At 46.8% G+C, this 50,563-nt stretch overlaps 1 protein-coding gene across 2 annotated transcripts; it reads left to right on the plus strand.

Moving 5' to 3' along the window:
- Nucleotides 1–302: 302 nt before the first annotated feature.
- Nucleotides 303–28,612, plus strand: ZBTB34 (zinc finger and BTB domain containing 34). 2 transcript variants are annotated; one of them, XM_019034256.3, is made up of 3 exons: nucleotides 303–403; nucleotides 3,249–3,369; nucleotides 22,119–28,612. In XM_019034256.3, the coding sequence occupies exons 2-3, from the start codon at nucleotides 3,350–3,352 to the stop codon at nucleotides 23,641–23,643; spliced, it is 1,545 nt and encodes a 514-aa protein (XP_018889801.1). In that variant the 5' UTR covers nucleotides 303–403; nucleotides 3,249–3,349; the 3' UTR covers nucleotides 23,644–28,612. The 2 variants fall into 2 exon arrangements, with proteins under 2 accessions (XP_018889801.1, XP_004048667.1); XM_004048619.5 differs by lacking the exon at nucleotides 3,249–3,369.
- Nucleotides 28,613–50,563: the final 21,951 nt, after the last annotated feature.

Below are 50,563 nucleotides of genomic sequence, written 5' to 3' on the forward strand. Positions count from 1 at the left end.
CGATTCCGGGAGCCCCTGAAACGCGCCCCACTGCACCGCCCTTCTCCCGCCAGCAGGGGGCGCCGAGGAGAGCGCGGGCTGAAGGCAGAGCCGACGCCGCTTCCCGGAGTCGGAACTCCGGGGTCCAGACCAAGGCTGTCGCTAGCCCGCGGCGAGGCTCTGGGACGACAACCGGGCGGGACTCAGGACCCCGGGCCCTGGCTAGAGGTCCGCCGCGCAACGCCGCCACCCGGGTTGGCGCCTGCCCGGAAGCGCGGGCGCCCAGGGGGCGGGGCCGGGAAGCGCTTCCGGGGGCGGGGGGCGCGGGCTGGGGCGGCAGCCGGAGCGGCGGGGACGGGCCTGGCGCCGGCGGCGGCGGAGGGGGCGCCGCGGGCGGGCGATGTGAGCGCGGCGCTCTGGGCAGGTGAGGCACGCTGGCCGGGGGCGGCGAGCAGCGGGCTAGGCGCGGGCGGGGCAGGCGGGGCGGGGAGCAGTCCCCGGGCCGCTGTCCGGCTCCCTCTGGGCGCGGCGGGGCGGGAGCCTCCGCGCCTGGTCAGTCCCGCGGGCAGGCGGCCGGCGCGGGCGGGAGCCGAGGCCGGGCGGGGTCCGGAGGCCCCGGGCACCTGCTGGGGTCAGGCGCGCGCCCCCGAGGGGCCAGCTGTGCTCGGTCCTGGAGTCCCCGCGCCGCTGGCCCGGCTGAGGGTCGCGCTCGGGCAGCTGCCCTGGGCTCCCAGCCTCCGCCCGGGGCGTCTCGGGATCCCCAGCTTCCGGGCCCCTAGCCCTGGGGGCGCTCCCTTTTGTACGGGGAGGGAGGGCAGATGGTTGAGTTCCCTGGAGAGCCGGCCGGGCCAGGGGTCGGCCCTTCGGGTGGCTGCCACGGAGCCGCTGCCTCACGCCACCGTCTTCCTCCAGGTAAACAGGCGGCGGCGACGGGCTGCGCTTGGCCCCAGACGTCTCCGTGGTCATTCGCGCTCAGTTGGTCCTGCCATTGCGGAGGGCTGGGCTGGGGCTGACCGGGGTTGTAAACAGTGCCCTTCTAGGCCAAGTGGCTGTGCTTTCAGGGCGGCACTCGTCTGGGAGTCTCTGTCTTGAGGCCTTCCGCAAGCCCCTTCCATGCTAGGACTCAGTTTCCCCATGTGATCATTGAGGGTTTCATTTAACTCTCTAAGAAGCCTTCTGGCTCTGCCATTCCGTGTATGTCTCAAATTGGAAGGGCTGTCCCTGATTCAAGATACTGGGCAGTTTCGCTGAAGACTTTGTCAGTGTGGACTTTTTAAGCCACTTACTGCATTTTGTTTCAGACAGGCTTTAAAATGATTTCAAGAAGCGTTTTCTAAACCTCACCTTAATCCTCATTCATCCCTTGCTTTTGTCCCTAGTAGTAGTTAATCACATTCTGCCGAGTTTTTGCATGCAGAATTTTTTGTTGTTTATATTTGCCCATTTTCTCTTTGTTCCCTAGTCCAGGCCCTCTTTGCTTCACATCTGGATTATTGCAACAGCGTCTAAGCTGGTCGCTGACTCCAGAGGTTCCCCCCTCCCCCATCCTTCCTTTATGCTAAAGCCAAACTTACTATAGGAAGTCAAAAAATAGTTGAGTGCTTGCTTGCTTATTAAATGGCAAGATGCTGTTCCATGTGGTGGGAAAGTAGTAGAAGGCACACTTACAGTCTCCAAGCAGCTTTACACAGGGTGCTGAGACATTACTTATGAAAAGGTAATTTTGATGATACAAGGCTGTGTGCTGTAGAATTAAGAAGGAGAGATGGAGGTCACTGTAGGCCGAGTGGTTAGGGAGGGTTTAGTGAGGGGGCGGGATTTGAGCCGGGTGTTAAAGGATGAGTAGCATTCAGATAGGAAAAGAGGAATCAGGCCCAGTGATCCTATGGAGTTAGTGAATAGACCAGTCTCCTGGCAGAGAAGGGTTCATATAGGAGGGAAGTAGGAGGAGAGGTGGGCCGCGGCTAGTTCCTCAACTCAAACACTAGGTCAAAGTTGAAACTACTGAAGGCATTGGTGAAGAAGCTAGAGGCCAGGAGATCAGTTAAGAGGCCACGGCAGTTATACCACTGTTCAAAAGCTGAGTAGTGGCCTCTTGCCCGCCACGGTATGTCCAGCCACCGCCCACCCTGTCTTTTCAAGACTCTCCGTGGTTTGGCCCCACCCCACCTACCTGAACCTTATTCTCTGCTTCTCCAAGTCTGTCCCCTGCAGAACTGAGTTAGTTACGGCTTCTTGGGTTTTGCTTCTGTTGTTCCCCCTTCTGAAGCACTGGCCTCCTTTTTCTTTTCTGTGCAAATTCTCCATTTCACTTCCTTCAAGCCCCTGCTGCAGATATACTTCCTCCAGAGGGTGTTCCCTGACTTCCCTGCCCCCATGGCTTTGTGGCACTCGGATTCAGCACTTGTTCCTTGGCTGTTGAACTTGTTCTTGTCCCAACTGGAGTGGGAGTTTTTTTAAGGGCATTGTGTCTTAATACTCCTCTCGGAGACCTTATAGTATCTAATACTGGGGCTGGACTTCTATAATAGGTACTCAGATACTTCCTGATTTTTGTTGGTAAACAGCTTTTTGTTTTGTTTTGTAATTTGCCTTTTTTTTTTTTTAAGGAGAATCTGTTTTTATCAGCTTTCTGTGTCATAGATAAGTGATATGTAATGCTGCCATTCAACGTGGATGTTTTCAGCTTGCTCTCTTAGGGTGCAGAAAGCACAAAACGAATCTTTGAAACTTTAAAACGTTTCCCTCTGATCATGGGAAAAGGTAAAAGTCATGTGATTCTTCATTCGGAGGCTGTGGGGAAAGAACAGCAGCTTTGGAATCAGACACCTGGGTTTGAATCCTAGCAAGTCTGCTTACCAGCTCTGTGAAGTTGAGCAATTTATCTAATGCCTCTGAGCCTCCGTTTCTTATTTGCAGTGTGGAGGATAATAAAATCCAAGGAACTGTAAACGAAAATGGAACGAAGTAGAAAAATGCGCAGCACCTAGTAACTGCTTAGTACATTTTCATTATTGTTATTGTCATTATTGGGTGTACATTTATCAAGGTGGAGAAATGATAAGCTGCTGAACTGTGTACCTACTGAGTTTTGGATTTCTGCACCTCTGTGTCCCCCCACTTTTGCCTTCCATTTGAAGCACTTGTCTAAAATGTCAGTACCATGAATCTAGTTACCTTTTATTCCCGTTAATGTTCATGTTACTTTAGTTTAAATTCTGCTTAATGTTTTTCAAACTTCTTAATTGTGTCTATTTAATGTTTTGTAGCTGACAAACTGCTGAATTTAGCTTAGTGAAGGTCATCAACTGAACGCAGTTAAATTTCTAATGGTTATTTTCTGGTTGATGTTGATGGCAAGGAAAACCTCATGGAAGAATGCAAGTCAAGGTGAGCTTTTCTAATCCTTTTGTCATAAGAGGCAGGACTTAATGTATTTTCTAGGGCCAGTGCCCCTGAAATGCTAGCCAGCAGTAAGCAGATAAGATGCTGTGCCTTACTATTTTTTAGTTATTTGCCTTAAGAAAGCTTATTTTATCTGAAACAAATCCTCTCAATTAATGATTAAAATATGAAACATCTTTTTGCCTACTTCACTGACAGAAGTAAAAATAATGGACATTTTGCAAAGAAATGACTGCAAACCACTTGAAGTACAACATATTGTGACCCCTTAATCATCACAGTGTCAGACCCAGCCTGACTTTGTCTGTGTGGCGGAACATCCTTAAATGAGAATTCTCTTTCTACTCGGAGTTGATCAGTAAGAATCCAGCACCAATAAAAATCCTGCATCTCACCAGTATGCCTGGATTAAAATCTTACTCTTATAAGAGAGAAGAGTTCTGAGTCTGAGACTGACAAATCTAGGTCCAAATCCTGGCTCAGCCAGTCATTAGCTGAGTGACCTTGGGTAAGTTTCTCAGCCTCTCTGGGTTTGCTTCCTCGTCTGTAGAATGGGGATAACTGCAGCCTCTTAGTGTTGTGTAAGAGCTTACTTACCATACTGTACACAGTAGGAGCCTACTGACCGTTAGTCCTTGTCATTGCTAGTAAAATTAAAGAGGCCATTCCTCTCCTGCTTGGAAAGCTCAGAAGAAGCTTCTGATGATGTTTTGCATTGACTAAAAGATAAATCGCACCCTCTTGGAATTAGTGTATCTGAGCAGACCTGGAGAATGTTAACGCCTTGGTAGGAAATGTAACAGTTTGGATAAAAATGTTCTTTCAGGCTCACATGAATTAATGCAGTAAGAACTCTAAACTTGTTTTCTTTTAAATTAGGATGAGTGCTTCATGAATATCCATCACAGAATGCCATTTTATTTATTTTTTTTTCTTGCATTGGGTTTCAGTAGCACCAGAATGTTTCACACAGCCCTGGTGTTATTTGACTGCTGCTTTCTAAAAGATTAGATGGTAGCTCATGACAGCTCAATTTTGGTTTTAATCTAGACCCAGGCAGAAATACCTAGAAAAGTTATTTTTATATAATTGTTACTTCTGTTACCATGCCTTTTGTCTGCGGTGCTTCAATCTGTGGTCTTTTTAATGACTTTGTATGAAAATGAAAATTAGGGATCTTCAGGTTTCCAGTGCCTGCCAGAGAAAGCCTAGTTTGAGCTGTGTCTCAGGTATCAGCAAATGACTGAAGCCAGCAGGTGCAAATCTGGGTTTGGAATCATGAGCATCTTGATTGAGAATAATGGGTACCTCCTGGTGCCTTAAACAACTTCCAAATTTGTAACTTTCCTTTCTTTTCTTGGAAGTGTAACTGGATATTTTTAAACAAAGTGTAGCATCTTGTGGAGCAAATTAGACTGTTTATGGGTTAGGTTGGAATAAGCCACCTTGCTAGATTTTGCTGTGGGCAGAGACGATCCCGCATCTCTGGGGTCTCCAGAAGGAAAAGTTCAGAGCTGAGGGTGCGGCTGTAGTGGCAGTCCATGGATCTTGAGCCACCAGCTTGTTTTAGTTGACATGTACTGAGAGCCTCTCTGCCCCAGACACACTGCTGGGCTCTGGGCACACAGTCCCTTCCCTCGGAGAGCTCACCACCAGGAGTGGAAGCTCAGCAGTGAGGAGTCTCACAGAATCAGCACATTTCTAATTGTTCAGCTTTTACATTTTTACTTTTGTTCTGGTTGTTGATATGTGGAGACAGTTCCAAGGCTTTATCCAAGAAAGTTGTAGAGGAGATTTTAAGGCCCAGGTGGGTGTTTTGCCCAGATGGCATCTGAGAGTCTCTTCTTATTTTTAGGTTCTCTGCAGAATGGGTCAGCAGTGTGAGAGGATGTCATTAGTTTTCCATTGTTTCATTTCCTCACAGCTTAACAGAATACGTGGTGCAGAATTTTACTTAAAGATACTAGCCAATGGGGCTGGGCGCAGTAGCTCATTCCTGTAATCCCAGCACTTTGGGAGGCTGAGGCAGGCGGATCCCTTGAGGCCAGGAGTTCGAGACCAGACTGGTCAACATGGTAAAACCCTGTGTCTACTAAAAACACAAAAATTAGCTGAACGTGGTGGCACATGCCTGTAATCCCAGCTACTCAGGAGGCTGAGGCATGAGAATCACTTGAACCTGGGTGGCAGAGGTTACAGTGAGCCGAGATCGCACCACTGCACTCCAGCCTGGGCACAGAGCAAGACTCTGTCTCAAAACAAAACAAAAACAAAACTAGTCAGTGGAAAGGCTTGAGGAGAGGGCTAGGTGAGGATGTTACCCCTTTCATCAGGTGCTGTGTTTCCATTCCTCTTTTCTAGGAGCAAACGCCCTTTCTATTCTCAGCCTTCTCTTTTTTTTTTTTTCCCTCCCTGAGTAACCTCATTTTACCAAAACGATCCTCAGTCAGTACATGGTCACTCCCAAATCAGTATCTTCGGGTCTAATATTTCTCTCTAGCTCCAGCCCCATATTTCCCAAGACCCCGTGAAAAACCTGAGCCCAGCTTGTCCTGGCTGAGCTATGTGGCCTCCGAGTAGACACCATGCCTCAGTCTCCAGGTGCTGCCGCCAGAATTCTGTTTGAGTTCTCTGAGTATTCAAGGCCCTCCACCTTCTGACTGTGGCCTTCTCCTTCCATGGCCTTCCTTGTCCCTGAGCTGGGGCCACTGCATGCTGCCTGCTCTACCCCAGATGCTGTTTGCATTCCCCTGTGCCCTGTTCCTGCTTTTCCTTCTGTCTGGAGTGTTCTTTTTTTTCCCTTTGAAATGCAAGGCTCTGTTCAAAAATATCTTCCTCCATGAAGTTTTCCTTTGTTCTATTTTGATTTTTTAAAAATCTTTTTGGTCAAAAGTAATCAGCCTTGTATTGTTCCTTGTAGTTCTTTGTTTCTGCCTCTATAACTGTCTGCTTGATGTAATAGTTATCCATTTGCAGCCCATCTTTCTCCTCTAGATTCCTTGGTTTAAAAAATTATATATTTGTAGGTACTGACCTACATGTCTTAAAAAAAAAATTTTAGTGAGAATAATAGTTATGTGATTTTTTAAATGCAAAGGTATAAAATAAAGTCTGTTTCCCTTCCCTCTCCTTAGTCCTTCCCCACAGTGACCACCATTAATAGTACCACATGGTTCCTTCCAAAATGGATACAGCAAGCAACGTAATATAATTCCTTTACAAAATGTACATGAAGGGAATGACATGTATGCATACATATTAGTCTACATCTTGCTGTTTTTGGCTAAATCTTAGCACTCATTCCATATCAAAGCATACAGATCTACCTACTCTTCTTAATAGCTGCGTAGTATTTCATTGTTGATTATATTTTTTGAAACCAGTTTCCTTTGGGGGTTCCTTTTTTTTTTTTTTTTGCTATAGCAAAGAAAAATTCTTAGTGGTCGTTCTCATATGTCTCTCTTACACTTTTGTAGGTCCTATATATTAGTAGGCTTAATTCCTCCCTGTTATTTGTGGACCAAAAGGTAGATGCCTTTTACATTTTGATAGATATTACCAAATTATTCATTCCTCAGGACTACACTTGCCAGCTCTTTTTTTTTTTTTTTTTTTTTTTTTTTTTTTTTTATTGATCATTCTTGGGTGTTTCTCGCAGAGGGGGATTTGGTAGGGTTACAGGACAATAGTGGAGGGAAGATCAGCAGATAAGCAAGTGAACAAAGTTCTCTGGTTTCCCTAGGCAGAGGACCCTGCGGCCTTCCGCAGTGTTTGTGTCCCTGGGTACTTGAGATTAGGGAGTGGTGATGGCTCTTAACGAGCATGCTGCCTTCAAGCAACTGTTTAACAAAGCACATCTTGCACCGCCCTTAATCCATTCAACCCTGAGTGGATACAGCACATGTTTCAGAGAGCACAGGGTTGGGGGTAGGGTCACAGATCAACAGGATCCCAAGGCAGAAGAATTTTTTCTTAGTACAGAACAAAATGAAAAGTCTCCCATGTCTACCTCTTTCTACACAGACACGGCAACCATCCGATTTCTCAATCTTTTCCCCACCTTTCCCCCCTTTCCATTCCACAAAACCGCCATTGTCATCATGACCCGTTCTCAATGAGCTGTTGGGTACACCTCCAAGCCGGGGTGGTGGCCGGGCAGAGGGGCTCCTCACTTCCCAGTAGGGGCGGCCGGGCAGAGGCGCCCCTCACCTCCCGGATGGGGCGGCTGGCCAGGCGGGGGGCCGAACCCCCACCTCCCTCCCGGACAGGGCGGCAGGCTGGGCAGTGGGCTGACCCCCCCACCTCCCTCCCGGACGGGGCGGCTGGCCAGGCGGGGGGCTGACCCCCCACCTCCCTCCCGGACAGGGTGGCAGGCTGGGCGGTGGGCTGACCCCCCCACCTCCCTCCCGGACGGGGCGGCTGGCCGGGCTGAGGGGCTCCTCACTTCCCAGTAGGGGCGGCCGGGCAGAGGCGCCCCTCACCTCCCGTACGGGGCGGCTTGCTTGGCGGGGGGCTGACCCCCCCACCTCCCTCCCGGACGGGGCGGCTGGCCGGGCGGGGGGGGCTCCTCACTTCCCAGTAGGGGCGGCCGGGCAGAGGTGCCCCTCACCTCCCGGACGGGGCGGCTGGCCAGGCGGGGGGTTGACCCCCCCACCTCCCTTCCGGACGGGGTGGCTGGCCGGGCGGGGGGCTGACCCCCCCACCTCCCTCCCGGACAGAGCGGCTGGCCGGGCAGAGGGGCTTCTCACTTCCCAGTAGGGGCGGCCGGGCAGAGGCGCCCCTCACCTCTCGGACCAGGTGGCCAGCCAGGCGGGGGGCCGAACCCCCACCTCCCTCCTGGACAGGGCGGCAGGCTGGGCGGTGGGCTAACCCCCCCACCTCCCTTCCGGACGGGGCGGCTCGCCGGGCGGGGGGCTGGCCCCCCCACCTCCCTCCCGGACGGGGCGGCTGGCCGGGCGGGGGACTGACCCCCCCCCCACCTCCCTCCTGGACGGGTTGGCTGGCCCGGCGGGGGGCTGACCCCCCCACCTCCCTCCCGGACAGGGTGGCAGGCTGGGCGGTGGGCTGACCCCCCCACCTCCCTCCCGGACGGGGCGGCTGGCCGGGCTGAGGGGCTCCTCACTTCCCAGTAGGGGCGGCCGGGCAGAGGTGCCCCTCACCTCCCGGACGGGGCGGCTGGCCAGGCGGGGGGTTGACCCCCCCACCTCCCTTCCGGATGGGGTGGCTGGCCGGGCGGGGGGCTGACCCCCCCACCTCCCTTCCGGACGGGGCGGCTGGCCGGGCAGAGGGGCTCCTCACTTCCCAGTAGGGGCGGCCGGGCAGAGGCGCCCCTCACCTCTCGGACCGGGTGGCCGGCCAGGCGGGGGGCCGAACCCCCACCTCCCTCCTGGACAGGGCGGCAGGCTGGGCGGTGGGCTAACCCCCCCACCTCCCTTCCGGACGGGGCGGCTCGCCGGGCGGGGGGCTGGCCCCCCCACCTCCCTCCCGGACGGGGCGGCTGGCCGGGCGGGGGACTGACCCCCCCCACCTCCCTCCTGGACGGGTTGGCTGGCCGGGCGGGGGGCTGACCCCCCCACCTCCCTCCCGGACGGAGCGGCTGGCCGGGCAGAGGGGCTCCTCACTTCCCAGTAGGGGTGGCCGGGCAGAGGCGCCCCTCACCTCCCGGACAGGGTGGCTGGCCGGGCGGGGGGCTGATCCCTCCACCTCCCTCCCAGACGAGGTGGCTGCCGGGCGGAGACGCTCCTCACTTCCCAGACGGGGTGGCTGCTGGGCGGAGGGGCTCCTCACTTCTCGGGCGGGGTGGCTGCCGGGCGGAGGGGCTCCTCACTTCTCAGACGGGGCGGTTGCCAGGCAGCGGGTCTCCTCACTTCTCAGACGGGGCGGCCGGGCAGAGACGCTCCTCACATCCCGGACTGGGCGGCAGGGCAGAGGTGCTCCCCACATCTCAGACGATGGGCGGCCGGGCAGAGAGGCTCCTCACTTCCCAGATGTGATGGCGGCTGGGAAGAGGCGCTCCTTGTTTCCTAGATGGGATGGCGGCCGGGCAGAGACGCTCCTCACTTTCCAGACTGGGCAGCCAGGCAGAGGGGCTCCTCACATCCCGGACGATGGGCGGCCAGGCGGAGACGCTCCTCACTTCCCAGACGGGGCGGCAGCCGGGCAGAGGCTGCAATCTCGGCACTTTGGGAGGCCAAGGCAGGCGGCTGGGAGGTGGTTGTAGTGGGCCAAGATCACGCCACTGCACTCCAGCCTGGGCACCATTGAGCACTGAGTTAACCAGACTCTGTCTGCAATCCCGGCACCTCGGGAGGCCGAGGCTGGCTGATCACTCGCGGTTAGGAGCTGGAGACCAGCCCGGCCAACACAGCGAAACCCCGTCTCCACCAAAAAAATACGAAAACCAGTCAGGCGGGGCGGTGCGCGCCTGCAATCGCAGGCACTCGGCAGGCTGAGGCAGGAGAATCAGGCAGGGAGGTTGCAGTGAGCTGAGATGGCAGCAGTACCGTCCAGCTTCGGCTCGGCATCAGAGGGAGACCGTGGAAAGAGGGGAGAGGGGAGAGGGGAGAGGGGAGAGGGGAGAGGGGAGAGGGGAGAGGGGAGAGGGGAGAGGGAGGCCAGCTCTTTTAAACTGTGTGCAAGGCTGATGGGTTAAAAATGATATCTCATTATTTTTTCTTTTTGTATTTCAAACGTCTTTAATCAGAAGTAAATTTTAGCATCTTTGCTTCTTTTTTTGTCATTTTTCTTTTTTTTTTTTTGAGCTGTTTGTATCCTTTGCCCATTCTCCCATAGGGGTTTTCTTTGTGTATGTCACCTAATTTGATTTATAAATTAAGGAATTTGGAAAGTAGTTCTTTGTCAAATATGCATATATTTTTCCTCAATATATCATTTATCTTTTGGCTTTTGGGGAAAAGGGGTATTTTTTTTGTCATGTACTTTTACGTTATCGAATGTATTTGTCTTTGCCTTTGTGGCGTCTGAGATTTATGTCATGCTTGGAAAGGCCTTTGTGTCAGTGTTATAAATAAATTCACCCATGTTGTCTTTCATTTTTTTTTTTTTTGGTGATAAGTCTTTTTAAAATACTGGCGTAGGAATAGAATGGCATTAAATGGAAAGTAATAAGATCCTCCATACATTCCTTGGTGCTTTATAAGAAATCGGTTGACATGTGACACCTTTGAAAATTCAAAGTAGCTGTGTTTGCCATTGGTGGGCCATGGTATTTTATGTGACCCTCTAATGTTACATATAAGGGCAGTTATTGCCTTTTTGCCTCTTTTACTAACTCAGTGAGGGTGGGGAGCTGAATGGAAGAGCAGGGGCTTGAGTTACTGGTTTCTGTTCACCCTTCTCAGCCTCAGCCGTGAATGTGACATGATGGTCGCTTGCTTTTCCTGTTTTTGTCGAGTGGCTTTTTGTTCTTAAGCCCCTTTGGGTAAAATGCGTTAACCTGGATTGGGGGGTGTCTCTCCCTTGTGTGTTGTTGCAGAGCAGCCTCTTGCTGTCCTGATGCATGGGCGCAGTGATGGATTCTGTAGCTTTTTTGAGTGGGATCTTGCGAAGATGTCAAGCAGCATTACTTACCAAGCCTGTCGTCATATGGTCTCGCATCAGACCTTAATTTTCTTTTCTGCGCATCCATGCCTGCTTATTTCCAGAGCCCCCGCTTTGGCTTTGGACTTCAGGTCTGTGGGAGGAGTGTCCCAGGATGGCTCGTGCGGTCATTTCCAGGCAGTGCCGCTCTCCCTGTGGCTTGTACCCACAGTGCCTCACTGTGTGAGTGGCCTCCTGCTCTGGTTGCCCAGCCGGCCATCACTCCACAGCGTGTGTTCATTTCTCCCAAAGCTGCTCGCCTTCAGCTGTGCTCACCTTTGCAGTGTGGCTTCCATGTCTGCCCTCCTCTGGTGCTTTCAGACTTGGCTTCGTCACTGCTTGGTCAGTCCTGGAGGGCCCCTCACAGTTTGCTGTTGCTTTCAGGGCGCCGGTCTCAATGCTGCTTTGAATTCTGTTGAACTTGGGCTGAACCCTGTGTCTTCTTGGCAGCATCTGCTCTCTGTGACTTTCACCTTCAAACACCAAAAGGACCGGTTTACTTGAGCCCTAGATCTGTGGTTTCTAATTAATTGAGGCTTTCGCATGTAAAGATAGCTTTTTATTTAAAGCAAGTAGAGTGAGGCAGGGTCCGGGGCTCTGAGGAGGAAAGGGGGATCAAAGCTGTGAATATGGAGGGCATGATACACGGTGGCTGCGGGACCCACCTGGAACATTCTTCTCCTCATAACCCTTCTGCCAGTGATTCTGGTCTAGAAAAGAGGGAGATTTTGCTCTACAAAGAGGGTGCTTCACTAAACTCCTACAGCTGAAATTGCTTGGTCACAGCGAATATGCAGATGTAATCTTGATGGATATTACTAAAATGCCCTCATTTGCCCTTCTCTATTCTGGGCAGCAATAGGGAGGATGTTTGCCCACCCCCACCCCCCACCCCATCTCCATCCCTTTTCTTGACGCTGTCCTAGGGCAGGAATGTAACACAGGTCCAGCTCGCTAGGGATAAGGGGTTGTTGTATAGGGACCTAGATACGCACACTTCAGAAGGGTCCTGCGAAAGTCAGCTGCTTGGATCCTTGGTTTCCTCATCTTTAAAATGGGAGCAATTGTACCTGCCTTAAGGGGCAGGTTGGGAGGATTCAGAGACATACTGCATCCTAAGCCTTACTTATGACATGCCTGGCATGTATCACACATTCAATGAAAGCTGGTCACGGATGATGATGGTGGTGGAGTGACTCTGCCAAGTAAAGGGGGAAGGCTGAGGGGTGTGGCAGCAGGGGCAGTCATCCCCTTTTACAGTAGCCCAGGCTGGTGTGGGGGCGGCTGGGTGCCTGGAAGTAGGAGAATGTCGGTCCTGCCCACATCAGAGGTGGTCCTTCCCAGAAGCTACCTGGGAGACCAGTGGTGGCCTTGTGTGGTCACGGCAGAGGCTGTGTGTGAGGTGAAAGCTATTCCACAGGTGTGAAATTATTCTCTTTCTTTGTAAGAAAGTAAGAATTTGGAAGTAAGAAATTAAAGAAATTGAAAGAGCAGAAAGATTGTCTTTCCATTGATTGAGTGAACAGAAGAGACCTGTGAAGAAGTTGAGGAGGTGACAATTTTGAACTTACCAAAAAACCATTTCAACAAAGTTCTATCCATGTGTATTTTTTAAAAGAAGTATTTCACATTCTTTTTCCAGAGTATAGTTTTTATAAACAAAAACAGAATTTTTGTTAAAATACGTATCGATACTGAAAATAAATCCAGCTTGTATGTGCTTGTTTTTTAAATTAAAATAATAGCAGTGTAAATGTCTAATTTGGGTGTGGTTTTTTTGCCTAGAATAATGTGACACAAACACCTATGATTAATCTCCTGAATTAAAGAGTTCTGGTTCTGATGGTTTTAGTGAGTGGAATAATCAAATTCATTATTGTTTTCTGAGGCAGCTGCAAACTTAATCTAAATGAAAAACTAATATAAATCACTACTCTGCATTATCAAAAATGAATTCCATTCCCGTCTCTCTCTGAGTGGGGAGGAATCTGCATTAAGCCTCTATCAAACTGCAAGACTGGGACTTGTATTCATCTTTGAATTCCCTTTGGTTTTCTGTATGTAAGAGATTGATATTGAGTGAATATTTCCTATAAATGTAGGAAAAATAATTTAAATTCCCAGTCAGTGTGCCATTTAGTGATTGCAATTAAATCTAATACTTGCAGCGCATGACAAAAGGCTAATTTCCTTAATTTGCGAAGAGCTCTGACAAATCAATAAAAAAGGCAAATAAGGGCAAAGGATATGAGTAGGCAGTTCAAAGACAAACTTAGACAAATTGCCATTAAACATGAGAAAAGATATCAACCTCATTTATAATTAAACAAATGCAGCCGGGCGCAGTGGCTCATGCCTGTAATCCCAGCACTTTGGGAGGCCGAGGTGGGTGGATCATCTGAGGTCAGGAGTTCAAGAACAGCCTGGCCAACACGGCGAAACCCCGTCTCTACTAAAAATACAAAAATTAGCCAAGCATGGTGGCTTGCACCTGTGGCCTGAGCTACTAGGGAGGCTGAGGCAGGAGAATCACTTGAGCCTGGAAGGCGGAGGTTGCCTTGAGTGGAGGTTGCACCACTGCACTCCAGCCTGGGCCACAGAGTGAGACTCTGTCTCAAAAAAAAAAAAAGCAGCACATCAAAACAATGAGGTACATCTTTCACCTATCAGTTTGGCTGAAAAAGTGAAAGGGTTCGATACCCATTGCTGGCCGCTATGGGGAAGGAGGCCCTTCCCTGTGAACAGATAATTGCTGCTATCTCTTAGAGGGTAATTTGGCATTATCAACTGAAACGAAAAATTTACCACAATTCTGCTAGAAGTTGAGGCTACAGATTTACTTACATAAGAAAGCCAAGATGTAAGTGAGGGGTGTGTGTGTGTGTGTGTGTGTGTGTGTGGAGTGGGGGTGGCATTCTGTGTTTGTAATGGCTTTCTTAGTATCAACTGGGAACTGGTTAAGTACGTTGTGATATAGCCATCCATGGAATACTATGAAGCTAGAAAAAAATAGGTCAGTGTGTATGTGCTGCTATGGAAAGATTTTTTTTCTTTTCTTTTCTTTTTTTTTTTTTGAGATGGAGTCTCGCTCTGTCGCCAGGCTGGAGTGCAGTGGCGTGATCTCAGCTCACTGCAACCTCCCCCGCCCAGGTTCAAGCAATTCTCCTTCCTCAGCCTCCCGAGTAGCTGGAATTACAGGCGCGTGCCACCACACCCAGCTAATTTTTGTATTTTTAGTAATCTTGATCTCTTGACCATGTGATCCGCCCACCTCGGCCTCCCAAAGTGCTGAGATTACAGGCGGAAAGATTTTAAGCTATATTAAATAGATTTCTTTAAAGTAGGGTACAGAACAGTTTATGCTGATAGATGTTGAAAATTTTCTCTGAAAGAATACCCCAAAACTCCTACCAGTGATTATCTTTGGGAAGAGGGGCTGGGGGAAAGTTTTATTATTTCTGTTCTATGATCTGAAGTTCTACCATATGCATATATTTTATTTTAAAGATAAAATTAATTAAAAATTGGCCAGGTGCAGTAGCTCATGTCTGTAATTCCAGGACTTTGGGATGCTGAGGTGGGAGGATCCCTTGAGGCCAAGAATTCGAGACCAGCCTGGACAACATAGTGAGACCCTGTCTCTACAATTTTTTTTTTTTTTTGAAATGGAGATTCGCTCTTGTTGCCCAGGCTGGAGTACAATGGCACGATCTCGGCTCACTGCAACCTCCACCTCCCGGGTTCAAGCGATACTCAGCCTCCCGAGTAGCTGGGATTACAGACGCCCGCCACCATGCCCGCCTAATTTTTTTTTGTATTTTTAGTAGAGACGGGGTTTTGCCATGTTGGCCAGGCTGGTCTCGACCTCCCAACCTGAGGTGCTCCACCCGCCTCGGCCTCCCAGAGTGCTGGGATTACAGGCGCGAGCCACTGCGCCCGGCCTACAAAAAATTTTTTTAAAAGCTGGGCACGGTGGTGCGTGCCTATAGTCTATAGGGAGCTATAGCTATAGGGAGGATAGGGAGCCCAAGCTATAGGGAGGATAGCTTGGGCCTAGGAGGTTGAGGCTGCAGTGAGCCAAGATTTTGCCACTGTACTCCAGCCTGGGCGACAGAGTGAGATCCTGTCTCTAAGAAAATGTAATTCAAAATTTATCTAACTTAGGTGTAGGCCCACTGACATTCCACACAGGGGAGAAAATCAAGAGCTTCAAGAAACCAGTGAGTAGCCCATGTTGTAAAGCTGCTAGTACAGAGGGATAGAGGATCATATTTGAACTTGAATTGTGCCTACGTAAGAGGCTCTGACCTCTATCCTGGGATCACTGGACCTGATAAATCCACACATGGAGTGTAGAACTTGTGATCGATGATGAGTTTCTCTTCCTTTAGTCTGGTCATATGGCTCAGACTGAAATTAACTGTAAGTTCACTATGTGCCAGTCATTTAGAAGCTTCTTGTTTAAGAGTGTGGCTTGTTAGCAGCTCTAGGGGGGAATCTTTGAATCTCATTGTCACTGTGGAAAGGAAGTGTTAATGTAAGGGAGAGGAGAGCAAAGCACTTCCTTTCTCATATTGCAGAAAAATGGAATCCCACTCTTAGGTGTTAATCATGGCGTTCCGTTTTTCTCAGTGATTATCTTTCAAGTGTAGTTCTCCACCTTTCTTCTGAGAAGTAGATAAGAAAAAAACACACAGAGGAGGGGGAAGCCTCATTGGGAAGCCGCTTTCAGTTGTACATTCTATTTCAGAAATGCTCTGTTGCATTCCTTTCTGTACTGGTTTTTGCCCTGCAGTCCACACCTTTAAAAAGCCTGAACCCACCTTCCTTTTGTCCTTGCATTCCAAAAGTCACTATTTACACACCCCATGTCATGAGAATGCTATGATGAGTAGGTAACATTTGCCTATTTGTTAGGTGCCAGCTGAGTTGCATTTTTATAAGTTTTGCCAATTTGAGAAAGAAGTATTTTGTCTCATGTTTATGCATTTATTTATTTTTGAGACAATGTCTCACTCTGTCACCCAGGCTGGAGGGTAGTGGCACAATCTCAGCTCATTGTAACCTTGACCTCCAGGACTCAAGCCATGCTCCCACCTCAGCCCCCCGAGTACCTGGGACTACAGGCGCCCACCATCTTGCCTGACTAATTTTTGTATTTTTAGTAGAGACAGGGTTTCACCATGTTGGCCAGGCTGGTCTCGAACTCCTGAGCTCAAACGATATGCCTAACTAACTCGGCCTCCCAAAGTGCTGGGATTACAGGCATGAACCACCGTGCCTGGCCTCATATTGATGTTTGTTTACTGATGAAGTTGTTAAGCATTTTTTTTCTTTTCTGTTTTTGAGACGGAGTCTTGCTCTGTCGCCCAGGCTGGAGTGCAATGGCGCGATCTCGGCTCACTGCAACCTCCGCCTCCCGGGTTCAAGCGATTCTCCTGCCTTGGCCTCCCGAGTAGCTGGAATTACAGGCTCCCGCCACCACGCCCAGCTAATTTTTGTATTTTTAGTAGAGACAGGGTTGCACCAGGTCGGTCAGGCTGTTCTGGAACTCCTGACCGCAGGTGATTTCACCTGCCTCAGCCTCCCAAAGTGCTGAGATTACAGGTGTGAGCCACTGTGCCTGGCCTAAGCATTTTTTCTCTACATGTAAAGGCTATTTTTATTTCTTTTTGAAAGCCTCTGTTCATACATAGTCGCGTTTTTCAGTTGTTACATTTGGCTTTTATTGATTTGTGAGAGACTCTGCTGTGTATGTTCTTTTTTTTTTTTTTTTTTTTTTTTTTTTGAGACAGAGTCTTGCTGTCTCCTAGGCTGGAGTGCAGTGGTGCGATCTTGGCTCACTGCAAGCTCCGTCCTCCAGGTTCACGCCATTCTCCTGCCTCAGTCTCCCGAGTAGCTGGGACTACAGGCGCCCGCCACCATGCCCGGCTAATTTTTTTTTTTTTTTTGTATTTTTAGTAGAGACGGGGTTTCACCGTGTTCGCCAGGATGATCTCAATCTCCTGACCTGGTGATCTGCCCGCCCCGGCCTCCCAAAGTGCTGGGATTACAGGCGTGAGCCACCGCGCCCGGCCTCTGCTATGTATGTTCTGAGTATTTTTTATTGTTTTCTACCTCGGTGTTTTGTTTTGTTTTGTTTTGTTTTGTTTTTTGCTGAAAAGTATTTTTTAGATATATAAAAGTTGTATTTCTTCTGTAGTTAAACCTGCGTTTCTTCTGGTATCTTTGTGTGCTTAGAAAAACCTCTAGAGGTTATTTTGGGGTATGCTGTGAAGAAGGATCTAAATTTATTATTAATTCAAATTCTCTAAGCAGCATCTATTTCAGTAATTCTCCCCTTTTTACTTACTTGAAATGGCCCGTGAGGCCATCTCAGTCTGATTTCTACCTTGACAATCTCACGTGGCTTCTGTCCTGCCCCTTGCGCCTTGTTCCAGCTGTGCGCACACTTCCAGCACGTCCTTCCTCCCCAACCCTTTGTACGTGTGATTCCTTCTGTCTGGACAGTTTCCCTGCAGCACCCCGATACCCACATGTATCTGACTAACCTTTACTTGTCCTTTAGTTCTTATTTAAAATAGCAGTTGTTCACATAGGCTTCTCTGACCACTCCCCCATCGTGAAAGATCTCATAGCTTTTATCATGGTTTATGATGAGAGAATTAAAACTTATGGATCCCTAGTGCCTGACACTTAATACATACTTAGCCGATGAATTATAGCCCAATCACACATTTTGACATCTATAAGTTTGGTTGTATTTGTCTATTTCTAAAATTTCTTTAGTATTCTAGATCTGCACTATCCAGTTTGGTGGCCGCTGACCACAGGCGACTATTGAGCGCATGGAATGTGGTTAGTCCAAACCGAGCCATGCTGTGTGTAAAATACACATCAGATTTCAGAGACTTAGTGTGAAAATAATGTAAAATGTCTCAACTTTCTGATATTGATTACGTGCTGCAGTGATGTATTGGGTTATATAAAATATTACTACAATTTATTTTTTTAACTTTTAAAAAATGTAGCTACTAGAAAGCACTAAATTACACATGCAGTGTCTTATATTTATGTTGGACCACAATGTTCTAGATGAATTTTAAAATCATTTTTTCGGGTTTCTAAGAAAAGATTTCATCAGGCTATGTTATATTTATAAATTAATTTTGGGGGAGAGTGTCTCTCTTCACAGTATTGAATCATCCTGCCAGAAGCATGTTCTCTCTCTTCATTTATACAGGCTTTTGTCCATATTAAAATGAGTTGTATTTTTCTTGTTGACCCTGTTTTTTGCTTATCTTCCCCCACCCCTAGGTATTTTCTGGTTCCTGTTGCTATATTGTTGGTTGCACCTTATTGTCATTATCTTACCTGTTTTTATGTATAATTTTTTGAAACCCTCTACTTAGTAGATGCCTATTCTGACATTTTCCAAGTGATTCTCTTGGGTTTTCTCTGTAAATAATCTGCATATTATATCTGCATGTAATAGTAATTTTATTTCTTTTTTAATGGCTACTTGCCTTAATGTTACTTTGGCTAGAAGTTCTAAAATAATGTTAAGTGAGAGTCGTGATGGCAGATAACCTTGTATATCTTCCCAGGCACTGATGGGAATGACTGTACTAAAGTTTTACCAAAGTGTGCTCCAGGGAACACTCATTCTTGGGAATATTAATATGTGTACCTTGAGAGAACAGTTCCACCATTAAATGAGTTTGCGAACTGCTGAGTTAAGCAGGATTCTTGTCCGCAGGACTTTTCTGATGGGATATTATGCTAATGTGTGTTTTAATCCCTAGGAGGTGAGGATATTGGGGCTAGCTATTGGGCTTGGGTTCTACTAAATGCATTTTGGGAAATGCAGACATCATGTTTCCTTTTTTTTTTTCCTTCCTTCCTTCCCCCCTTCCCCTCTTCCCCCCTTCCCCCTTCCCCGTTCCCCCCTTTCCCCCTTCCCCCCTTCCCCTTCCTTCCTTCTTTTCCCTGTTAAGTATACCAACATATGCAGTGTTTCCTTTTTAAGGATGATGTTGCTATTGGTTTGTAGTAGATACACTTTATTGTATTAAGAAAGTATTGTTCTGTTTCTAGCCTATTGAGTATTTTTGCCTTACTCTGAAAGGGCATTTAACTTTTTCTCACATGCATTTTTGACATAGTATTGATTTGGTCATATGGGTTTTCTCCTGTACTTATTGATGTTGCAAATTATATTCATCTATTTATTTCTGAAGATGTAGACATCCTTACATTTGTGAAGCAGCTGTTCTTGGTCATAATATATTATTTTAATAGGTTGTATTTGCTAGCATTTCTGTTAGGACTTTAAAATCTATTTATTTAGATGAAGTAGACAGTTTTCTTCTTTCTGCTATTTGTCATCTTCTGGTATCAGATTTGTGCCATATGAACTGAGATGCTTTAAATGTTTTTACATGCATCTAGAACAGTGTGAACGGCCTGAAGATCATTTGTGCCTTGGCACTTCTGTTTCTTATTTAGTTCTGCCAATTTATGTTATCCTAAAAATATGTTCATTTCATACAGATTTCAAATTGATTTCAATCATAAATCTAGGATAAATAAGGGCACAGTATTCCTCTTCGACTAAAATGTTTTAACTCAAATTTCGATGTGATAAAAAAAAATTCGGACATGATCTAGGCACATTTAACTGATCCTTTCCTGTGAGAGCCTTAGATTTAGTTGCACGTTATCTTGTCTTAAAATTTAAAAATTCCATCTGTGATTATGTGCTGTTTTTCTGTATTAGTTATTTTCCTACTGTCTTTGGGCATCATTTGTTTTTCCTTTTCTGACCTCCTGAGTTCAGTCATTTCACTTGTTTTTAGTATTTATTGTTTAATGGTAAAAACTCTTAAGGCACTGACTTTTCCTGTTACAGCTTTTTGTTGTTGTTGTTGTTGTTTTTCAAAACTCCCAACATTTCATTTTGAAAAACCTCAAACAGAAAAGGTGAGAAAATTTCACAATAAGTGCCCAGATATCCACCATGTAGACTCTACAATTGTTAACATTTTACTGTGTTTGCTTTATCACATATCTGTCCATCTCTTTTTTGGAGATACATTCTCAAGTAAGTTGAAGACATGAGTAAACTTCACTCCTAAACCCAGATTTTACGTGTTTTCTCATTGTCTAAGTAGTTTTATTCCATTTAGATTTTTTTCTGATCTAATACTTAGGAGGTGTTTACATTTCTGTTGGTCAGGTTTTAAAATATAATTGTTAGATCTGGTTTTGTTGTGTTTCTGTCAGAGGATGGAGCCGGGGCTATATATACTTAAGTAGTTCTGAGCAGTCTGGTGCTGCAGATTTTAGGCCACAGGAAGGAAACCTGTTGTAGGTGTGCCGCAGCTGTGAGCGCTAGTAGAAGGTGATTCCTTTTGATGTGTCCATCACCCTTTCACTCCTGTTGTCTAAAATAACTACTGTTTAAAAACACTGTCTTGGCAGAGCGCGGTGGCTCACGCCTGTTATCTCAGCACTTTGGGAGGCCGTGGCAGGCAGATCACTTGAGGTCAGGAGTTCGAGACCAGCCTGGCTAACATGGTGAAACCCCATCTCTACTGAAAATACAAAAACTAGCTGGGTGTGGTGGTGCACGCCTGTAGTCCAGCTACTCAGGAGGCTGAGGCAGGAGGATCACTTGAACCCAGGAGGCAGATGTTGCAGTGAGCCAAGATCATGCCATTGCACTCCGGACGACAGAGCGAGACTCCATCTGTAAAAATAAAATAAAAATAAATAAAATAAAATATTGTCTAAAATAACTCTTCACTGGTCGGGTGTGGCAGCTCACACTTGCAATCCTAGCACTTTGGGAAGCTGAGGTGGGAGGATCACAAGCTCAGGAGTTCAAGACCAGCCTGGGCAACATAATGAGACCTCATCTCTAATAAAAAATAGTAATAATAGGCCGGTGTGGTGACTCTTGCCTGTAATACCAGGACTTTGGGAGGCCAAGGGGAGCAGATCACCTGAGGTCAGGAGTTCGAGACCAGCCTGGACAACATGGTGAAATCCCGTCTCTTCTAAAAATACAAAAAGTAACTGGGCATGGTAGCGCATGCCTGTAATCCCAGCTATTCGGGAGGCTGAGGCATGAGAATTGCTTGAACCTAGGAGGCGGAGGTTTCAGTGAGCCGAGATCACGCCACTGCACTCCAGCCTGTGCAGCAGAGCAAGATTCTGTCTCAAAAAAAAAAAAGTAATAATAACTCTTCACTGAAGGAGACTGAGCATAGTAAGTCTCAGCCAAAGCAACCCAACCCAAAAGAGATATAAAGGTGTACAGAGCTGAAGGGCAAACACACAAATCAAGACAATAATACTGAAAAGGGTTTAGCTCCATTTATTGTATCCAGTGTGCTACAGTGTTGAAAAATACCAATCAGAAATACAGAAGTAAGGTAGAACATTTTTAGATGGATTTAGTTTTGTTTTTGTTTTTTTTTTTTTAGAAGGAGTCTCACTCTGTCCCCTAGGCTGGGGTGCAGTGGTGTGCTCTCGGCTCACTGCAACCTCTGCCTTCTGAGGTCAAGCGATTCACCTGTTGCAGCCTCCCAAGTAGCTGGAATTACAGGTGCACAACACCACACCAGGCTAATTTTTGTATTTTTAGTACAGATGGGGTTTTACCTTGTTGGCCAGGTTGGTTTCAAACTCCTGACCTCAAGTGATCCGCCTGCCTCGGCCTCCCAAAGTGCTGGGATTATAGGTGTAAGCCACTGCGCCTGGCCTGAATTTAGTTATTTTTCACAAAGTACTTCAAACCCTCAAAAGTACTTGAAATGGGGAAATATTTTTCCTAAAAGGAGACCAATTTCTCAGTCAGAGCCAAAATAGTCCTACTATGTGTAAAATATTTTACTTTTGATCAAGATGAATATTAGGCAATTATGACATTAGGCTAATTGATCATTAGTTTATTTGGCTTTAGGTGAATTAACCAAAACATGAAAGACTAAAACAAGGGGAAGAATGCTTCAGGTAGATTTTAGGAGGTATGATAGCCACGATGGTATTGTCATTGTAAGCTTGTGTTTATGCCACTTGTACTTAGTGAGGAGTCATTGGTGAATGATGCAAACTCTCTCTCTCCGCAGAGTACGCTTCATGTCAGTAGAAATGGACAGCAGCAGTTTTATTCAGTTTGATGTGCCCGAGTACAGCAGCACCGTTCTGAGCCAGCTAAACGAACTCCGCCTGCAGGGGAAACTATGTGACATCATTGTACACATTCAGGGTCAGCCATTCCGAGCCCACAAAGCAGTCCTTGCTGCCAGCTCCCCATATTTCCGGGACCATTCAGCGTTAAGTACCATGAGTGGCTTGTCAATATCAGTGATTAAAAATCCCAATGTGTTTGAGCAGTTGCTTTCTTTTTGTTACACTGGAAGAATGTCCTTGCAGCTGAAGGATGTTGTCAGTTTTCTGACTGCAGCCAGCTTTCTTCAGATGCAGTGTGTCATTGACAAGTGCACGCAGATCCTAGAGAGCATCCATTCCAAAATCAGCGTTGGAGATGTTGACTCTGTTACCGTTGGTGCTGAAGAGAATCCCGAGAGTCGAAACGGAGTGAAAGACAGCAGCTTCTTTGCCAACCCAGTGGAGATCTCTCCTCCATATTGCTCTCAGGGACGGCAGCCTACCGCAAGCAGTGACCTCCGGATGGAGACGACCCCCAGCAAAGCTTTGCGCAGCCGCTTACAGGAGGAGGGGCACTCAGACCGCGGGAGCAGTGGGAGCGTTTCTGAATATGAGATTCAGATAGAGGGAGACCATGAGCAAGGAGACCTATTGGTGAGGGAGAGCCAGATCACCGAGGTGAAAGTGAAGATGGAGAAGTCCGACCGGCCCAGCTGTTCCGACAGCTCCTCCCTGGGTGACGATGGGTACCACACCGAGATGGTTGATGGGGAACAAGTTGTGGCAGTGAATGTGGGCTCCTATGGTTCTGTGCTCCAGCACGCATACTCCTATTCCCAAGCAGCCTCACAGCCAACCAATGTATCAGAAGCTTTTGGAAGTTTGAGTAATTCCAGCCCATCCAGGTCCATGCTGAGCTGTTTCCGAGGAGGGCGTGCCCGCCAGAAGCGGGCTTTGTCTGTCCACCTGCACAGTGACCTGCAGGGCCTGGTGCAGGGCTCTGACAGTGAAGCCATGATGAACAACCCCGGGTATGAGAGCAGTCCCCGGGAGAGGAGTGCGAGAGGGCATTGGTACCCGTACAATGAGAGGTTGATCTGTATTTACTGTGGAAAGTCCTTCAACCAGAAAGGAAGCCTTGATAGGCACATGCGACTCCATATGGGAATCACCCCCTTTGTGTGCAAGTTCTGTGGGAAGAAGTACACACGGAAGGACCAACTGGAGTACCACATCCGGGGCCATACAGATGATAAACCATTCCGCTGTGAGATCTGCGGGAAGTGCTTTCCATTCCAAGGTACCCTCAACCAGCACTTGCGGAAAAACCACCCAGGCGTTGCTGAAGTTAGGAGTCGCATTGAGTCCCCCGAGAGAACAGATGTGTACGTGGAACAGAAACTAGAAAATGACGCATCAGCCTCAGAGATGGGCCTAGATTCCCGGATGGAAATTCACACAGTGTCTGATGCTCCCGATTAAGATGGTAAAGAAGTGCACCCAAACAAAGCACATTAATCAATGCATATTTGTGATTTGCTTTGTTGTAATCTTTGGTTTTCCCAACCATCTGGAAATCTCTTGGTCTCTTGGCAGTTTTTCTAAAGTTTCTGGATGGAACACTTCGTTGTGTTTATCCTTTCCCCTGCCCTCCCTCCCCGAAGGAGCTCAAAGCATGAAGGGCAACGCATCCAGGGAAAACACTGGCTGACAGTATTCCTCTTTGGCTGAACTCTTCTTAATCCAAAATCTGCCAGTGATTTAGCTATGCCAACTGGTTGACCCTCCATTCTCTGCCAAGAGGCATACTCTCTCTCATTGTGTGCGCTGGCAGCAGTGCACTTCCACGGAGGGAGATTAGGATGCCGTCAGCTGATACAAATGGGTAACCTTTTCTAATTTAAAATTCCTTTTAGGGGGTAGTTAGACAATTTATATATATATATAATAAAACTATTATATATATAGTATATATACATTTTCAAATTTGATTTTATTCTGGTTGAGGTGAATGTAAGAGGAATATATAATTTAATACAATGTGAACAGGGCTTCTGAGTCTATCTCATCCCTACCTAATATGTTAGGGTTTTGCCCCTTCATTTCCCTTACAAAAGAATGTTAGTAGGTTTATATTAATCATTGTGTCCAAAAGCAAGCAAAGCAAATCACAGTGTTCACAGCTCTGCTTCATAACAAATACATAAACCAAATGCCATAAAATTTCTTCAACTCTAGTTGGAAACCGTTTGGAATTTTTGTTAGTTGTCCAGCAGGTAAGCTGGATGACCTGTGGTGCTGACCTTTTTACATAGTGTAGTGTTATATTAGCCAACCCCAAAGGAGCAGTGGTTTTCAAGGTTTTTACTGGCCTACAAATCTACCTTCATTCCGTACTGTAGAAACATACATACCAGGTAACTAAATCGAATCACTCTCTATCATGAGTTAGTACTCACTCGCACTTAAGGAAAGGGATTTGTAGTTCTGTCTACAAAATTCTCCAAGCAGTGTTGTGGTTTTTTTTGTTTTTGTTTTTTTTCTTTCTCTTTTCAAACAGCCAGTTCAGGTGCACAGCAACTTTTTCTACATGCAGTTCCCAGGGAAACTGCAGAACTTAGAATTTGTACTTTTTGTAAAGCTATACTCTATGGGAATTGCAAGCAATATATCTATCTTAGTATTGTGTGTGCTAATGAGAGCCTCAGTGGCTCCCCCACTCTCTCAGTGTTTCCTGCTTAAAGAACCAACAGTTTAAAAGCCCTCTAAGATACTCTGTGTGTCACCAAATCTGTGTGTCACCATTTTTTTGGTCATGTGGTGCTATTTTTGTTAAGTGTCTTTTTAGGTCAGTATAGTTGTAGAAAATGTGAAATCTGATGGTAATGATGAATTATAATTGTTTTCCTCTCTTGAGTTCATAGCTTGAAAAGAGACCTCAAAAGCATGTGCTGGCAAACACGTTACTGTATGAAAAGATACCTGAGTCCATTTGAATAATGTTTTATTAGTACTTTCGGAAATGTCTTCAGTTCTGTCTTGTGTTCACATACACAAACAGGCTTTACAAGATTGCTTCGGTACTGTAAACTCTGGCAGAGAGTAATTTTGTAGGCAGTTTGGTGGTGAGTTTGTGCTGCAGGCTGCCTGTGGGATGTCAGCGTTCTGGTATCTGCCTGAGAACCTGGGCTCTGAGACGCACAACCAGTGCACCTCCATAGGAGAACAGTGCAGCCACCTAAAAGAAAAACGAACGAAGGACCAGCCTCAGAGGCTAGAAGTTAAAGGAATACAGAATTAGATGTTTGCTGGTTTTCTGTGCTTTTTTGGCTCCTAAAATACCAATGGTGGATTTGTTTTTGTTTTTTTTTTTTTGTTTTGAGAAAAAAAAAAGTCATTCAAGCCCTTTGTGTGTAATAGCCCCCAGGGGTGGCAGCTGTGCAGTCGCATCTCTTTAGCACACAGGATCTGTTCACGTGTGAACTGCTGCGCTACACATCAGTGTTAACTCCCTACAGATTACACTCTAATCCCGCTGCTCCCGAGGAGCGGCTTTGCTAAATCGGGTATATAGTATATGCCTTTTTCCTCGTCAAACTGCCTAAGTAGGGGTTCGTTCTCTCCCTGAAGCACGTGTTCAACTCCTGTTAAAGCCGCGTGCCTCAAGGGGAGGCTGGACCCCAAGTGTTTACCCACTTAAATATGTTCTGGGGTTTCAGGTAAATGTTTGTGGGGTTTTTTTTCCTTACATGAATAAGTTTGGTTTTGATTTTTTTTAATTGAATGCAAAAAATTTGTGTTGTGATACAAATTAAGTTTGTGACAAGAAATGCCCAAATCCAAGGACATAAGAGGTCAAGCTCAGGGAAGGAACCTCCTTTTCACTCAGGCTTGGGGCCTTCAGCGAGGTCTCCAGAGCATTCCATGGTATGAGAGACAGTGAGGAGGGAGGGCACCTGGCGCGGGCACCTCCAGCGTCCTGGCTCTTGGCATTGTCCGTCTTAACCTTATTTACATGGAGTTCTTTGTATTTGTGAATCTGTTTAACTGGTTTGAGTTTACCAAAGAGTGACTTATCCAAAATTGTCTTTGACAAAAATATCCATTGCTTTGATTGTACAGTTCAGGTTCAAACATTGTAATGGGACTGTTAAGGGGCAGAAAATTGATTGAGTTTCTCTCTAAGAATCATGATTCCACATTTTGCAAGTTCCACTTGCTCCCATTCATGTTGCTAACACTTTACCCTTTCCACTGCTCGCAGTGTTAAGAATGAATTCTCAAGCCATAACACAGTACTGTAAAGTTCCGCAGGGCTTCGAGGGAGGCAGCGCCTAGGCCAGCACGGAGCTGTGTAGCCTCTCTGAGCGTTCGCACTGTCATGCTTCCCAGGGGTGTGACTGGTGAGAGATTAACTCCATTCAGATCGGGCAGCAGCAATTAATTGTGCCTTGCCGCATGAGGATGTGTCAGGAGGATTAACATGACCACAGAACCGAAACATTCTCTCCCTGAAGTTCACTTCACGTCTCCGCAGACGAAGTACGCTGTGTAACTCCTTAGAGCAACTCTTTTTGGAAAGCAAAGTCCCTATTTCTGTACAGTTTTAGGTTAGGTGTTTCATTTATAACAGATGCAGAAATCAATTAAGATAAAGTGATATGTGAAGAAATCTTTTACAGTAAAATATATCCTGAATTCATATAGGCTTGTTCATAATTGAGTCTCTTCTTGAGCTACCTTTTCAATATTAGACAATGTGAAGACAGTGACAGCGTCCTTTTCTAGAGATATTTAGCCTGTTATTACAAACTGTGAAGACAAAGAATTTTATACTTTTACTAATGTTTGTGGTTTTAAACAGTTATTTTCATTCTAATCAGTTCTCTACCCTCTAATTTCTACTAAAGCTGTAAATACATTTAGAAATTATATTTGTAAATACAGTATATGGAGACAAGTTAATTTTTTGGTCAGTGGAAAAAGCCTCCCAACCAATTGGCCCTGCCTTGGCAGTTGTGTTTTTTGTTGTTGTTTTTTTTTTTTTAGTTTAGTTTTTTTTTTTTTTAAACAGCAGAAAGGATACTGTCGGTTCACTGTTGAGCAGAATATACTGTAGAACGAAAATGATAATTTTTAAATCTTCCAGAGCATGAGTAAATGTCTTTTCTAATGATAGCAAATATAACCAACTCTTTGTTTTTCCCTTAGCCCAGACCATATAGACCTGCGTATTTTGTGTGTGGTTTTGTTTTTATTTTTGTTCTTACAGCCTAGACCCTAGGAAAAATTTGCAGGAACACGAAACAAGGGCTGGGGGGAAAATCATCTATGTGAATGAGCTTTACTTTAAAGAGATCAATGTATTTTATTTTATCAACTTTTTCTCTTAGTTACTGTGATTTTTGTTGTTGTTGTCCTCGTTATTGTTAAATTCTGTAATGGTTTCCTGTGAAGCCTCCACTGAAAGGGACTCAAATATGCAACACCTAAACTATTTTCCAAGGGCACATGCCCCTTGAATGGTGCTTCTAGACTGGTCAGGGTTATTTATTAAATTTTATATATGAAAGTATTGGGGAATTATGTAAATTCTTTATATGAAACTATCTAGTTCATAAATCATAGATTTCATATTACTCAGTGCAACTGAACTAAAAGTTCAGAAAAGTCATTCACATTGTTCCAAATTTGTAATGGTTGTCACATGTCACATGCGTCTTTTTCAGTAAGTGCCAGAGTGTTCCCACTGTTTCTGCCCAGTGCTTGACTTCTCGGCCCAGAAGAGAACCTGCTTTCTCTGGTTTCCTTCCTGAGTCTGGCACAGACAGGGCTATTGTAGTTCTTGATCAAGTCCTGGAGTCAGCCTTGCCTGGCTCTCGTTGTAGCAGATTCAGTCCACAGACCTCTTGCTGCCCCTCAGTGACAAGTATGCTGTGAATTCAACCTTTGGACTTGCTGCCCAAGCCTTTGGTTGCTGCCCTGACTATTGTAAGAGGTAAACTTACCTGGTTTGTTTGAGAATGACCATTTTCCTAATGTGAAAACCATCTCTCTCACCACTTTTATTAGTAGGGCTAACATTTTTTTCCGTTATAAATGGTTGAGCAATTTGAATGACTTAACACAGTGTCATTATCTTGCAATATAAACTGGTAACCTCACAACTCCACACTTCATCACCATATGAAGTAAATGAAGCTAGCTAAGCGGATGCTGTATCAACTAGTAACTTGCCATTAAGGATTATTTTATAGCATGAATTTAAGACTATTTATTCAAATGATATTTTACTCTTGTATTCACTTTGTTTTAGATTTGTGACATGAATATTTCAGTGCTGCTTAATTTTGTTCTGAATTCTTGTTTCTTGCTTGTAAATGGCTTTTTTATGGTATAAATAAAGTCAATGGACATTGCTGTTTGTAAATAAAAATGCTGCTAGAGCAAATGTGCTGTGGTCTCCCTCTGCGTGGGCCCCCTGAGCTTCGGTGAGTGTCACTGGCTCTGACAAACATCTGCAGTGTCATAGTTTCTGTAATCACTGTTTTTGAAAGGTGAGGGTTTCCTAAGAAGCTCTTGGGCCACTATCGTGCTGAAAAGAAAAGAAAGAAGCGAGTATATTTCTGACCTCTTGTGTGGCGACTGAGTTGTCGGCCTCGGTCTGCACCCAGGCACCCCCAGAACAAATCGTGAATCCCTGCCCCTCGCACCTGCAGAGAATATCTCTTGCTCAGTCGTCCACAAAGGGTGGGGTTGCACAGGCTCTTCTGTCTCCACTCAGCCAGTTAAGTCCCCCTCCTCCTCCAGGTTCCAGCCCAGGGGCCCCTCTTCCCACCAGCAGCCCTCCAGGTCAGGCCCCTCTAACATAGCATTTGTTGAACTGTGTTCCTTGGAGCACCTATTTCAGTTTGTAATAGGATATTCATTAGCGAGATGATTCAGTTAGTATTTCTCCCTCTAACCTGGAGGCGCCCTGACAGCAGGGATTATAAACTCTTTTCTCTCCCTCAAGTATCCTCAGCACAGGACCCGGCACCACAGTAGGCACTCGGCAGTGTTTGTTGAGTGAATGAGCTAATGCGTGTCTCCCGAAGGGTCGCACAAGGCAGCGTGGCTGGGATGCAGGCAAGATTGACCTCAGCTCCTGTGCGGCTGCGAGGTGACCTGCTCCTTACCCGTAAGTAAGGGCTGCTCTTAAAGCAAATGCTCACCAGGCCTCCTCTAGGGTGAGATGGGCAGTGAGATGGTGCACAGCAGGAAAGGTCCGTACAGGAACCAGCTTCACCTGCTAGCTAGGGGCCCGGGGATTCCTGAGGGAGGCAAGGGAATGCTGGAGAAAGTGCATGGGCTAGCATAACTGAAGGTCTGGCTGTCATCCCTGCCTTTGACTGTGACTTTTAGCAAGCCACTTGCCTTCGTTAGCCCCAGTTTGACTCTGGTGACTGAAATGTGAGGCAATGGCTTCTGATGAATTTGCTTACTCCCTAAGGCCGGAAAAGTAGCCCCACATCAAGAAACGGGCGAGCTTCTTCTCCAGCAGGGTTCGAGGAATATCCCAAGGGGGTGGGGTCCTGGAAATAGGAGCATCAACTGAGGCCAACACACTGAATTGGAGCAGATGTTGTGTAGACCGCACTGAACTGCATTGCTGGCAAAGGCCATTGGCAGTCGTTGGCTCATCTTTCGTTTGTCCTGATGTCAGACCTATCTTTACTCTGGTTTCTTCCAATTATAATTCATACAATTGTTGGCCAAGCCTGGGTGGCTTCAGGGATGTTTATGAATATTATAATGTCACAGGACAACCACTAATCCCCAATTGTCTGCTAGTCTTCACCTCTGTTTCCTGGACCATTTCCCTCAAGCTCCTCAATCCTCAGTGGCTGTTTTTTTGGGTTTTTTTTTCCTGAGACAGGGTCTTGCTCTGTCACCCGGGCTGGAGTGCAGTAGTGCAGTCACAGCTCTCTGCAGCCTCCACCTCCAGGGCTCAAGCAATCCTTCCACTTCAGCCTCTTGAGTAGCTGAGACTACAGGTGTACGCCACCATGTCTAATTTTTAATTTTCGTAGAAATGGGGTCTCATTATGTTGCCCAAGCTGGTCTCAAACTCCTGGGCTCAAGCGATCCTCCTGCCTCAGCCTCCCAAAGTGTTGGGATTATAGGTGTGAGCCACGTTGCCTAATTTTTTTTTTTTTCAGACGGAGTCTCGCTGTGTCACCCAGGCTGGAGTGCAGTGGCGCGATCTCGGCTCACTGCAAATTCCGCCTTCCGGGTTCATGCCATTCTCCTGCCTTAGCCTCCCGAGTAGCTGGGACTACAGGTGCCCGCCACCGCGCCCAGCTAAGTTTTTGTATTTTTAGTAGAGACGGGGTTTCACCATGTTAGCCAGGATGGTCTCAATCTCCTGACCTCATGATCCGCCTGCTTCGGCCTCCCAAAGTGCTGGGATTACATGCGTGAGCCACCATGCCCAGCCTGATTAATTTTTAATTTTCGTAGAGATGGGGTCTCGCTATGTTGCCCAAGCTGGTCTCAAACTCCTGGGCTCAAGCAATCCTCCTGCCTTGGCCTCCCAAAGTGTTGGGATTATAGGTGTGAGCCACCTTACCTGGCTCAATGGCACTTATTAAACATCTCCTATGAGGTTTTCCTTTGGTTTTTTCACAGCAGACCTACCTTGCACATCTTTTGTCAGTATATAGGGCTCACAACTTCAGAACACAAAAGAAATGGCAGAGAGGCGACGGTGAAGGAAAGGCATTACAGATCACATCAACTTGGGATCATGCATGGACCCTGTGCTGTGTGGTTGCTGTGCTTTGCCTGGCCAAAGATGTGCAATAAAGCTCACTGCTCTAGCACTCACTGGTGCCTGCAACACTGGTGTATGTGTGTTTTATTTTTTGAGACAAGATCTCTGTCATTCAGGCTGGAGTGCAGTGGTATGATTGTGGCTCACTGCAGCCTTGACCTCCCTTGCTCAATTGATCCTCCCACCTCAGCCTCCCAAGTAGCTGGGAGTGTGGGCACAGACCACCTCACCTCGCTAATGTTTTAATTTTTTTGTAGAGACAGGGTTTTGCCATGTTGCCTAGGCTGGTCTTGAACTCCTGTGCTCAAGTGATCCTCCTACCTCAGCCTCCCAAAGTGCCCCGCTTATGTGTGTATTTTAGGTGTACAAATGAGAGTGAAGGTCATTTTGAATTCTGTTCCCTTTCCCAGAGTGCTAGAAGTAGAAGGGGAAGACCTTTGCAGTTTCCTAACAGTGGGAGAAGGACCTCACGGGTGAGCTACTACCTGGCCTGTCAGTACTGGGGCTCCTATAGTTGTCCACATAAGTAATCTCCAATTATGGAAACCAGCTGCCTCCCAAGGGACTCTGCAAATTTGACAGCTTTGGATGAGCCCCAAATCAGCCTCCCTGGAGCTTGCACCCCTGCTCTCTGTTCTACTCCGTGGGAGCACAGTATGTTTTAAATCTTCAGTGACGGCTGGGCACGGTGGCTCACACCTGTAATCCCAGCACTTTTGGAGGCCGAGGCAGGCGGATCACGAGGTCAAGAGATCAAGACCATCCTGGCCAACATGGTGAAACCCCGTCTCTACTACAAATACAAAAATTAGCTGGCGTGGTGGCGTGCGCCTGTAGTCCCAGCTACTCAGGAGGCTGAGGCAGGACGCTTGAACCAGGGAGGCGGAGGTTGCAGTGAGCCGAGATTGCGCCACTGTACTCCAGCCTGGCGACAGAGCGAGACTCCATCTAAAAAAACAAAAACAAAAACAAAACAAACAAAAAAATCTTCAGTGACAATATCCAGTCTGTCTAGCCCTCTCTTTGGGCTTCCCTAGGCAAAATGTGTCTCTGGGCTATCGCCTTTTCCCTGGAGTCCAGGCTGTGGGGACAGATTTGCCCTTTCTCTCTGCCCACTGCCCCCCCTCCAGTTTAGGGACCTGTTTCCAACAGAATTTTCTTGGAACCAAGGTGGTGGAACCCATAACTTGGAGGAACACTTTTTGGCCAGCAAATTACTTTTATGTGACTGTTATTTTAACTAGCCTGTCTCTGCCAGATGATCTATTCATCACACATCTGGGGCCCGGGTGCTGTTTTCAGGGGTTTTTCTAAATCCTTTTTTCCCTCTTCAGCCCATTCCCTCTCTCCCCTTCCCTCTCCAGATATTCAGGTGAGAATCAGAAGCCAGCCATCACCTTTACTTTGAGAAATCTGGGCTCTGAGCGTCTTGCATCCGAATTTCCCCCAGGCCTCTCATGCCATCCATTCCCTTTGAGAGCTTCCTCCCACTTCAATCACTGATTCTGCCTGCTCTCCAGGGAGCTCTGGCTTCCTCGGGGAGCTGGGTCTCAGATCCCAGCCGCTGGTGCCACCTCAGGGTGGCACCAAGGCTGGGAAAAGGGTTTCCTGCCTTGCCTGGTTATCACCTTTGCAGAGGGAAGGCACTTGGGCCAGTTGCTAGTCTCACCCTCCTCTTTGCCCTTTCATCACAGTGGCTTTTCCACGTTCTGGCCTCTCTCTCTCCTTCTTGCCCGCTGTGCCCTGGTCAGGCTGGTGGCAAAATGGGAATGTTATTAGGTTCAATAGCTAAACTACTAGTTCCCTTCTTTTCCTCCACTGTGTGTCCCTTCCCCGACCTTCCCCCAGAACGGGCCTCCAGGAACCTCCTGCCACCAGGCTCTGTTGAAAGGCCCCACTTCCGACCGTGGTCAGGGGATGGCCAGCTGCAGGCCCTGTGAGTATTAAAGCCTTCCACAGTGAAGATAAACCCGCAACTCTCTGTGATTGTACTCGTGGAAGTGGTTCCCAGGCCAGCACCCCTATGAAGTGTCAGGCATTATGTGAATAGAATGGTCTGGCCCAGCTGGAAAGGGTTGAGTCGTTCCCTTCCTGGGGGCTCTGTGTGGAAGATAAGGTCCACAGAACCTCATCAACTGCCCCCACAGGGCTGGCAAAGGCCTGGCAACCCCGAGAGATCTCAAGAGGGCAGAGGATTCAGGAACAGGGTATTCTGCACCTGGGCCTTGCCCTGGGCACAAAGATGGCCACTCACTTGGGTCCTGGAGGGCAGAATACAGGGAGAGCCGGTTCACACCTCCTGTAAGGGAGGCCTCAGCCTAGGGCTGAGATTGCCTGGGGCTAGTTCGGCGGTCCCTTGAGAACTTATATCCCGCTGGAGGGAGGAGGGACCAGAAGAGGCCTAGTCTGAGGGAGGAGGCCCCGCTAGGTGAAGAGAGAACAGGCCCGTGAAACAAAATTCTGGTGAATTAAACTGTTAATTATAGAAAAATGAAGCCATAAACTAGTTTTTAAAACATTTTATTTATTTATTTTTATTTTTATTTTTTGAGATGGAGTCTCGCTCTGTCGCCAGGCTGGAGTGCAGTGGTGCGATCTCGGCTCACTGAAACTTCCACCTCCTGGGTTCAAGCGATTCTCCTGCCTCAGCTTTCTGAATAGCTGGGACTATAGGAGTGCACCACCACGCCAGGCTAATTTTTGTATTTTTAGTAGAGACGGGGTTTCACCATGTTGGCCGGATGGTCTTGATCTCCTGACCTCGTGATCCACCTGCCTCAGCCTCTCAAAGTGCTGGGATTACAGGTGTAAGCCACAGTGCCCGGCCTATTTTTTATTTTTATTTTTTGGAGATGGAGTCTTGCTTTGTCACCCAGGCTGGAGTGCAGTGGCATGATCTCGGCTCACTGCAACCTCCACCTCCCCGGTTCAAGCGATTCTCCTGCCTCAGCCTCCCGAGTAGCTGGGACTACAGGCGTGCACCACCATGCCTGGCTAATTTTTTTTTTTTTTTTTTTTTTGTATTTTTAGTAGAGGTGGGGTTTCACCATGTTGGCCAGGTTGGTCTCGAACTCCTAACCTTTTGATCTGCCCACTTCGGCCTCCCAAAGTGCTGGGATTACAGGCGTAAGCCACTACTCCCGGCCTAGTTTTTTTTTATTTATTTTATTTTTTTAAAGGAGTTGAAGATTTACTTGCTTTTGCAGTAGGGAAGATATTATTAAGGATAAGACCAAAAAGAAGAAATCCTAAGGGGAAAATAGATTTGACTATATACAATGTAAAATGTGTTTAGTAAAAGCAAAGCAAAAAAACCCACATAATTGAAATGAAAACTACACATTTAAGAAAAAAAAACTTTGCAACATATAGAACAAAGAGTTTGTAAAATTAATAAGAAAAAAGATAAATACTCCCATTTAAAAGGGGAAAGAACATGAAGCAATCCACAAAAGAAATACTGAAGGCTAATAAATATAATCCATGGTAAAGATGTTTTACCTCACTAGAAAACAAAGCAGCAATGAAAGCCAGTTTTCCTACCCATTCAGTTGGCAATACCCAGCATTGACAAGGGTAGGGGAAAATGGGACATTCTTATCCTGCTGTTGGAAATATAAGCTGGTATAACGAGTTCTGGAAGGTAATTTCGTATCATGTTTCAAAATTGTACATGTATCACTCCCTTGATATAGCAGTACTACTTTTAAGAATTCAATCTAGGAAGATACTCTAAGTAACTGAAGATGTACAAATGTATTCATCCTAGTGTTGATTATAATATTGAAAAGTTGGAAGCCACTATAATGTCTATCTATAAATCTGGTACATTCCTACAATGCTATAGTAGGGAGTCATTAAAAATAATGTTGTAAGCTCGGCACGTGGCTCATGTCTGTAATCTCAGCACTTTGTGAGACCAAGGTTGGAGGATCACTTGAACCCAGGAGTTTGAGACCAGCCTGGGCAACATAGCAAGACCCCATCTCTACAATTAATAATCATGAAAATAAAATGACTTATACATGTGTAAATAAACTTGTGTGGCATGGGGAAATATCCATGATGCACTGTTGAGTGTGGAAAAGCAACTTAAAAAGGAACCTGTGTTCTGTGAGACTATTTAAGTCAAAGCATACACATGTGGTCAGGTGCAGTGGCTTATGCCTGTGATCCCAGCACTTTGGGAGGCCAAGGTGCATGGATTACTTGAGGTCAAGATTTCAAGACCAGCCTGGCCAACATGGTAAAACACTATCTCTACTAAAAATACAAAAATTAGCCGGGCGTGGTGGTGCACACCTGTAGTCCCAGCTACTCGGGAGGCTGAGGCAGGAGACTCGCTTGAACCAGGCAGTCAGAGGTTGCAGTGAGCCGAGATCGCACCACTGTGCTCCAGCCTGGTGACAGAGTGAGACTCCATCTCAAAAAAATAAAAAATAAATAAAGTATACACATGTATATGCAAGATATGATGTTATATTACATAATGTATAAATAATGGTCTCTATATTGGATACCTATGGGCATCTTTTTTTTTCTTTTGGAGACCGAGTCTCGCTCTGTTGCCCACGCTGGAGTGCAGTGGAGTGATCTCGACTCACTGCAACCTCTGCCTCCCGGATTCAAGTGATTCTACTGCCTCACCTTCCTGAGTGGCTGGGATTACAGGCACGCACCACCACACATGGATAATTTTTGTATTTTTAGTAGAGACGGGGTTTCACATTGTTGGCCAGGCTGGTCTCAAACTCGTGACATCAGATGATCCACCTGCCTTGGCCTCCCAAAATGCTGGCATTACAGGTGTGAGCCACTGCTCCTAGCATATAGATATGTATTTTTGTTGAATGAGATAATGAGATAGTATATTTCATGAGACAAAATGTAGTAAATACTTTGTAAATGCTGGCAATTAGGAAATGAGGGTGGATAGGGTGGTTGGAGCCAGATATTAAGGTGTATTTTATTTCAAGCTGAGAAATTTGGATTTTACCCTGTGGCCATGGGGAGGCAGTAGAACTCAATTCAACGAACATTTATGGAGCGTCTACTGTAGAAACGTCTACGTTAAAAAGGTCTTTTTGTGGAGAATATTGCTGCAGAAAATGCCATTTGTATCAAGGCAAGGTCAATAAATTGGCTCTCCAAGGTAGATTGCCTTGGGAACTTCATCAGGGTCTGAGGCTAGTCCTCAGCCTTGCAGACCTAGAAATCTATCTTTGAGACACAGGGAAAGTGGATCTGAATCTGTCACTGACTTACAGTCACTACGTGTAAAACTGACATGTAGAATTAGAATGCCACCGTGTTAAATTTCAGAGACCTAGTAGAATGCAATAATCAGACATATTGCCACATTATTTTCAGCCACTTCTAGTAATACTAACATGGAGGGCTGCCATTTCTTAGACATTTAACGAGCGCTGGACAATATACTAAGCACTTTTTTTTTTTTTTTTGAGATTGAGTCTCGCTCTGTCGCCCAGGCTGGAGTACAGTGGTGTGATCTCGGCTCACTGCAACCTCCACGTCCTGGGTTCAAGTGATTCTCCTGCCTCAGCCTCCCAAGTAGCTGGGATTACGCCACCACCAATGCCCAGCTAATTTTTGTATATTTAGTAGAGACAGGGTTTCACCATGTTGTCTAGGCTAGTCTCGAAATCCTGACCTCAAGTGATCCACCCGCCTTGGCCTCCCAAAATGCTGGGATTACAGGCATGAGCCACTGTGCCTGGCCCAACAATATACTAAGCACTTTTCATGCATTATTTCCTTGCATCCTCAGAACAACTCTGAGGCAGATACTATTATTATATTTATTTTACAGAAGTGGAAACTGAGACTTCTGGAGATTCAGTTGGTCAGGGTTGTACAATATTGAGGTGGTGTGAAGTGGGATGTGCCTTCATAGCTTGCCCTACTTTAGACTGTATATGTCAATCATGTCCCAAACCTGTGCTAAGCATTAGGGACACAGTAGTGAGCAAAGCTGACAGCCCAGCCCTCATGGAAGCTTCGAGTTTAGCAGTGGAGAAACATCAGTCACATTAATCACATGGCCAGAATAGCACATAATCACAAAATGCAATGAAGAAAAGGTCGAGGGAAACAGGAGAGCCTATGGCAGGAGGATCTGACCCCATGTGGGAGCCACAGGAAGTGACACTTGAGAGAAACCTGATGGTGAGTAAGTTACTGAGTAAGGGGGGTGGCAGGGAAGGAAAAGCATTTCAAACAGAGGGAACAGCACGTGCAAGGGCCTTGAGGCTGGAAGAATCCTGACATATACGAGGAACCGAAAAAGGCCAAAGTGGCTGGAGCACAGGAGAGTGGCCCAAGATGAGACACACAGAGGGCCCGTTGCTGGTGCTCAGCTCTGCATTTCCAATGTGAACCTTGGTGACCCTCTTACAATGCTTCTGTGACCAAGCAACCTGCCTTCTTTTTTTTTTCTTTTTTTTTTTTTTTTTTTTGAGACGGAGTCTTACTCTGTCACCCAGGCTGGAGTGCAGTGGCGCCATCTCGGCTCAGTGCAAGCTCTGCCTCCCGGGTTCACACCATTCTCCCGCCTCAGCCTCCTGAGTGGCTGGGACTACAGGCGCCCGCCACCACGCCCGGCTAATTTTGTGTTTTTGTATTTTTAGTAGAGATGGGGTTTCACCATGTTAGCCAGGATGGTCTAGATCTCCTGACCTCGTGATCTGCCCACCTCATCCTCCCAAAGTGCTGGGATTACAGGCGTGAGCCACCGTGCCCGGCTGCAAACTGCCTTCTAAAGAATCCGCTCCTCTGTTAGAGTGGTTAACTTTTTCTTTTTCAGAGGACAGTCAAGTTTTCTTAGCCTGAGAGTCAACTCGTCTCTTTTTTTTATGAGACAGGGTCTCACTCTGTCACCCAGGCTGGAGTGTAGTGGTGTGATCACGTCTCACAGCAGCCTTGACCTCCCAGGCTCAAGCAATCTCCCTCAGCCTCCCAAGTAGCTGGGACTAAAGGTGGGTGTCACCACACCTGGTTAATGTTTTTCATGTTTTGTAGAGATGCGGTCTCACTATGTTGCCCAGGTTGGTCTTGAACTCCTGGGCTCAAGTGATGCCCCTGCCTTGGCCTCCCAAAGTGCTGGGATTACAGGCGTGAGCCACTGCTCCTGGCCAACTTGTCTCTTTAAGGTGTCTTTGCATATCATAATTCTGCTTGCTTCAGTTGGTTTTAAAGTTGGAGTTTCCGAAGACAGTCTGACTTCCTTTGTAGTTGTGTTTTTGGATCGTGCCTTTCTCTAGCCCCAGACGATATTATTACTGGTCTTCAAGCAAGGAAAGACTTTTTCTCTCAGACATGGGAGGGCAAGCTGCATCCCTCCCACAGAAGGGAAGGAAGCAGGGGTCCGGGCTTCTCAAATGTATCTGAGTCCACTTGGATAGTTGGGCTTGTATAAAGAGTCTCTCTTTAGCCCCACTAAAATGCAGTGCTTGGTGCTTGCTAGGCACTAGGCCACAGACATAAAGTCTTTATGGTCCCTGCCCCTGAACAGCTCACAGCCTCAGTTGTAACTTAGATTTAAAAAATGACTGGTGGTGGGTCTGGAGCGGTAGCTCATGCTTGTAATCCCAGCACTTCAGGAGGTGGGTGGATCACTTGAAGTCAGGAGTTCAAGACCAGCCTGGCCAACATGGCAAAACCCCGTCTCTACTAAAAATACAAAAATTAGCCAGGTGTGGTGGTGGTCGCCTGTAATCCCAGCTACTCAGGAGGCTGAGGCAAGAGAATTGCTTGAACCGGGGAGGTGGAGGTTGCAGTGAGCTGAGATTGCACCACTGCACTCCAGCCTAGGTGACAGAGCGAAACTCCGTCTCAAAAAAAAAAACAAAAAAAAAAAAACGAAAAAAAAACCACTCAGCAAACTATACATTTAAAATGGGAATACTTTATTTTAATTATACCCTAATAAAGCTGATTTTAAAAAGAAAAATATGTTAATATGGCAATACTGGGAGAGAAGTACAACCTATTTTCCTAGTATTAAGCTGGGTCCCTTCTTCAAACCTCTAAATCCTAGTAACCCCAAACGCTTCCCTTTTATTCACCCAGCCCGAGGGAGGGTAGCTTCCTTCCACAGTTATTGCCTCTCACAATTTAGTGATCCTTTTTCATTTTTTCTTAGTCTGCCAGTACATGTTTAACCCATTTCTTAAGTTGTCTTTGCTGAAGTAACCAGTGTGATTTCTGTTTATTTCTTCTTTTTTTTTTTTTGAGAAAAGGTCTCACTCTGTCGCCCAGGCTGGAGTGCAGTGGTGCAATCATGGCTCACTGCGGCCTCACCCTCCAGGGCTCAATTGATCCTCCCAGCTTGCCCTCCTGAGTAGCTGGGACTACAGGTGCACACCACCACACCTGGCTAATTTTTATATTTTTTGTAGAGTTGGGGTCTTGCTTTGTTGCCCAGACTGGTCTTCACCTCCTTGGCTCAAGCAATCTGCCCACCTTGGCCTCCCAAAGTGCTGGGATTACAGGTGTGAGCCACCACACCTGACTGATTTCTTTTTTTTCTTTTCTTTTCTTTTTTTTTTTTTTTTGAGATGGAGTCTCCCTCTGTCACCCAGGCTGGAGTGCAGTGGCATAATCTCGGCTGACTGCAAGCTCTGCCTCCCAGGTTCACGCCATTCTCCTGCCTCAGCCTCCTGAGTAGCTGGGACTACAGGCACCTGCCGCCACGCCCGGCTAATTTTTTGTATTTTTAGTAGAGACAGGGTTTCACCGTGTTAGCCAGGATGGTCTTGATCTCCTGACCTCGTGATCTGCCCGCCTCGGCCTCCCAAAGCGCTAGGATTACAGGCGTGAGCCACCGCGCCCGGCCACACCTGGCTGATTTCTTTCTCTTGCCTAGGCTCTGGCTGGTCTCTTCCGGATGGTACTCTGGGACTGGTTTGGTTGTTCTCCTGGTCTTGAATGCACTGCTGCCTCACTTGCCAATGGGAAAGCGCAAGTCGGAAACGCACAGCATATAGCAGCATCATGACTCATGAAATGATCCTCTGAAGTTGATTTTGATGAAATGTGGCTGCCACTTTTACTGATAGGCAGGAATACTAACTTCAAGGGCTGAGAAAGGAATGGCTTTCTCTACCTGCACTAGAGCACTTACAGAAAGAAAATGAGAAGCTTCAGACTCGAGTCATGGTTAGAGAATCCACGGGCTTTTATGGTGGGTCTGAGTGCATCTCTTCTTTCTTGAGTGTGGGTCAACCTCAGTGAAAACCAGACCCAAACTTTGTGGGTTGCAGAATTAAAATATTAGTTGAACTCACAGCCTTGCCACATTTCTCATGAAAAATTTAGGGCATTGATTTAGAAAGATTGGAAGCCTGAGATCCTGAGAGGGGCATCCAGGCAGACTCAGGTAAATCTGAGAATCCCCAAACCCCTGAATGTCTGTGAGCCTCCTTCCCTTCTGTGGGAGGGACACAGCTTGCCTTCTCATGTCTGAGAGGAAAATTCCTTCCTTGCTTGAAGGCCAGCAATCATCTCACCTGGGACAGTGGCCTTGTATGGAGGTGTCCATTGTCTCCAAGACCCACTCCATCTACCACTTAATCACCCCTACAATTGTATCTAGCATCAGATTTCAGCATGCTTCAGAATACAAAGTGTGACCTGGAAGGAGATAGTAAATACTACAAAATGATCTTGCCATTTGTTGAAATAATTTTGCCATTTATATCACAAAAACCTAAGGAGTGTGTTTGGCGGTAGTTAGACCAAGGAGGACAGAATGGAACACTGGACAGGGCTGAATTTATTTATATGGGTGCTCTGACCAGAGAGCCTGGATTCATTGTGCCAGCTCATGTAGCTAAAAGTGGCACAGTTTGCCAGGTTGCTTGACTGAAACTTGGATTCACTGAGGATGATGGGACTTATGGTGACAAAAGTCAAGTGGCAGGCAGCCTTTAAAAACCAGGCAGAGGCTGGGCGTGGTGGTTCACACCTGTAAACCCAGCACTTTGGGAAGTCGACGTGGGCGGATCACCTGAGGTCAGGAGTTCAAGACCAGCCTGGCCAACATGGTAAAACGCCATCTCTACTAAAAATACAAAAAAAAAAAAAAAAAAAAAAAGGCTGGGCGTGGTGGCTCACACCTGTAATCCCAGCACTTTGGGAGGCTGAGGCAAGTGGATCACCTGAGGTCAGGAGTTCGAGACCAGCCTAACATGGTGAAACCCTGTCTCTACTAAAAATACAAAAATTAGCCAGGCGTAGTGGCGGTACCTGTAATCCCAGCTACTCAGGAGGCTGAGGCAGGAGAATAGCTTGAACCTGGGAGGTGGAGGTTGCAGTGAGCCAAGATCGCACCATTGCACTCCAGCCTGGGGGACAGGGTGAGACTCTGTCTCAAAAATAAATAAATAAATAAATATACACACAAAAAAAATTAGCGAAGAGTGGTGGAGCACGCCTGTAGTCCCAGCTACTCAGGAGGCTGAGGCAGTAGAATCACTTGAACCTGGGAGGTGGAGGTTGCAGTGAGCTGAGATTGCACCACTGCACTCCAGCCTGGGCGACAGAAGAAGACTCCATTTCAAAAAAAAAATACCAGACAGAAGGTGGGCATAACGGCCACCATGGGCAGCAAGAACACACTGGCAATCAGAATGTTATGACCTATAGGGAATCTCATGGGTGGTTAATTAATCATGGTATCTCCAGGGATGAAACAGGTAGCCTACTGAAATATTATTTGATTCATCATTATAATAGGAAATATTTCTAATTGTAGAAACCCAGCTTGGCCGGGCACGGTGGCTCAACCTTATAATCCCAGCACTCTGGGAGGCCGAGGCAGGTGGATCACGAGGTCAGAAGCTCAAGACCAGCCTGGCCAAGATGGTGAAACCCTGTCTCTGCTAAAAATACAAAAAATTAGTTGGGTGTGGTGGCACGCGCCTGTAATCCCAGCTACTCCAGAGGCTGAGGCAGAGAATTGCTTAAACCTGGAGGGGCAGAGGTTGCAGTGAGCCGAGATTGTGCCACTGCACTCCAGCCTGGGGGACAGAGCGAGACTCTGTCTCAAAAAAATAAAAAAAAAAAAAAGAGATCAAGACCATCCTAGCCAACATGGTGAAACCCCGTCTCCACTAAAAAATACAAAAATTAGCTGGGCATGGTGGCACGAGCCTGTAGTCCCAGCTGCTCAGGAGGCTGAGGCAGGAGAATCGCTTGAACCCAGGAGGCGGAGGTTGCAGTGAGCTGAGATCACGCCACTGTACTCCAGCCTGGCGACAGAGCAAGACTCCATCTAAAAAAAAAGAAAGCCAACTTAGGTGCCCATAATCGGAAGTTGTAACTTTTCACCTAGTTCTGGACCTAAGCCAGTTCATAGCCCTAGAGCCCCATAGTGGAAAGGAGATCAGGTTTCCTTGAGAAAGGATTCTGCAGTACTGGCACCCGAGGTACCTGTAACTATTTACTAAAGTGACTGTGCATCTTTTGAGGAGTACTAGATACTGGCTCTGTCTTGGTCTGTTCAGGCTGCTATAACAAAATACCATAGACTGGGCGGCTTATAAACAACAGAAATTTATTTCTCACCGTTCTGGAGGCTGGGAAGTCCAAGATCAAGGTGCTGGCAGATTCAGTGTTGGGTGAGGGCCTGTTCCTCATAGACAGCCATCTTCTCACTGTAACTTTACGTGGTGAAAGAGGCAAGGCATCTTTCTGGGGGTCTCTTTTATAATGACACTAATCCCATTTGTGAGGGCAGGGCCCTCATGACCTAATCACCTGCCAAAGGCCTTCCAAATGCCATCACCTTGGGGGTTAAGATTTCAGCATATGGCTGGGCGCACTGGCTCATGTCTGTAATCCTAGCACTTTGGGAGGCCGAGGCGGGCAGATTGCCTGAGCTCAGGAGTTCAAGACCAGCCTGGGCAACATGGTGAAACCCCATCTCTGCTAAAATACAAAAAAAAAGTTAGCTGGGCCTGGTGGCATGCGCCTATAGTCCCAGCTACTCAGGAGGCTGAGGCAGGAGAATCACTTGAACCCGGGAGGCAGAGGTTGCAGTGAGCGGAGATCATGCCACTGCACTCCAGCACTCTAGCCTGGGTGACAGAGCAAGACTCTGCCTCCAAAAAAAAAAAAAAAAAAAAAAAAAAAAAAATTCAGCGTATGAGGCCAGGCACGATGGCTCATGCCTGTAATCCCAGCACTTTGGGAGGTCGAGGCAGGCGAATCACTTGAGGTCAGGAGTTTGAGTCCAGCCTGGCCAACATGGAGAAACCCCGTCTCTACTAAAAGTATGAAAATTTGCTGGGTGTGGTGGCATGCACCTGTAATCCCAGCTACTCGGGAGGCTGAGGCATGAGGATCGCTTGAACCCTGGAGGCAGAGGTTGCAGCGAGCAAAGATTGCACCTCTGCACTCCAGGGTGACAGACTGAGACTCTGTCTGCACCCCACCCCCCCCACCAAAAAAAATGGCCAGGTGAGGTGGCTCATGCCTGTAATCTCAGCACTTTGGGAGGCTGAGACAGGCGGATCACTTGAGGTTAGGAGTTTGAGACCAGCCTGGCCAACATGGTGAAACCCTGTCTCTACTAAAAACACAAAAATTAGCTGGGCATGGTGGTGGGCACCTGCAATGCCAGCTACTCGGGAGGCTAAGGCAGGAGAATCACTTGAACCCAGGAAGCGGAGGTTGCAGTGAGCCAAGATTGCGCCACTGCACTCCAGCCTGGGTGACAGAGTGAGACTCCATCATACACACACAAAAAAAATACGAAAAAAATAAAAGGTTTCAGCATATGAATTTTGGGGGAACATAAACATTTAGTTTGTTACAGGGTCTAAATAGATGATGATAATTTCTGCCACATAAAGTACCACTGTGGTCCATGTGTCACAAACTAGGGGCTTATGGTGAGTAGGTAAAAAAAATGGGGTTTTGACCAAAGTCTGTCTCACTGTGGGCCTGGCAGATCCATAGACCACCTATGGTCATTTCCGCAGTTCTTGAATGTATGATTGGAATAGACATACTCAATAACTGGCAGAACCCCCACATTGACTCCCTGATCTGTGGAGTGAAGATTGTTAATGGTAGGTAGAGCCCAGTAGAAGCCCTTGGAATTTCCCTTCTTTACTAGGATACTTAACCAAAAGTAACACCATTTCCCCAGAGAGAACTGCAGAGAATGACATTAAAGACTTGAAATACATGGGGGTGGTAATTCCTGTCTCATTCCCATTTAATTTGCCTGTTTGAACTGTACAAAAGGGATGATCTTGGAGAATATCTGTGGATTAGAGGTACTGTGGTCTATTTCTACTCATACTTCTGACACCAAATGCATGTTTTTTGTTTTTTGGTTTTTGTTTTTTGTTTTTCCATACCAACAACCAATTCCCCAACTTTCTAGACACCAGCTGGGTGTCCAGTGATTTGATTCTATTCCAACACTAACTACTTGGAGTTAGTGCAGACCCCACAGGTTAAGGGTACAGTCCCACAATACTGCCCCTACTCCACATGTCCGTCCAAGTCTGGGCCTCCCATACCTCTGACCAATCAGCTAGCAATTGGAGATTCCCACGATCCCCTTCTCATGTTTGATAATTTCCTAGAATAGCTCACAGAACTCAGAAAGGCACTTTGCTTACTAATACTGCCTTAATGTAAAGTATACAACTCAGGGACAGCCAAATGGAGGAGAATGGGGTAAGGGATGTGGGAATGTTCCTGGAACCAAGCCGGGTCCAGCTGCATTTTCTTGTGGCACAATAACAAGAAGTAGACAAACTAAGAAAGAAGGGAACTTATTGCTGTAACCGGATACAGGGAGAAGGCTGGAGATAATTCCACCAGACCAACTCAAAGTGTTACAATTTTCTTAGTGCTTATACAGGTTGGGGTTATGTGCCTATGTGCAGTATAGCATTTGCCTGAGTCTATAGGTAACTAATTTTGTTTCAACTAGGTCAGAGGCCAAAAAAAATGATTGCTAAGTCCAATTAAGGGGCCTCAGTACCTTCAAGGCCTGTCTACTGTGGTATCGGAGTGATTATTTTTGTCTTATCTCATTAACAGCTTGGTCCAGAGAGCTGCCTTAGACGGTCCAATAAATCTATTCACACAGCTGCCTCTGTTACCTTGACTTGTCTCAGATTTCGTCAACCTGAGACAGGTCCTGGCACTAGGAATGGAAGGCTGTCTCCATTATTTTGGCTTGCTCCAAGTTAGGGAGAAGCCCATGCAAGCCTCCTACTGACCATATGTTTCATGTCTAGCTTTGATGTCTGGGCACTGATTTCCCTAGGTTTAATTATTTGCTCAATGTTAAGGCAGCTCTGTGGAAATTTGCCTGTGTAACTGGAGTGCTGTGCAGCCTGTCTGTGTGACTGTCATGGAGGCCTGTTTATGTGATTGTCAAGGAGAATTGTCCTGCCACAGGAAGGCCTGCTCTCTCTGGGCACACCAGCCTCCCAGCACCTTGATGTGTTCAACCTAGAAGCTCTCTGAAGCCCACAGTTTAGGGGACTTTATGGAGGTTTTATTACTTAGGCATGATTGATTACACCATTGGCCACTGGTGATTGAAGTCGATCTCCAGCTCTTCTCTCCTGTCTGGAGGTTGGGGGTCAGGGCTGAATGTTCCAACCCTCTAATTACAAGGTTGGTTCCTCAGGCAATTAGCCCCCAACCCCGATGCTATCTAGGGGCCCACCAAGGGTCATCTCATTAGCATAAACACAGGTGTGGCTGAAAGGAGCTTATTATGAATAACAGAAGATGCTCTTCTCACCTCCATCACTCAGGAAATTACAAAGATTTTAGGAGCTCTGTGCCAGGAACCAGGGATGAAGACCAAATATATATTTTGTATTATGTTGCAGTATCTCAAGATGGTTACTTCAATTGCAGCTACTCTCCCAGATATGGAATCTATTGGAGCAAATCAGCATAGTCCTTGGTACTTGGTATGCAGAGAGTGATTTAGAAAAAAAGTCCTTTTTCTTTATCTTTTTCTTTTTCTTTTCTTTTTTTTTTTTCTTTGAGACAGAGTCTCACTCTGTCATCCAGGCTGGAGTGCAGTGGCACGATCTTGGCTCACTGCAACCTCCACCTCCCAGGTTCCAGCGATTCTCCTGCCTCAGCCTCCTGAGTAGCTGGGATTGCAGGTGCGTGCCACCACACCCAGCTAATTTTTGTATTTTTAGTAGAGACAGGGTTTCACCTTGTTGGTCAGGCTGGTCTCAAACTCCTGACCTCGTGATCCGCTTGCCTCAGCCTCCCAAAGTGCTGGGATTACAGGTGTGAGCCACTGCGCCCGGCCAAAAAGTCCTTTTTCTTTATGCAAAATTGCAGGGACCACCTAACATAGTCAACATAGTCAACTATATACCTTTTTCATCTCGCCTCAGGGCTTCCTCAATTCTCTTGCCCTCTTTCATAATCTAGTCCACGGAGATCTTGATTGTCTTGATATCCCATAGAACGTCACACTGGTTGACTACATTGATAAATCATGTGTACTGGTGTCAAGCCTACAGGATAAAGCAAGGTCAAGGCCAAGGTGTGATTGACAACTGATAAAGTTACAATGAGCCACTTTTAGATTGTTTATTACTCAGACAGCAAAAAGAAGAATAGCTCATGGGGAGTCAATATCTTTGGCAACCAAGAAGCTGATACTAGGCTGCAGCTAAGCAGTTTGCAGGACTGATTGTGTAGCTCTATCTATTCTGAGGGGTTGAACTGGGAAGTCTCATACCTCATCAGAAGTGGGAGCAATAAGAAACTGTCTCATGACAACCTCCTAGGGAAGATAGGAAGGTGAGTCCTCACAAGCTTTCCATCTTCTTGTGTTCCAGGAGGATTTTGAGGCATTCTTCCAAGATTCAGGTAAGCTGCCATTCAAGCTTTTTTTTTTTTTTTTTTTTTTTTTGAGACAGAGTCTTGCTCTATCACCAGGCTGGAGTGCAGTGCCGCGATCTCAACTCACTGCAACCTCTGCCTCCTGGGTTCAAGCAATTCCCCTGCCTCAGCCTCCCAAGTAGCTGGGACTACAGGCATGCGCCACCACACCCGGCTCATTTTTTGTAGTTTAGTAGATACGAGGTTTCTCCATGTTGTCCAGGCTGGTCTCGATCGCCTGACCTCGTGATCCACCCACTTCAGCCTCCCAAAGTGCTGGGATTACAGGCGTGAGCCACTGTGCCCAGCTGCAATTCAAGCTTTTAATGCATGGCCTCTGTGGATAAGTGCAAGTTGCCAGAGTGCCATGGAGGAGCCGTTCCCCTACAACTGGATTACAGGGCAGGAAATAGCAAGTGTTTAGATGTCTTAGAAAGACACATGTGAGCCAAAGAGTGGGAAATAAGCCTCCCAAAGATTCAGGAGCCCACTACCTCAATGAAGTTCCTGAGGATCCAGTGGTTTGGGAGAATGTTGGGATATTCCTTCTAACATGAAATAAGAATGTTTCACCATACACTGCTTATCATTAAAAAGAAACACAACGCTTGGTGAGACTTTTTGGATTTTGGATACAACATATATTATATTTGAGTCAGCTGCTCTGACCCAGTTACCTGTTGAGCTGCTGATTTTGAGTGGGACCTATAGCAAGAGAAAGGTCTAGCGAAATCCAGACTGCAGTGCAAGGTTTTCTGCCACTTGGGCCTTATGACTAAGTAGATTCTTTGATGCTCCAAGTGTGTATGGTTAATAGGAGTGCTCCACGGAGCCTCTGCCGAGCCCCCAATAGGAGGATGCAGACCTCTGCAAAGTCATACCCTTGTCTGTAGACAAGTTTCTCCTTTTGAGAAACATTTCATATCTTGCTACTGAGCCCTTGTTGAAATTGAACACGTAATGTGGGAACAGTGAGTGACTATGTGACTGAGCTGCTCATCAAGCATTGAGTATTATCTGATCCACCAAGCCGTAAGGTTGAGCATGGGCAGCAGCAATCCATCATCAAGTGGAAATGGTGTGGCCGGGCGCGGGGACTCACGTCTGTAATCCCAACACTTTGGGAGGCTGAGGCGGGCAGATCACGAGGTCAGGAGTTTGAGACCAGCCTGACCAACATGGTGAAACTCCGTCTCTGCTAAAAATACAAAAATTAGCCGGGAGTGGTAGTGCGTGCCTGTAATCCTAGCTACTCGGGAGGCTGAGGCAGGAGAATTGCTTGAACCTGGGAGGCAGAGGTTGCAGTGAGCCAGATTTCACCATTGCACTCCAGCCTGGGCGACAAGAGCGAAACTCCGTCTCAAAAAAAAAAAAAAAAAATCAATATATGATTGTACTTTATGTGTTTCTGTTTAGAGATACCTTGTTAATATACATTGTTGATTTGTTAACATTAAACTCGGCTGGGTGTGGTGGCTCATGCCTGGAATCCTAGCACTTTGGGAGGCTGAGATGGGTGGATCACCTGAGGTCAGGAGTTTGTGACCACTCTGGCCAACATGGTGAAACCCTGTCTCTACTAAAAATACAAAAATTAGCCAGGGGTGGTGGCGCATCCCTGTAATCCCAGCTACCTGGGAGGCTGAGGCAGGAGAATCACTGGAACCCAAGAGGTGGAGGCTGCAGTGAGCCAAGATCTCATCACTGCACTCCAGCCTGGGCTACAAAGCGAAACTTGGTCTCAAACAAACAAGCAAACAAACAAACACACACACACACACGAAACTCACACCCAACAGCACTATAACTTATGCCTGAATGAAGCTTTATCTAACTCATATATGTTCTCAGTAAGGTCCGGCCACAGCCAGCTCGTGCTCAGGAACACCAGACAGCATTTCAGCGCTATACCTGGGGCCACTTTAATCAGTGCAATCACCCAGAAAAAGCACAAAAATATGAAAAATATAGCACTAAATAGATGGAGAAAAGATATTTATTTATAGTACAAGAGGAAACAAGAAGACAGAGTGTTGTTTGACCTTAGCCGGGAGTGTATATATCGACCGACTCAAATTTTTACTGCTCTGTGCATGTCCATGAATGACCACAAAAGTGCTGCAAGTATTCATTCTGGGATACAAATAAATTGTAGTGAGCAGGCTAATTCACAAATATGGAACTGGAATCCATGAATAATGAGGATCAACCGTATGTCTGTTTCAGCATGCCTACTTCTGCCATCTGCCAGGGTAGAGGAAGATGGTAGAGAATTTCCACTTCACTGAGAATTGGCCATTGTTTTTGCCAGGCTTCTGAGAGCCACCCCAATAGCTGGATTCCTCACTGGGGTATTAAATCCCTTGTCCTGGCTGGGCGTGGTGGCTCATACCTGTAATCCTAACACTTTGGGAGGCCGAGGTGGGTGGATCACTTGAGGTCAGGAGTTCGAGACCAGCCTGGCCAACATGGTGAAAACCCATCTCTCAAAAAAAGGAAAATTAGCTGGGTGTGGAGGTGTGTGCCTTGTAGTCCCAGCTACTCGGTAGGCTGAGGCAGGAGAATTGCTTGAACCCAGGAGGCAGAGGTTGCCGTGAGCCGAGATTGCAGCACTGTACTCCAGCCTGGGCGACAGAGCAAGACTCTTGTCTCAAATAAATAAATAAATCCCTTGTCCGGAGAAAGTGTCCCTAAGTGAATGATTTCTTGCTTATCCAATCTCACATTCCAGCTTCCCTGATCAAGTACCGGCCAAATCCAATCCCAGGGGTACTCCCCCGGCTTGTGCCAGTACAAACTGGTTAATTTTTGCGATTTAGGGAAGGGATCTCTGTTCTCCCTTGTTTGGTCCAGTCTATCCCCAGCCAGGTTACTTTGGGATTTAATCCTAGTTTCCAGCCTGGCAGCCAGGAGTGGAAGTGGGGGCAGCACCCACGGGGGCATGTGTTGCCTGTGGCAGAAGAGCCTCTGTAGCATCTTCCAGCACAGCAATAGCTCCAGTCCTAACTCAGCTTGGGAAGCCCAGAGAGGCCTGGGGTACATCTCGTGGAGTCAACATCCTGAGGGATACCCATCCAGATGTCCTTATCCCATGTTTTAGAATCCTTGGTTTACCCCACCGGGGAATCCTGACCTTCACACAATAGACCTTCCTTGCCTGAATATTCGAACATCTCTGGGGCTCTAGAGTGTAGCTTAGCTCTTCAGCCTGCAACTCAATTGTGTCTGTCCTTCACCACCACAGGTGATAAGAGCCTTTTTATAAGCTACCATCAAAGCTCTCTGGTTCTCATGCTTAGCCCTTAACTGCCCCTGAACAGCTCTCAGTCTCTGCTTATCCTTCTGCAACACAGCCAGTCAACTAACTTCCTCTGTCTTTGTCCACATTGTTCTCCCCATATTTTTCAGACTCTGGAAAATATGTGCCCAGCACAGCATTCTCCTCCATGGGGGTCTTTTCCCAGGTTGCTGTCAGTGAAATCTTTAGCATGTGAGCCACCACCTTGTTCCAGGGACTATCTGTGCTCCAGCAGGAGGGTATTCTCTTTGCCTATTGAGCAGTGGGTGAATCATCCCAAATCCACATCTCACCACCTATTTTCACTGCCTATTCCTGGGGCTTCTTGCCTCTGTCCAGGTTCACTAAGGAGCAGGTGCCATAACAGAATTAAACATGCA

This window comes from Gorilla gorilla, chromosome 13, assembly GCF_029281585.2.
Source record: "Gorilla gorilla gorilla isolate KB3781 chromosome 13, NHGRI_mGorGor1-v2.1_pri, whole genome shotgun sequence".
In the NCBI taxonomy this organism is placed as follows: domain Eukaryota; kingdom Metazoa; phylum Chordata; class Mammalia; order Primates; family Hominidae; genus Gorilla; species Gorilla gorilla.

Bases quoted from the DNA above. Each gene is read 5' to 3' on its own strand.
- ZBTB34 (XM_019034256.3), top strand. From the start codon at position 3,350: ATGGAAGAATGCAAGTCAAG. The intron at 3,370-22,118 runs GTGAGCTTTTCT...CTCTCTCCGCAG, and splicing joins ATGGAAGAATGCAAGTCAAG to AGTACGCTTCATGTCAGTAG.